Raw genomic sequence first — 72,089 nt, 5'->3', positions numbered from 1 at the left:
TCCTCAGGCCTTTCTCCTTAAATTTCTACTTGCAAATAGAAAAAAAAAAAAATGAGGTATGGTTGCTCTGTGGTACTCCAGTGGCTGTCTTTTATGTTGAAGTGTTCAATAAGTTAGGTGTGAGGCCCCTGGTGGGGAGGAGCCTAGAGGCACCCTAGGGACACAGTGTGGCCCTGTGGAGGACCGGTGGGTGGGGAGGTAGGAGAGCAAATTGGGCATTAGAGCTGGGTGGGGGCGGGGTCTCAGAGAGATCTGTTCTTCATTGCAAGAAATCTAGGCCTGCCATAGCAACCACAGCCAGAGAAAAACAACTGTCTCCTTTCTTGAAGTTCCTGAATGTATAGTAGCCCTGGCCTGGATTGGGAGTGGAAGGCTGTGAGGTTAACAAGACCAGAAAGGCGAGACTAGAGCTGCGGGTGTAGTCAAAGTGGCTCTGCACCCATTTGAAAATAGTGTAGACCTTTGAAACGTGGTTGGCTGTATACACTGAAGAGGATAGGTCCATAAGGGTGGCTAATGTGGCCTTACACATGCAAAATACGGTGTATAATCACAAAAAACATCACTGTTGTTTGGGGAAGGTCTTTGCATGTATTATCTCATTTAACCACTAAAAATGCTATGAGCTTGGAATTATCATGATCTTGGTACAGATAATAGTATTGGATCTCTAATACTGAAGGATTTTTGCTGAAGATCAAGCACCTGGTGATTTGAGAGTTGGGCAAATATCTCTGGTCTATGGCTATGCATACCCAAGGCAGGGACAGGGGGCATGAAATATGGAGTAGATGTTCACATCAAACCTCCAACAGCTGGTCATGAGATTGGATGGGCCAAGATTATCCCCTACCCCTAAGCACTTGAAGGTGTCCCCTGTAGTTTGACATGGTGGTAGTAGAAGCAGTACTTAGTGGTAGCACTGAGTCCAAATGTGTCTTCCATGTTGGTACTTTTCTCCTTCTGTTTCTGGATTTACTTTTCTATCCAAACCCTTTTTGGAAGAAGGGGATGGGATTTTATTCCTTTTAACATTGATTCCAGGATACTTGGTGTTCTATTTCCTGGAGGAGATGGCTTTGACTCTAAATTTGGTGTTTGCTTTTAACAATAATTATTTCAGATATGCTATATCTATTTTTTTTATAGTTTTTATTTTTGAGACAGAGCATGAGCAGGGGAGGGGCAGAGAGGAGGGAGACACAGAATCTGAAGCAGGCTCTAGGCTCTGAGCTGCCAGCACAGAACCTGATGTGGGGCTCAAACCCACGAACCACAAGATCATGACCTGAGCCTAAGTTGGAGGCTTAACCAACTGATTAACTCATATTTATATATGCTACATCTAAATAAAAGTTCAAAGGCATAAGAATAGTTTTTAAAAAGTTTGAAAGATAAGATTATTATAGACAACTATAAAAAGTGTTTTTTTTTGTTTTTTTGTTTTTTTTTTTGGGGGAGGTTCTTTCCCCAAATACAAACATCAACTGTTCTGGGTATGTGTGTATGTTATGTGTGTATGTGTATCTGGAACTCATTTTCAGACCTTCTTTCCCATGTGATTAAACTCTAATTTTAACATTCCTATAATTATACATTTTATGAAAATAAAACCTACTCTCATATTACCTGAACGTAAGCAATGAAATATGAATCCATAATTCATAGTATCTCATGTGGGTTTTCAGCTAGGCCAGTCCCACCCATGGGATGGCTTGTGAGGCAAGTCAGGACTGATTTTTGATAGATCTCTGCTACTGGATGATTAATATCTCCCACCCCCTAAGTGCTGCTGCTGTGCAGTGACACTCTCATTGTTATAGGCCTGTGACTCTGAAGGGACCACCAGGGAGTGTGTCCATATTTCTACATGGATACCACTGGCAGGGAGGGGCTCAGGGTAGGTGTCTGCTTGAATCAGGTCAGGCTGCCAGAGGGATTGCATAGGGATATAGTCAGTACAGTTTCCTCAGAAATGGTTGGATTGGGATTCCAGCTTGAGGGCTGAGGTTGGGAGCATGCAGTTCTCTGGGACTTAGGATTATAGATTTATGGGAAAGAGCCTGGGTTTTGGTTTAGAGGACTTTGGAAAAGTGACCAAAAGAGAGTTTGTGGTAACTTGGATTTGAACTTGAAGAAGGGGAAAGGGTGATCTGTACCCAGAGAGGGGGGAACAGAAACTGAAGAGGATGGAGACTTGTAAAAGTTGTATTTTCTAGAAGCCAGGAACTGATGATAGTTGGAAAATACTGTGGCCACTCAAATATGCCCTTTATTCTTAGCCTTAAATGGAAAGACCCTGTGAATGGGCTGGTACTGAGTGTACGTAAGGTAGGCAGAGTTGAGTCTTGATCCTCTCATTAACTGGTGCTATGACTTTGAGAAAGCTGGTGAACCTTTTGGGTCTCATGTTGTTAAATTGCAGGAGAAGAGGAAAAAAGTGATTACTTTATTGTTTCTCCTGTCTGACAAGGTATTTTTAAACAAAAGTTTTCACCTTTGTGAAAAGAGAATATTTGTTTAGAGCTGCTCTGTCCAGAAGAATTTTTTTTTTCTGCAATGATGGAAATGTTCTATAACCCTGCACTGATCGATAAGTAGCCGCTAGACACAAAAGGCTCAAATTGAGCACTTGAAATATGGCTAGTGAGTCTAGGATACAGAATTTTAAATGGAATTAAGTTAATTTAACCCCACCTTTGGGTGATGCCCAAAAAGTGTTACAAATGACTGAAAACAGGGAAGAGGTGATCTCTTATGAGGTGAATTTTCTCCCTGGGGACTGCTACCCTTGTTTGAAACCATCTGAGCTAATTATTTGAAAGTGTAATTTTTATAGAAAATTAAACATAGGGAATGCCATTTTTTACCATAGTACTTGGAATTTAATTGTTTTTCCATGGAGGATGGAGATTTTAAGTAAAATTATTTAAACATAAAAGTACTTCATCAACTACTTAAGCTGTATCTCAAACTTCAGCATTATAAATCGAGAGGCTTCTCTTCTCCAGGGCATGACATTCATTGGTCTATAAAAAAAACCCCATTTTGTTTATTGCTTAAGAAATACACCTTAGACTTGCCTCCTAAATATCCTTGGGCTTGTAAAGCCCTGGGAATTGTGTTGATTTACACCATCGTTCAAACCACCCGATTTCTCACTTTAACATCTTACAATAAATGCTTGAAATTACTCACAGATTAAGTTCTTTGAATTATTCAGTATTTAGAAAGAGCTTGGGCCTATAGCCAGTAGTGATCCACATGGAAGAACCAAGATCTACATTCATGGAAGCAGATACATGTTCACAGGAACAAAGCCTATGAAGAGCATTTATACATTCATGTGACTCTCAAAGCTTTCATGGCTCATTTATGCCATATATATATATGTATATGTATATAAAACCTTATACATATATACATACATATGTATATACATATAAAACATTAACTAGATACCGTTAAAGAATAAAGGGTTTTCCCCCATGATTAAAACATTTATATTCTTTGTAGTTTTCTATCAGAATAATGGGCTTGAATGGCTACTGTTTTTGGTTTGCTTTTTCAGCACATCTGAAAGGGACTTACTGGGATGTCTACATGACCACCTGACTAAAATGACCAGCTGGAAGCCAAAAGGACACAAATGGAGAGCTAAATATCTCCCTGTCCTTTCTTTTGTCTTTTTTCCTCCCTAGCCACATCTTCTTTGCTTTCTGAAAGCTTTAAGAAGAGTGGAATGGTGGAAAGCATGTAAACAAATCCTAACTTCAAAAACCTTCCAACTCTGTGACTCTGCTCCATTCCAGCTTCCTCCTCTACAAAAGGAGAGTATGAATATCTGTTAAAAACATGAAAATGTCAAGGATTCCGTACCTAGCAAACTAGGAGCCCCTTAATAAATGGTTATCAATATTATTGGTCAGACATCACTGTCCTTCTCTTAATTTTCTGATCCTCTGTCTCTTTTTTGTTTTCTTTCTTTTCCTTTCTTTTAATTTTAATCATCTTTTTCATAGTCCTCTCAACCATCCTAAAACTTTAAAGGGGTAAGACTATATGTATAATTAAGTAAATTTCATCCCTTTTTTTGTCTAGATTTCCTTCTTTAGTCTACAAAAAGTCATCCCTGCTTATCTGTAGATTTATGTAGTGAATTTTTTAAAAGCGGTAAAGTTGAGGATCCCATTAAGATAAAGATACTTTTTTAAAAAAATTGTTTAGTTTACATCCAAGTTAGTTAGCATATAGTGCAATAATGATTTCAGGAGTAGATTCCTTAATGCCCCTTACCCACTTAGACCATCCCCCTCCCACAACCCCTCTAGTTACGGTCTGTGTGTTCTCCATGTTTAAGTCTTTTATGTTTTGTCCCCCTCCCTGTTTTTATATTATTTTTGCTTCCCTTCCCTTATGTTCATCTGTTTTGTATTTTAAATTCCTCATATGAAGTCATAGGACGTTTTTCTTTCTCTGACTAATTTCTGTTTAACATAAAACCCTCTATTTCCATCCACATAGTTGCAAATGGCAAGATTTCATTCTTTTCGATTGCTGAGTAATACTCCATTGCATATGTATACCACATCTACTTTATTCATTCATCCATCGATGTACATTTGGGCTCTTTCCATATTTTGCTATTGTTGATAGTGCTGTTATAAACATTGGGGTGCATGTGCCCCTTTGAAAAAGCACACCTGTATCCCTTGGATAAATACCTAGTAATGCAACTGCTGGGCCATACAGTAGTTCTATTTTTAATTTTTTGAGGAACCTCCATACTGTTTTCCACAGAGGCTGTACCAGGTTGCATTCCCACCAGCAGTGCAAAAGGGATCCTCTTTCTCTGCATCTTTGCCAACATCTGTTGTTGCCTGAGTTGTTAATTATTAGCCATTCTGATAGGTGTGATGTGATATCTCGCTGTGGTTTTGATTGGTATTTGCCCGATGATGAGTGATGTTGAGCATTTTTTCATGTGTCGGTTGGCCATCTGGATGTTGTCTTTGGAGAAGTGTCTATTCATGCCTTTAGCCCATTTCTTCACAGGATTATTTGTTTTTTTGGGTATTGAGTTTGGTAAGTTCTTTATAGATTTTGGATACTAACCTTTTATCTGATATGTCATTTGCAAATATCTTCCATTAGGATGAAGATATTTAAGAGTAAAGGAAAAATATATTAGTATCCACGTTTCATTGGGCACTGGGATTAGACACCTGCAGTAAGGAAGGCATGTGTGGCCTGTGTACCTTAACTCCATTTGCTCCCATCAATAGAGATTTGACAGTGATGGGTCCAGACTACATTCCTATCCCTTGTTTAACCATCTTCAGCACTAGTACTTACAAAGAAGTGAATCCTATTATAAAGAAAATCATCAGACTAGGTCTATTTTTGCTTTGGAAAAAAATCCATCTAGAACATAGGCAACATTAACTGAGTTTAGATTGGTTGTTAGGGTATAGTCCTAGAAGAGGAGGACCTTTGGCTCTTATACTATGGTTCAGTGGGCCTCAGTTTCACACGCACACAGGCAGACCCTCTAAAGCTTTAGGACTCTATTTTAAGAGTATGTTAAAAACACAAGCAATTTCTTGGGTTCCTTTTAAAACATTACTCCTCAGGAGGACGTTGTGATTAAGGAAGAGTTGGAAAAAGAGATGAGCTCTTGTTTCTCTTGTTTAATGCTGTTGGCTGGAACTGTCTCCTCTGGTCTCTTTTAAAAGCTGCTACATTAGAAATGGAAGAAACTGGATAATTCTTATGTTCTTGAAGGAAATAGCCGTGTAATGACACAGAAAATTTCTTCACATCTTTGGACTCATGATTCCTTTTCAAGAAAGAAGGGCATTGGGCTAGTACTGTATGGTCTCAAAAGTCCTTTCAAGGAATCAAAGTTTCAGGGCTCAGGTCCTTGAACAAATCATCCTAGTCAGGGGATGGTAAGCTGGAAGAGAGTTTGTCCATATACTTTCTGAAATATTTGTCTACTTCTTAAAGAGCTAGGCACAAACTAGGATTTTAAATTTGATAAATGTTTTAGAGAAGTGGATTCTTTAGGTGATGGAAGTACTGAATTGTGTACCAGAAGACTGGTGGTGATGGGTTTTTTTGTTTGTTTTGTTTTTTTTTTTGTTCTTAGCTAGTTTTGCAACCATAAGCAATTAGTGTGAACTCTTTGGGCTTTTTTTTTCTACTGTAAAATTAATACAATTATGCCTGCACAGAATTATGAAGATGGAATGAGATTATGCACATGCAAGTACTTTGCAAACTCAAAGGCTTTTATAGATCTAGATCCCTGAATCACTTTCGCGGTATGTTTCAGAAATTCCATATACTACCCTCAACTTGGTTAAAGCTGTGACCCTTAAGCTTCATTTCCAGTCTTGAGTCTACCACATGAGGATCTTCCTGTGGGCAAATTATTAAATATGACCACATTTTTTTTCTAATGGGAAATCCTATTTTAGGCGAATGATATGTTCTTAAAAGTTTGCAGTTATTAAAATTATATACTATGCAAACTAATTTTCCCAAATTGGTAAGTATAAAGGAGGAGAGTGCATTGTTGGAACACAGAAACCTACAGCCATTATGGCAATTCCTCCCTACTCCTTCTTCTTCCTCCTCACTTATTATTTCTCCTGTTCTCCCCATTTTCCTTTTCCTCTTCTTTTTCTTCTTTCTCTTTCTCCTTTTTCTCTCTTCACCTTCTTCCAGAGATGCTTTTATATATCTAGATACAGAAGTACCTGTTATTTTTAGAGCTTTGTCCCCCAAATCAACAGCCCATTGTCTCTTGGTATTTGTTTGGCCGCCTTTAAAGTATTTTAGCATGTCGAATCTTTCTTTCAAAGTTATGTATTTTGGGAATGTGTTTTTTTGCACTAGCAACATGGTTTGGTTAATGATTAGAAACTTTGTTATAGCATTTAAAAAGGAGACTATAATCATAACACTGAATGCTACAGATTTCCATTTCCATTATTCATGGAAACTCAGTTTAGCTATGTTTAATACTTAAAAAATGGCAACTGCAACAGGCTGTAAGAAAGCAACAGAGAATGAAAGCACTTGAATATTTCCAACCTCTCTTAACATGTGAGTTTTCTTTATGAATTTCAGCTACACATAACCACTCCTGGGGCCCCTGACATCCCCTTTCCCTTTGGTGAGATTTTCATAGTAATATTTAGAAATAATTCATCTTTCCAATGGAGATACTGTGGAGTGGTGGTAAGAGTATGACTGGAGAAGACTCAAGTTCAAGTCCTGATCGCTCTCCTCAACTGACTTTAAGACCTTGGATAGACACCTAACCATTTATTCAGTCTTTCTTTAGACAAAGGAAGAGGTAAAGTATTTCTGAGTATTTGGGTGTCAAATGAGATTATTTAGATGACTGTATTCTATAACTTCTAAAGTGTTATATAAGTGCAGTATGTTGTTACTAGTGAAACGTCTCATCTTTGAACACAACTCCAAGCACAATAAAATGAGGAAAAATAATCTTAAGAATCTGTAAATACCAAGATACTTGCCACTATCAGGTCAATCTATATTTTTTACTACACTTTTAGAGGAGAGAATGCCACAGATTCACTAGAACAAAAATTTCTACTATAATGTGTACCACTTAGTATTAACTTTATATTAGGATTTTCTGAATGTTCCTTTGAAGTTTTATGATACACGATAATGCTCTGAAGACTTTTGTTTAGCTTAAGCCCAAACTGATAAGTTTAAAGTTCTTTTTCTGTTTCATGTATTTTTAATACTTAGAGTATTTTTTTAATAGGTGAAAGATATGTAAACATTTGTTCAAACAGGAATATGCACTGATACCAAAACCTGATAGGCATTGGTATTCATATTTTTTGATGGGAATATGAAAGGAGTTCACTATATTTAAGTATACTCTATATTTTCATATTCACCAACATCCTTTTTCCCTTATCAAAGATTATGCAAAAATAAACAAATTTACATAGACATGAAATTTGAGCTGGAAGTTTGGTAGTTGAAAAAACATTCCAAATTCCACATTTAGGTAATTTATTATTATTATTTTTTGGTTTCTCCTTTTATTGTCCCCAGAATTGGAGATAGGACAGCAGCATTACCTCAGAGACCGGTACCCTCCAGGTATAATGTGACCAGTTATGAATGAAAAAGCATTGTTAGGGAGTTTTCAGCCTCCGAGTTCATTGTTTTTGTTCTGTAAGAATTCTATTTCTGTTCTTCTCACTATAAATTATTTTTTTCATTAAGATAAATTATTTAGTGTGTTCTCAACCTGATGTCTGAGGTGATAGATACAGATCAATAAGATTTGATGACAAATGTTATAAAGTTGTCAGAAAAATATGATCATACGCTTGAATTTAAAAAATTCACACTACAACAGCTGCCACCAGCTTTATTCTGGAGATGATGTAGCAAAATTTATGTTCTAAGACTAACCCTCAAATTATTGTCCTATGAAATATCTTTCACCTGAGCACTCAGAATCTCATTAGTTTCTTCATCATTTCAAAACTGCTAAGCTGTGAGAATTCTTATCTGAAATGTCAAAAGCAAAAGAGAAAGTTTGTAGCCCACTTAATTCTTGATTCCCAATTTTGCTCACCCTAAACCTAATCTCTTTTCTCCCCTCGTATTTCATTAATAAGTTTAGGAATATTCCAAACTTTAATTGATAGTTACCTTAGCAACAGTAAACCCAAAGTTCTCAGTAAGATTTCAGTTGTGTCAGGCCAAGGTATTTTTCCTCCCAATTACATTCATCTGTAGTTTTACCTCTAGGAGGAAAGCCTATTTAAAAATGGGTAATTTATTAGAAATCTTTTTTCAGGGGTTTTTAGTTTTTTCCTTGATCTTTATTTAGATTTTTAGAGATGAGAATAATAATGTACATACTAAAATGTTCAAAACTGTACCGTTCCCCTAATGTTCTGTTGGTTGCTCAGGAATGGAGACAGCAGTAATAAAAGTAAAAAAGTAATAAATAAATTGAATAATAAAAATGGCAATTCTGAATCAGACTTTAGGTTATAAACCCCTAGTCACTTCTGCACTTCCTCCCTGACCTGCAGTGCTATTTGCATCTCCTCCTGTAATTGTTTTACTCACATGATTCCTGGGCATTATTCTAATTTCCACAAACAGCATTGAGCAATCCACTGGATATGTGCCTTGCCTTTCATGTTCTCTATGCATAAGTCTTCCTTTAGTAATAGCTACTGGGTTCCCATTGTATGGCCATGTAGAAACTTCAGACTTACACACCGAGGCTTATTATAAAAATATGAGAACCAATGGAGAAACTTTTGGATGTGAACATTAATCTTCCTTTTGTCAAACCATGAACCAAAAAATCAGATCTGACTTTCCCAATTATCCACGCAGTTTACTCTCGTCGTGATCGGTAAATCAGGAGTCCACCTTTTTTTAGAGACACTGCCATGATTTTGGAAAATGTCACTGCTGTAGTCAAAGATGTAGACATTTCCTTAGTTCCTATTTCCAAGAGCATCCCTGTGCAGATTCCTGGATGGAAATGCAGAGCTCTTTGTGTTATTGTTAGTCTTCTCCACTGGGCCACTTTGTCCTTGGATGGTATTTGTTTTCCTAAATCAAGCATGCTCAAGAGATGTTCCCTGTCTATCTAAATCTGTTCAGATTTCCTGTTAGAGGCACTTGCTAATTTGCTTCCATAGTTTGAAAAAAATAATAAAAGCTGTCTGTACTTCTTGCCAGTAGATATTCATGATCCAGAATAGCTTGGGATGTGATTTGTTCCTCTTTTAAATAGAAGGTTTTCTGAACTAAACAGATATAGTACGTTTAGCTATCATTCTCATTCATCAGGGGATCTCCTTGGTAACTAGCCTTTCCTCTTTGTGTTTTGGGAAGGTTCTTTCAATTAAAAATGAACAAATTAAAAGTTGTACACCATATACAAATATGAACCAAGGGACATGTCTAAAAGGGTATTACTAAAAAGTGATAGTTTCCTATTTGCAAAGTGTGCAGGTAGCAAGATTTCTCTCTCTAGCATATTAAAATGGGAATGGGTTATGGGGGAACCCATTAGGGTTATGGGTTGTAAGAATGGTGTCTTAAGCCATGGTGTCTTAAGCCATGTGTCATCATAACTTGACCAGAACATGTGGTTGTGGTAGTCAGTGTTGTGTGTGTGTGTGTGTGTGTGTGTGTGTGTGTTTCAGGAAGCTTGGGGGAGTTTTCACTTTACCTGGATTTGCAACTCAGGTGGCACTTATTTCTAATTTAAAAGGGTAAACGATAATTTATTCAGAAAATATTGACTGGACTATTTAAAAAAATTTTTATGTTTTATTTATTTTTGAGAGAGAGAGACAGAGACAGAGGAGAGAGACAGAGACGGAGAGACAGCATGAGCAGGAGAGGGTCAGAGAAAGAGGGAGATACAGAATCAGAAGACAGGCTCCAGGCTCTGAGCTAGTTGTTAGCACAGAGCCTGACATGGGACTCAAACCCATGAACTGTGAGATCATGACCTGAGCCGAAGTTGGATGCTCAACCAACTGAGCCACCCAGGCTCCCCTTGACTGGACTATTAAATGCTTAATTCAATTTTCTTCTTTCAGTCTCTACCTATCATTGCTTGTTCCTTCAAAATGATACTATTTAAAGGAGGCAGCACTTGGCATACTATGGGGACAGTAATGATCAACTTCATAGAAAAGAGACAAAAATTGCCTAGGTGTGGAGTTGATAACTCTGACAAAAATCTTCCACCTGGATGCCAATAGCTCTGCAAGGCACTGTGATGATGTTATGAAAAACTGAGGTTAATAAAGTATTAAATATTAATTTCTTAATTTAAAAATGGAGCTAGTGTTGATGTGGCTGGCTGATTTGGCAAGGATGAGCGATAGCTTGATCAATGAGCTACCTTGATCTCTGATGGTACGAACACTCACAGGCTAAGATTGTGGTGCTATTCCTGGGCCTCAGTGTTAGAAGAAAATAGTCACTCCATGGGGTGCATGAAAGAGCCAATAAGAGAAGCATTCTCAAGTGTGGCTTTCTTGGGTTAAACTAGAGTATCATTATTGCTAATTGTGGACTGTTCAGTGAGCTTTTAAAATACTGATAGCTACTGGTTTTAGCCCCACCTGTACTTCCATCTGTTAAGGGTAGTTAGTGGAAAACCTAGGCATGATGGTAAACTCAGGCCTGCCTCACATCACAATCCTTTTTCTTCACCAAGATCCCTCTACCTGTTAATCAATAGACCTCTCTTCAATGGTCTGTGACTTCCTACCCACATGGAATTAGGCAGACAGTGTCCTTGGAGGAGCTGTCCAGCACTCAAGGTTCTGAAGATGTATAAGAGGAAGGAGCAAGAGCCTTCCAGATGAAGGATTTGTGTATTTGTTTAGGTAAGAAAGGGAGAATGTGGCAGATGAGTGTTTTTGATAAGAATTTGATAAGCCCATAAAATCAGAGTCCTCAGCAAAGCAAAGGGGTTGCTGAGTGAAGGTTAAACATTTAGGCTGTATGGTTCCATATGATCGTTACTAGTCACATATGGCCATTAAGAACTTGAAATATGGCTAGTCTGAATTAAGATACACTGTAAGTGTAAAATACACACCTGAATTGTGTAATACTTAGCATAAAACAGATTGTCAATATTTCATTAATAATTTTCACATGGTAACATGTTAAAATGATAATGATTTAGATATGTTAAATAAAATAAAAATGTAGCTATTTTTTATTTTACTTTAATGTAGCCATTAATAAAACTTAAAATTATATATATGGCTCACATTTATGGACTTCACTATATTTCTACTGGATGGTGTTGATTTAGAGTTTGAACTTGAGGCGAATATTGCTTAGGAGATATTGAGGAAAGCTCTGAGTAGGTATGTGATAAAAATTATACTTGAAGGTTGTGTTCTTGTAACTGTTGTAAAATAGAAAAATTTGCTGGGAGAAGACAGTAGAGGAGAAGAAGAGTTGGCTGATACCATTATTATGCATGGACTATGTGCCAGTCACCCTGGTCCATTATCTTTTTTAGTCTTCACAACAAACTTGGTGTGTAATTACTTTTACAGATGCAAAAACTAAAGGGTAAAACTGTTAAATAATTTTCCCCAATTACCTAACCTAGTGAGAGAAGATTGAGGATCCAAATTCCACTTGACCAGGGAGATGGATAAGAATGGGAGGAACTGTTGGATCATGACTCTGGAGATGGGGAACACCAACAAAATACTACAACAGAAAACTTACAAGTCATTGAGAAGAGGTCAGTGTAAATGGTTAGAAAAAAGGAGATGTAAGCAAATCTTAGAGTCACGAGCCCTGGAGATGTAAAGGGGGGAGAAATAAAGTACCAGGTCTCAACCTGGAGGATATGATGATGGAAAAAGTGTTGCTCTCTACCGAATCCATTACATGAATTAATTGTAGCAACATACATGAATTGGGCTCCCACTGTAAGACCCTGCCTCAATAGATGAGAGGTAAGTAGAACCATAAAATACAGTCTCTAGTCTTATTTACCTAGGAAGGCAAGAAATAAGCCTCTGCAACCATTGACTGGTAACAGACCTCAGGGTAAGTGCAAATAATGGTACCTGTGTAGGAGGTAGGAGGTGTAAGTTCTCATCCTAGATTTTTGGATAACTATTAGTGTGACCTTATGTAAATTACTTAACCCTTTAAATGGTCAGTTTTCTTATTTATTTATTTATTTTATTTATTTCTAGGAGAGAGAGAGAGACAGCGTGAGCAGGGGAGGGTCAGAGAGAGAGGGAGATACAGACTCTGAAATAGGCTCCGGGCTCTGAGATGGCAGTCAGCACAGAGCCCGACGCGGGGCTCGAACCCACGAACCGCGAGATCATGACCTAAGCGAAAGTCGGACGCTTAACCGACTAAGCCACCCAGGCGCCCCGTCTTATTTATAAGGTTGGCATAACATTACCTTTTCATGCCTGTTAAGAGGACCAAAATCCAAATGAGTAAGAATCAATATCCACATTCATATACTTTATGAATCATAAAGTGCTATACTTGAAAATTCATTCATTAGCTATTATTGGGTTAGACAGATATAGGACCACTCTTTCTTGGGAAAGATGTTAAGTCACCAGATGTTTTCAGACTTGCTCTTAGTAGCACCCGAATGTGAATTCCATTGACTCTCTGAGCTATTTTAAAAAGTAACCTTTATTAAGCATTTATAATTAATTTTTACTTTTTACAGAAACTCTGTAAAGTTGGTATTGTTATCCCCATTTTACTAATGGGAAAACCAAAACTCTTGAGATTTAGCAACTTTAGTAAGTGTGAGAGGCTGGCCTTAAGTCTAGGTTCTCTCATGCAAGGTTCTGTGCTCTTGTCTCCAATTTCCAGAGTCTGATCCTTTTGTATTTGAAGTCGGGCCCAGTAGCATATTTTAAAAACTTCTAGAGATTGAAGTACGCATAGAGGCTCAAGAACCACTGCTCAGGCAAGCTCTTTGGGACAAGTATTGTTTTACTAGCCAGCTGGGAGCTTGGACTGTTAGAAGAGTCTCATTCTGATTCCTGGAGCTTCTGCTGATTTTCTTGATTGTGCAGGATCATATAAGTAGTCTGAAAATCTTTCAACACAAGCCCTTCAGACATTTCAGGTGTTCTTTGGGGGCATCTGTTGAAGGCATGTAGGACCCTTTCTGGAGAGATAGTTTAACAAAGTTTTCAGACTTGAAGTCTGTTAATTTTTCCTTACTGGAACACTTTTTGCTGAGACAATAGGGGGTGAGAATTAGAGGCAAGACCCTGGTAAGCTAGTTGGAGGAGAGTGTGGATCATTTCTGGACACCTAGATTGGGTACATATAATTGCCAATAGAGAGCCCTGGGGGGAGATGTCAGAGATAGAACCCCGGTAGCTTCAAGAGCCAAAAAAGAAACTAGAAATTTCTGGTATTAGAATTAGATTCTAATACTTTTTCAGTAAAATTTAATATTAAATATTTTAGTTGTGTTTGTTTTCCTGCCTTTTAGATTCCCCCAAGCGATAAAACAAAAGAGAAACTCTTCAAAAATAAGGGGGGAAAAAAAGATTTGGATAAAGAACAGCCAAAGTGAGTGACAGCCAGGCTCCAGACAGCCCAGCTAGGGGGTGTTGAAGCTGTCAACACAGCTGGAGGATATGGGCAATCTCGGAATAAGTGTGCTACTAGACAGACAGCCTTAAAGAGACCTCTGGGGCCTCACTAGGCAGGCACTGGTAGAGTCAGATTAAAAGAAAAGGCATAACCCTTATTCTGTCTCCAGCTTCCTCTAACCTTATCTCCCCCCCACAGGTTTTGCTTCGACTTTATTGGGATTAGGGGAGATGTACAGTCTCCTTTAGGAAAAAAGTGGGAGTAGGAGACAGAAACAATCAGCTGCTAGCTGGTTTGCAGGGGGATGGTTCAGGGCTTTTTGGGGTCTTGCAGTCCAGGGTGGATCCTATCCATTTTTCCCTATGGTCTCATGTTAAGGTCAGACACTGTGCTCTCCTCCAACCACTTGGGGGAAAAGGCCTGAATGGTGTCTTGAGATGACATTTCTAAGGACAGAGCACCTTATGAATGGGGGCATTTTAAACTGCCCTGCTTCAGTTCCTTGTTGGAAAGAAATGAGGAAAATATACATCATAGTAAAATGGTAGGAGTCCTGGAACGGTGAGGGCATAGCCCAGGATTCATTGTGCCAGAGAGTTTTCAAATCTGTGTCTTTGCAAGTTCTTATCAGGCCATTTGTTCTGATTTTTAGTTCTCTTTATTTTAACTGTCAACCCTAGAGGTCAAAGGGGACACAGTAGATGGGTATGAACTTGGGTATAATTCCCCAGTTTCCAGAGATACTGAAATGTACTGTGGTCTCTCCTGCGAGTCCTGAGACCTCCTTGAACATAGTCTACCATCAGCTCTTATTATATTTTTGGGGGGTGAGGTGGGGTATGTATCTAAATCATCATGCTTCTCAGACTTCCTTGTGTAGAATCATATTTTTATCTTTCCTTACACCCAACTAGACTGCAGGCTCTGAGAACAGAAGTTGGGTTTATGGATTATCTACTGAAAATAAGGTGCTGTGCTGGAGATATCAGTGGAGTGAATGAGTATTAATAACAATTGAGCCCCTACTCAATAATATCCCACTATAGTAATGAAAGTAGACATGCTAATATAGCTTCTATCTTTTGGGGGGAGCCAGCCAACAGAAAAACAAATTGATGAGTGAACAAAACAATTACAAATTATTAAGTGTTAAGACGGGCATAAACAGTGCTGTGATTAATAGAGAAAATGGAAGGCTGTCAGGAAATGTCTCCAGGTCCCATTTAAATTGAGTCCTGTAAGGTGACAAAGTCATAGTCATGCTAGTAATTGAGGGAATCCTGTGGCAACAGGGCATTGCATGTCTCCACATTATTCCAGGACATGTCCATCTCCTCTTCCTCCATCGCTCAAGTGCCTAACACATAGAATATGAAAAGCATTAGCGTATCTTCCCTTTCTCCTTCTGACACAGGCAGTCAGAAGAATCCCCGGTGGGGCAATCTTCAGAGTCTTCATGTATTGGTGGCTCTGTGTGGTTAGGTATGTGTCAGAAATGAGGTGATCAGCCTACACAAAATATTTCCCAAGGCAATCCTATCTTACTCAGCCATTCCCATTAGGCTGCCACATTTCGTGAAGATAAACAAGACAGAGTCTGTTTTGGTTTTCTTGAGTAATATTGTCAGGTTTTCCTCTCTTCTACCTTCTTCCTCTTTCTTAGGGCTTTTTGTCTAATTTCTTACAAACTCTGGTTCTCTCTACATGGCATATGGGCTACAGGGCAGGATTGTAAGAAAGGGGCTGGGAAGTGAAGCTCCGACCTGTGGGTGGGAAGATCTAACACATCTCCATGGGGACCTGAGGAGAGAGGGGCTGTGGTGCTTCATTTGGGCCCACATAGAGGCTGCCCATGAGGAGAGTAGGTCAAGCCATGGTCTAGCTTCCTGCAGGGCCAGGGTTTCTGTGTGAGAGCCCCTTCCCATTCCTTCCTTCTTGTCTCTCCTATTGACCCATTCTTCTGATTACTTTGCTTGTTCAAAGTCGAAAGTTGTCCTCCATGCAAATATTCTTCTTAATGGCTTTCAGTGTTTTTTCTCAGGAAATGTGCTATCATTTCTAAAACTACAAATAAATGGAGGATGGAGAGAAATCCCTGAGCCAAGAGGTCCTCTGAATTGATGTCAGTACAAGAGAATTTGATTTCTTACGCTTAGTTTCTGGCAATGGTTTTTGTTTAATTTGATCTTACTTTTATTAATGGGAGCAGAGGTCCTATCATGAGGAAATGAAAATTAGGCTAAAGAAGCCTACACATCTCTGACAGGTTGAGTCATTTTCTTTTTTGGCTGTAGCAAAGGGGGGCAATTTGCTCTTGGCTCTGACAGCTGCCTGATGTTGACCAGCTCTGTGGCCCATAGTAGGCTACTCACCTTCTCTGAATCTTTCTTCATCTGACCTGGGAGAAAATGCCTGGAAAATGCCTCCAGCACTCTTGGGAAAATTCAGTGAGATAATGCAGCTGAAAGTGTTTTTGTAACATGCTAAACAAATGAGAGACATTATCTTTTCCTGGAATGGGAAGGTCAGGAATAAGGTCAGACAAACCATGAGAAGACTGATCAGAGCATAAGCATTTTGGCTCAGCTACCTAGGAACTGTGTCTGGCCTCACAGACTGCCTTAAGGACACTTGCTATGAGAGGTTCCTTTACCCTTACGTGGGTTATGGTTTGCATCTCTATAGGTTATTGTTACCTGGGTGCTAATGAAAAACTTGGTACAGTACTTGATGTGATCAGGGGGAGCTGAGAGGCCTCAGAAGGAGGAGGGGGGTAGTAGAATCAAGAACAATATACCAGGACCCTTGTTTTGAAGAGACAAAAGCATGCACTTGCAGAGAAAGGTGGAGGTTGGAGGGGAAAAATGTGTAGATGAGGTGGATGATAGGGAGAAAGGAGAGCCATGAAGTAGCCCTGCTTATCAGGCCCAGCCCTAACCTTACCTCTCTCTCTGCATCTGTCTCCATGGTCTGCCTACCTCTCTGTCTGCCAAAATTTGGACTGCAGCCTGAAGCCTGGTGTAAAGCCCTTGTCCTGTGTGCTCACTGGGATAATTCTCGTCACTCATGTCACTGAGTGTGTCCAAGCTGTTGGGCTGGACTTGTGCCCTGAGTGGCTTCCAGTTCCTTACTGGGGCCTGAGCCCTAGCATAATGCTGGCCTGCTTACCCTAACCTGCTCCGTTTCCAAGCCTGAGTGCTTTCTCTAAACCTCTGCTGCAGCCTAGTATAGGAGCATTAACATGGGTCTGGGATCAAAGTGCCTGGAGTTTGCATACTGATCCTATCACATACTAGTTGGGTGAATTTAGCCAGCTGGTGATCCTTTCTGAGCCTCCATGTTCCTAGGTTTAGAATGGGGATAATATGTTTTGAACATCTGTGAGATAATTCATGTAAAGAACCTAACAGACCTGACACATGTGGTCCATAAATGGTCAAATTATTATTATGGTTATTCCACATGGAGAAGCCTCTGAGAACTAGCATGCTTCTACCTGCCTGACCGGAGACCAGACACTCCTCCATCTACTGATCTGAAATTTTCAGTCTCTCTCTTCATTTTGTAATGGTGGGTGGGCTCTCTGTACCCTAACCTCTATATTGTTCATGGTGTGCCTAAAACTGAGTCTATTCTCTTGTTTCCAGAAGAGGTCTACAGCAGAAAGTTCCACTTCTAGATATGCTTTTCCAAGAAAATGTGTGAGCACCAATCAAAGATTACTTACATTTATTAAAGCAAACACTTAAAAAAAAAAAAACACCTAAGGAAAAAGTGCTCAGATGCTAACTTGCAGTCTTTACTTACCCACACTTGCCCTTGCTCAGGTTTTGTCCTGAGTCTACCCCAAGCAGGTGTGGCAGAAGTTCTGACATCTACAGAAATCAATCCCTGTGGGAAACTGGCAGTTCATCCTTCTAAACTTAACTTCACCTTGATCTCCTTGGAGTGCCCTCAGAAATATGATAGTTGATTTCTAGCTTGTTTCAACTTAGAAGAATAAATTCTGTTATTTTAAACCTCAGCAGGTTCTAGAAGTCTGTCTAGTGTTTACTACTCAGTAATTCAAATACATCAGGCTTTTTACCAATGCTTATTAAGAGGCTCATTAGGCTTTTAAATACTAATAACTTTTATAATAGGATATGATGAATGAATTAAAAATACATCAAAATCATATTTTAAAATTACTTCTCCTTCATTCAACATTTAAGAAATATTTGCTGAATACCTACCACATGCCGACCCATGGTGCTGAGGACACAAAACAAAATCTCTGCCCTCATGGAGATTCCCTTCTATTGTAACAGTTAGTAAAATAAATACCACAGTTGTGTATTATTGAAAGATAATTGTTCAAGGCACACAGTATGTAGGAAAGGAGGAAAGTTTAGGGCCTGGAATTATAATTGTGGGGGGCTAGAGTTTTGCCAAGAATAGTTGAGCCATATGGAATTCTGGGAGGAGGGCATTCTTGGTAAAGACAGCAGCAGGCGAGAAAGGCCCTTGAGGCCAGACTCTGCCACTCTGTTCCAGGAAGATCAAGGAAACTTTGGTAGATGTACTGGATTGAGCAAGGAGAGAGCAGTAGATGAGTTCAGATGATGGCAGATAACTTGTGAAGGACCTGGGAGGTCATGCAGGGACTTGGGCTTCCACTCTGGGATAGGTGGGTTTTGAGAAGAGGAGTGTTATGAGCTGACTTGCCTTTTAACAGGATTACTCTGACTGTCTTGCTGGGAATAGAATGTAACGGGGGACAGGGAGAAGATAGAAACAGGGAACCCTGCAATAACTGAGGTGAGAGATGCAGGCAGTTTGGATTAATGTGGTAGACGTAGTGGTGTCAGATTCTGGCTCATTTTTGAAGGTAAGGTCAACCAGACTTGCTGATGGATTAGATGCAGGGACTGAGCAAAGAGTCAAGAATGTCTGCTAGACTTTTGGCTTAAGCAATTGAGAAGTTAGCATTGATAAGAAATGAGGGTAGATGAAATAGGTATGGAGAAGGTCAGGCACCATTTAAAAATACTAGGTTGAAGATACATATTAGATACCAAGTAGAGATGTTGAGTAGGCAATAGGGTCCAGGAGTCTGGAGTCCAGGGTAGAAATAGAAGGATTTGTGGGTTTATGAAAGACATGTAAAGCCATGATATTAGGTTAAGTCATCCAGGGGATGGATGGAGGAAGAACAAAGGAGTGGTAGGAGAGCTGAGGAATTAGAAGAGACTGGGAAGGAGTAGCCAGTAGTACAAAGAGGAAATGAGAGAATGGTGGTCATAAGTAAGCAAAGAAAGAAGGTGGGAAGTGTGAAAACAACTGTCAAATACTTCTGAGATACAAGTAAGGTGATGCCTGAGAATTGATACTGTGATCTAACTAATACATGAAGGAACAATTGGTGGAGTTATCTGGGCAAAGTGTAAATGAAGTGAATCTAAGAGAAATGAAAGAAGAATTGGAGAGAGTGAGTACAGACAGACTTTTAAAGAAACTTTAATTGAAGGAATGTAGAAAAATGAGGGAGTTCCTATAAAGGGGTGTAACAAAGAAAGGTTCTTGAAGGATTGGTGAAGAGTAGCCTGACTTTAGGTTGATGATATGGGTTCCATGGAGAACAACACTTAATGGTGCAATGCTGGAGCACTGTCCTGGGCGGGCATGGAATCTAGTGTCTAAGGGTGGAGGTTGGCCTTTCACAGAAGCCTAAACAGTTCATATGTAGCAAGAGGAGGGAAGGCAGGACTTAGGGGCGCACAGGTGTTAGGAGATAGGGAAGTATGATGGTGGGAGATTGAAGAAGTTCTCTCATGGTTGCTTCTGTTTTTTTAGAGAGTAGGAAGTAAGGTCATCTGAGAGTGAAGATGCAGCAGTAGGGACTGGAGAGTTGATGGTAAATAATAAAATGTAATAGAAGAATATTCCACTTGGGGCTGGGTGGCTCAGTTAGTTGAGCATCCTCCTCTTGATTTTGGTTCATGTCATGATACCATGGTCATGGGGTAAAGCCCTGTGTTGGGCTCTGTGCTGAGTGTGGAGCCTACTTAAGATTTTCTCTCTCTCTCTCTCTGTCCCTCCCACACAGTGTGTGCATACCTGCATGATCTCTCTCTGTCTCAAATTAAAAAATTTTAAAAGAATATTATACTTGGCCATAGACTGGGGAGACATAACATGCTTGCCCTAGCACCCACTCCAGGTTTATGGCCATCAATAAAACGTGAGACTATCTTCTGTTGTTGTATGTTTGTATTCAGCTATTTTCAACTGCATGGGTAGACGTGCAGAGTAAGCAGAAAGTTGAATTTAATCAAGGTTAAACCGGGGTTGAGGTTTTGCCAAGAGTGATGAAGTAGGAGATGGGCAATGTAATTGAGGATGCAAGCGAAGGAATGATAAAAAAAATTTTGGTTATGGACTTTAAGCTGGGTAAGAGAGAAGGTAAAATAAGGACATGGAAGCAAGAGACAATAAAAGGGTAATATGATCAGTAAATTGGAGATCTTGAGATCTACATCAAACCATCATCAATGGTTTTTGGCAAGGTAAAAGAGGAAATGAGCCGGGGAGATGGGAAGTGGTAGTCAGAGAATTGGATGCTTCAAATTTAGATGATGGGCATGTTGCAGATGTGGGGAAAGACAAGCCTGGAGGTATGATCCTAGGAGTGAGTGGGTGAGATAGGATGAAGGGCCATTTATTTCACGGGAGTGGAGGAATTTCAGAAATTAAAAGGGAAGACTCATCAATGTGGATATTAAAGTTGCTAAGAATATAAAGAATTCCCCAAATGTGGCTAATAATATTGAAAATATTAATTTAAGATACACTGTTATCTTCCTCAGCATGCACAAATCTTACATTGTTCACTAGGGCACTTCACTATAGGTATATGAACTCATGAAACCAGTTAACACAGACCCTTGTGCATGTTGTCTCTGCTCTGCATCTCCATAAGGAATCTTTATGTTCCTCTAGACTAGAAGCTACATTGCAGTCATTCTTTTACATATTGCTTTTCCTAACCCAACAGTAAACCCTTTAAGGACAAAGATGATACTACTATTCATAATCGCCTCTGAGACTGGCATAGTGGCTCAATGGGTACATAATAGGTATTTGTTATATGTAGTCTATGGTGGTTAAGAGCACAAATTCTGAAATCTGACACAACTGGGTTCTAATCTTATTAACCACATACCCCTGGAAAAGACACTTAAGCCCATTACCTCATCTATAAAATGGGGGCAACAATAACACCCCCTTACATGGATTTGGTATGGAGTCAGTGAGATGGGCTTTACATGTAAAGTGCTCATTATAGTCCCAGTACATAGAATGCAATTAGTGACCTTTGACTACCAATGAGTGAAGACAATAAAACTTCATATTTGACCGGGTTGTTTCCAGAGTGGTATACCTCCACATCCGCCACACTGGGCTACAGTCCTTCAGAGTAGAAGGGTGTCGGGAGCAAGCTGAGTGGTAGCCAGTGATCCATAACACACCCAGGGATAAATGAGGAAAGAATAATTGTATTTTTTACTCATAGAGCAGACTTCATGAGCTCTCTTAGCAAAGGTGTGCACCTCTCCGTACACAGCCCGGGAAATGCAGTGTCTTTGTTTCCATAGCTACTCTATGAACTGAGTGGTGTAGCCAGTTTCCGCTTCTGTGTTGTCAGTGATTACATTATTGAATCACATGTTGACTAAACTGGAGCGCGCAGATATGGTAAATGCATATATATATATATATATATATATAAGCATGGAAACTATTTCATGAAGATCCACTCAAAGAAACATTCCCATACTCTTTTGTTTTCAGGGAAACCAGGACAGACCCAGAGCAAGGTGAAGTAGCTAAAATGCATATTTTCTCCTGCTAGTGTAGCTAGTGTAGTGAGCTGTTCCTCATTAAGCCTCCCATCCTTTTGATTGACCAGAAAACTGTGCTGTGGATCATCAATTTCACCTTCTGTCTGTATTCTGTATTTTCTCCCTAAGCTCAGATCTCACTGCTCTGAGACGCTGGGGGCTGAGATAATGAGTCTAGACTGCTCATTTTCTGTGTCTAGCAGATGGGAGCACCTGTCATGTGTGGGCAGACCGCCTCTCTAGAGGTCGGGCAGTGGTGGTGATTCGGACCCTCTCTCTTTCTAAATGCCACAAGGTTGTACAATTAAGGGAGAATCAAAACATCTTATGTCAGCCCTTAAAGCAATTGAAAAGCATCTCTTCTTGTACTTGAAGTTAGAATTTTGGTAGAATTACTCTGGATTGAAAACTTGAATCATAAGAAAGTTTTCATTCAGTGGGCCAGAGGTTTTTAGAAAACAATCTAGACATTTTTACACTCTCTTTATATTTCTACAGGTTCAAGCTGACATCAACCAAGTGCTCTCTCTCTATATTTTTTGTAGCCTATGTATTTACAGGTGTGTGTGAGAGGGGCCATGGGGCAGGGAGGTGACTTTCAGGAGTCTATTTTTTTAATGCTAGTATCAGATTGAATCTGAAACTGTTTTTTATTCCAGAGGCAATTCCATTGTCACCTGTTACTTGCTTTTACGTATAGTTCTCCCAGGAGGAGGAAGCTGTTCCTTTGCATATATCCCTATGCAGAAAAACATCGGAAGAATGAGCCAGAAGACCTAAGTACTAATTAGCCACAGAACAGTTACCCAATAAGCAGGTGACTTTGGGAAAATCCTATTGCCTCCTCAAGCCTCCCTTCCATTTTAGCAGAATTAACAAATTAGCTGTCTTCTACTAGAAGCAATGCAGTAGAGTGGTTCTGCTTTTTGCCTGGAATCAGATGACCTGGTTCAAATCTTGGATTCAAAACTTTAAGAACTATATAGGACTTTGGTTTTATCACCTGTAAAATGGGGATAATAGTTGTACCTAGTTTATAAGGATTGAGGCCTTCTGTTGTGTAGCGCTCCGATGGCCCGTCAGTGGGCCATGATCTTTGGGTAGGTTTATTCAGCTAATTTTCAATCCTCCTAACGTAAAAATAATAGAGCTCTTAGAACACTGGCATATAGCATTAAAGTGTTAGTTGCTCTTGTTGTTATACCTCTAAGATGTCTTCCACCTTAAAATTTTCTTTTATTTAACATCCCTTGCTGCTTTAGTCCCCACTCTTTTTATCTAGTGGGTAGAGCCCAGAGATGACGCTAGACATCCTATAATGCATAGGACAGACCTTCTCTCCACCAACGAAGAATTACCCTGCCCTTGAGGATTGCTGGAGCAGGGAATTGTTTAAAGGCTGCTTTGAGAATCTCCTGGAGATGAATTTTCTTTTTCTTTGCCAAAGAAGTATGTATTGGCAGTGGTGATGTTTTTGGCTCCACGTGAATGGGGATTTTGTGTCCTTAAGTTTCCAGTGGGAAAGCTCAGAAAGTTGGGAGGAAGCAACAAAAACCTACTCTGCCCCCCCACAAATAACGCTTCTCTCAGCAGTGTCCACGTGTGCTCTCTCCCTTATTTCCGTACTTTGCGGCCTCTTTGCTCTTCACTTGGGACACAGCATCCATTTACTGCACATGCCCTCATGTTTCTTACCTCTTAAAATGCTATTCAACCTATAAATGGGAAAGGACTCAAGCATGATTTTTCCCATGATGGTTTTTGAAATCCTCCAAGTGTTTCCTTTGTCCCTCAGGCTCCCAGAGCCTAGTGATTTGCAGCTCATGACTGGTCTCCTATCCTGCCTGGTATTTCAAGTGTTGTTCCTGCCTAGTCACGCCTCTTAAGTGAGAAGTCCCTGGAAGGTGGGAGTTGCTTCTCATTCTTTGAATCCTGTAGAATTTAGCACACTGTGTTGTACCCAGTAAGGGCTCAACCAACAGTAGTTGAATTACCGTATTGTCCCTATGACTAAGTTCTACTCCCGCCGGACCCTGCGGGTGGCCATGACGCCCCTTAGCCTGCACAGGATTCCTGTCTCAGTGTTCCTAGTTATTACCTTCACAACCTCCACACTTAACCCTCCCTCCCTCCTCTCCTCTGTTGATCGAAGTGCAAGCTATTTTAGGAATGCAGCACAAAGTGGCAGCTGCTATTTATAAAGTAGGAAGTGGTCTGTAGTCCCCTGTGGGTCACATGTCTATCCATCTTCATTTATATTTGAAAGAGGTATTTCCTGCAAGTCCTTGTGATTTCCTTTGTTCCCACCACAACCCCCACCCTACTCATGACCCCAATTGTGGGGGATTTTCATTTTATTTTTGCCTTGGCTTTAATTTTCCATTTGATTTGGATTTCTTCCCTATTCCTTCTCTCTTCTCATAAAAAACAGAAGCAAGAGAGAAAACCCTCACTAAGCTATGTAAATGTCTTTTTATGAATTGGACCTGGAGATGAGAGCTTCATTACTAAAGGAAAAATGAACCTCTGCTCCTATGATTTGGTAATGGAAATGTGGTATTTTATAAAGTCTTAAGCACTTTTTTTTTTTTTTTACCATGGTAATATATAAACCATTTAATATTCTAATCACTTGCTATTGAAGAGTGGAAGACATGGTAATAGTAGCTTTATTTTTAGTGCTGAGGAACAAAATTAAATTTGGGTCAGCTCATAAATATGCAGTATTCACACACATATGTAGGAATTGTGATTCAGACATACACAGTGGAGAAATACTATTTAGATTGTGCAGATTCATAACTTCAGGACCTCATGAGTAATGGGATTCATTATTTCAGGTCTTTAAAGAACTTATGAACTCAGCCCCCTGACACTTCAACTTCCCCACTCCCATCTAACCTCATTTCTGCCAGGGTTATAATTTTAAAGATAATCACATGTCTTATTTCCTTAAAAACATCTGTCAGTTCTCCACTATGTAAACAGGGGGTCCAGAACTCCTTAGTGTAGCAGAAAGGGGTTTTATACTCCACTGCTATAAATCCCTTTACCTCCTCTCCCTTTCCAGCATTCAATACACATTTTACTCCAGCCATAGCAAGGGGCTGTGGACCCCTTTTTGCCTTTGGTTTTCTCAACAACAACTTTCCATTTTCCTGGAAGGCTCTGCTTGTCCCTAGGCCCCCATCTCCTCTTGATCTGCCCCTACACTTCCTTCTATGACGTGATAAATGTGAAAAGGACTAGCAGAGGACTTGGTGCAGAGCAAGGGGTCAGTAAATAAATGTTCAGTGAATGAATAGGTAACTGAGTTGGCAAATTCAAAGGGAAGGTCTGTGTCATATGAATGGATTATGTTCTTGATATTTGTCAGTTTAACTATGTCATATTTAACTGAGCATGACTTATCCATGTATAATGTTTTTATATGAAAATATACATTCTTTCCTTCCTGGAAAGCTCTCTGTGGCAAAAGAGGACCCTCTTCATCAACAGTTTTCACAGTAATCATTGCCCTGGAGGCTGCTGCTCTATCAGCCTGGGGGAGCAGCAACCCTGGGGGTGGGAAAGGAAGGGAAGTTTGGGCAGGAAGGTTGATACTCAGGAGTGGGGCTCTGGGGACCGGATGCCTGGGATAGCAGAGGTTCTGACAGAGGTTTATGTTAATTTGCTAGCGCTGCCATAACAAAGTACCACAGGCTGGGTGGCTTGAACATCAGAAATTCATTTCCTCACAGTTTTGGAGGTTAGAAGTCAGAAGTCAAGATGCCAGCAGGGTTGGTGTCTTCTGAAGCCTCTCCCTTTGGCTTGTAGATGGCCATCTTCTCCCTGTGTCTTCACACGGTCTTCTCTCTGTGCGCATCTGTGTGTTCATTTCCCTTATTATAAGGACACCAATCAGCTTGGATTACAGACCATCCTAATAACCTATTTTAACTTAATGATCTCATGATTTCATCTCAAAAAGCAGTCACATTCTGAGGTACTTGGAGTTATAACTTCAGCATATGAATTTGTGGGGGGGATCCAGTTCAGCTCATGAGAGGATGATAATGGCGACCTCAGTGGCTCCTCACAGGAAGGCCTGGAGGGCAGAGATGATGCCGTCAGCATTCTTCACAGTGGCTTAGTCATGGTGGGCATTTGGTACAGGTTTTGGAAATGAGTTATGGCTTCCACTTAGTGAAGTAAGATTCTGATTGTGGCCCTCCAATAGGTACATGAGCTTTTCCTCTCAGCTTTTTATTCATGTATGAATTTTATTAGAATTTTGTTGACCTTCTCATTTAAATAATTGTTAAAAATACTGACCATGATCAAGAATTGAGGCCTTCTCTTGTGCAGCCTTCCTGTGAATTGAACAATGAGCCATGATTTTTAGGTAGGTTTATTTAGCGAACTTAAAGTCTACCTAACTGGGTTGCCATGCAGGCCACGTTTCTTCACAAAGATGTTTAGTTTACATGTTTATTTCACCAAGAGTCTTCACAAAATTTTTATAGATGAGTTTATCACTACCTGATTCTTAAAAAGGACTTGAGGTGGCTCTTAGAATGTAGACACAGTATGTCTCAAGTATCATCTTCACTTATCCCTTTTATGACCTTGTTGCAGATGCCAGTAATGTTGATCCAATTTGTTTGACTTGTTCTCAGTGAACCATGCTGGTGCCTAGTAATTGCCATTCTCTTGAGTCCACAAACCACATAAAGTCACCTTTCTGGAACACTGACCTCTACTTCCCTGGTCTGCAGCTCCCCAACGACACATGATCATCTACATTGAATAGACAGGTAGGGCTAAAGTGTAGAGATCTACACAGCTGTTCCATGGGCCATTAGGATTACCTGGAGTCATACTTGAAAGGCTTAATGGGGAATAATGTCCTAGGACAGCCATTCAGTAGAACTTGTATTGATGGAAAGATGGTAAGAAAAGCTCAGATCTGAGAAACATGACTTGTTTGATCTCAGTCTCATCATTATTCTTTTGACCCTAGATTACATATTCATTCATATATTGATGAATATTCTCAGTCTAGAAGGCAAACTCCCCGAGGGCAAGAAGTTTGCCTGTTTTGTTTGTTCCTATTGCTAGCAGTTGGATAGGTTTCTGATATTAAACAGTCACTTACCCTGATGCTAAAATTGCTCCTATGTCTAATGATAATACCAATATTTGTTCTATCTAACCTCAAGGTCTTTGAAAACATCTTAATGAGATGTGAAGGCAATTTATAAACCATAAAGTGGCTTGTAAAGATAAGCAGCTATCAGGTATGTAATTTTGAAAGGCAAGAAACGAGATAAGGAGACTATATGATAAAGAGCTTGCTGTCACATATGGAGTTCAGACTTGATGGAGTACGAATCAAAACTTTAAAGGAATCCATTCATTTGCTGGGTTGCCAACCCACAACTCAGCTTTAAAAAAATGTTGAATTTGATTAGAAAAATCTGAAAGTAGCTATAACTGCATTTGAAAGCACAAATTAACTGAATTTGTGAGTGACACACATGAACTTCACTTGTATCACTTCCCTCGTAGATGAATTCTTTGTGTGAGAAGTGTCCTTTGGCAAAACCTCAAAGGTGGCTGAGAATTCCTTGAAGTAATTTGTTTAAATAATCACATGAGAAGATCCCGCTTAAACCTCTCTGTAAGCAAACAAATGCCACAAAGAAGAATGAATTTCATACCTTTTAGGAGGCCATTAATTTATTTTCAGTGGCATTAAGTAATGAACACTCTTACAGCAAGGTCACAGTTCCATTTTATATCAAACAGCTATCCTTCCTCATATATGATACATGAAGCACATTTCTTACTCAGGGCAAAATGTTTTATTAAAATCATTTCCTTTGTTCTTTTGTATAGACTGTTCTTTGTGACAATAAAGATTGTCTGCATGACATATCTCTTTAGGACAGCCATTGTATAATTATACTAATAGAGCTTAATCTAATGCAACATTAATTTTCTTCCATTATTTTCTCCAGGAAGGAAGCCACTATTGTTTACATGACAATGCAATTTCTTTCTTTTTGTTTTCTTTTATCTATGAGAGGTTTATATTAGGGGCAGTAGAGGAAATAAATCTCAGGGTTTGGGAAGCCTTCCTCAATTCTCTGGGTGCAAAGGATCGCTGATAGTTACAGAGCAAAATAGAGCAATCATTATATCCTACCTCCCTGCCCTCACTACCATGATTCTATTATTCAGCCATTTTTGATGAAAGGGAAAAATCCCATCCTGTAGCAAACAGGAGTGTATGGCCAGGCTGTTTGACTTTAGAACCATCCCCTCTATCCCTTGGACTTGAGTTTTTACAGCCTTTCACCCAGAGTAGTGCAAAAACCTCTCACTTGGTCTTTCTACCCATCTTTTGCTCCTTTAATCCACCTTCTCTGTGGCCTGAGAGATTTTCCTAAAATGTCAATCTGATCATGTCATTCATTAAAGTTCCCTAACTCCTAGGTACGGCTTATAAAGCTCTCCATACCCTGTCTTCAGAGTGTCTTCCAGCGTTTATCCTCATCTCCCATAACTAGCATTCCCAGATACCCACAGGGAAAGCCCAAATGCTCTTCCACTCTGAAAGTCCTGTGTAATGCAAAGTGAAGTAATGGTGTTATCTTTTTATGCACTGATGCCACTTTAAGTATCAATCAGGTCTCTAGAGAGCAATTATATAGAATTCAACATTTCTAATAATATGAATGATGTAAGGAATGAAAACTAATTTGTCTTTATTTTGCATTTTTTTCACCCTATAATGAGGTCCATGGTAGCTCTCAGTAAAAAGTGAAACATTTGGAGATGAGATTAGTAGTGTTCTATTTCAGGAGGTAATAGTTTAAGAATTAAAAGAGAAACTGATACCACCTAGGAAATATTAGAGGGAATTTTCTTGAAGGCAAGTGTGGTATGGTAGTTAAGACCTGAATGGAGCCTGAATTCTTAATGTCTTAGTTTACACATGGAACACTTATGTGCTAGGTAAAGTAGCGATGGGTATTACAGTGATGACTCTCAAGGAATCCTGACTCTTAGATGCAAATATTTGTTGAGTTCTCTCCTATTTTGACCCTAGGTTTGGGACATTAGCAATGTGATACAAACAAGCTTAAAGAGTGTGTCTTCATTAGACCTTTCCCTTTGTTGCTTCTCACTGAGAACCCTTTTGCCACCAACTGAAGAAATCTGGGCTAGCCTCCTTGAAGATGAGAGATCATACAGAGAAGTCCTACTGGCCCAACCCCCCTAGATATGCAAGTAAGCCTAACCAGCACCACATGGAGCAGAGATGAACCATCCCAGCTAAGCACAGCTCAAACTGCTGACCACAAAAATTAGGAACAAATATGTGATTATTTTTTAAATCATTATGTTTTGGAGTAGTGTACACAGCAGTGGCTACTGACACACTGGAAAGCCAAGTTACCTAACTTCTCTTAGACCCATTTTATCATGTCTAAATGGGGATAGTTTTAGTAACTTAGGGTTGTTGTGTAGATCAAATGAGATAGTTCATTCAGAGATCTTAGCACAATAAGTGATCAATAAATATTAGTTATGACATATTTTATATCAGTAAGTATCATAGTGATTAAAATATGATTTTATTTCACTAATGTTGGGCATGAAATACAATGTTTCATATTTCTTATACAATTTCTGATATATTATCTACTTTTCATATGTGAACAAATAGAAATTAAATGATATGCTTGATAAGAAAGTGTTTCCCAAATTTGGCTTCTTTGCGTGTGGAAGAGATAATGAAACTCTGGTTTCACTTTTTGAGTAAGGTGCCACAAAAAAGGTAAAGGACTCTGTACATTTTGTATATGGTCCTCATCCTTGGGCAGATTTTATGGCCCTCAATAATCTATATCATTATTTATTTCATTTTTTATCTTGTATTTTATGTGTTTCTAAGTTACCTCAAATTCTTTTTAAAAATTTTTGAAGAGGAATTTAAAGAAGAATAAATATAAAAATACTACCTGAGTAATGATATGGTCCTCCAAAGAGTTTATGATGTTAAAGTTGAATAAGGGCAATATGTGAAGGGTATTGTATTTTTATGATTTTCTAGGAGAGTGAAAATTTATTTCTATGGCTATGCAATAGTTTAAATCCTTTAGAATAAGAACCTGTGCTTATAATGATGAAAACAATAAATATTCTAATTCAAAGTTAATGCCTCTGAAATACTGTGTGGCCTTGGTCACACCATTTCTGAGATGAATATCAATAATAGATTTTTAAAATTTCTAGCTAAATCTATGTGCTCTCTGTTACCTTCTGGATTTAATTAAACTTTTTTTTTTTTTTAAAGTTTATTTTTTGACAGAGAGAGACAGCATGAGGGGGGATACAGAGAGAGAGGGAGACACAGAATCCGAAGCAGGCTCCAGGCTCTGAGCTGTCAGCACAGAGCCCAACGCGGGGCTCAAACTCCCAAACCATGAGATCATAACCTGAGCCAAAGTCGGATGCTTAACCGACTAAGCCACCCAGGAACTCCTCTTGATTTATTTAATTTCTCTGAACTTCTGTTTCCTGGTCTGCAAAATGGGATGATAGCATTAAAGTATGCATACATGAATCGCCTGGGGATCATCTGAAAAGTCAGATTCTGACTCAGTAGATTTGTGGTGAGATCCAAAATTCTGCTTTTGCAACAAGCTCCCGTGTTTGCGGTCCGTGTTTACGGTCTATGCCCATACTTTGAGCAGCAAGCATGGAGAGCATGGGTTGGCAAATTATGGCCCATAGGTCAAATCCAGCAGTTGCCTGTTCTTGTAAATGAAGTTTTGCTGGAACGCAGCCATGCTCACTTGTCTATGTATTGTTTATACCTGCTTGTACACTACATTGTGAAAGCTGAGTGGTTGCAGCAGAGGTTGTATGGCTCACAAAGCCTAAAATAGTTAGTCTGGTGCTTTACAGAAAAAGACTGTCAATCCTTAATATAAAGCACTGTAAGTTCATAACACCTTGAGGGGGCAATGTAATGCTGTTGAGGGAGATGGAAGGATCTGAGGAAACACGTTATTATAATGGGTCTCACAGGGTCCTCAGATCCTGGGAGTGGGTTGGATTTGATCTACGAGTGTGAGGCATTGTGTATAAGAAGCAACAGGGCTGGATGACAAATAAGACTTCAAACAGGCTTTGGAGTCTTGGCCTCACCAGTTATCTACCTCTGTGACCTTGAGCAAGTCATTTTTAACTCTTTGTGCCTCAGTTTGCTCAGCTGCAAAATGAAATTCATCAAACCAGCTCATGGGTTCTATTAGAGAATTAGTGATTATATATAAAAGATATTTAACATTTAACCTCCTTTAGGATAGATAATAACTGTGTTATTGTCTGTGTATTCCCCCAGATTCTTACATTGAAACCTAACCCATAAAGTGATATTATTGGGGGGCGCCTGGGTGGCTTAGTCGGTTAAGCGTCCGACTTTCGCTTAGGTCATGATCTCACGGTTCGTGGGTTCCAGCCCCGCGTCGGGCTCTGTGCTGACTGACAGCTCAGAGCCTGGAGCCTGTTTCAGTCGTGACTCCCTCTCTCTCTGACCCTCCCCTGCTCAAGCTCTCTCTCTCTCTCTCTCCTAGAAATAAATAAAACATTTAAAAAAAAAAGTGATATTATTGGGAGGGTGGGGCCTTTGGGAAGTGATTAGGAATTAGTGTCCTTATAAAAGAGGCTCCAGAGAGCTCCCTAGCTCCTTCTCCCCTGTCGAAGACACAACAAGAAGTCTGAACCCTGGAAAAGGCACCCTGATCTCATGGTTCTGGAACCTGGAAGTCTGAGAAGTAACTTTCTGTTGTTACGGCCCAAACAAAGACTGTTCCCACTGTTCTTATGGCGTTGGTCAGGAAGAGAAAGTCTTGTCAGTTGTGAGAGACTTGCTGCCAGAATTTCTAAGCTTTTGTGATATCCAGAGTCAAGTGGGTAGCTATATCTGGTTCCACACAATCCTCTTTGGGAGAGGGCCCTGGTGAGAGTGTGGTCCCAGACAATTGAGCTGGGCATCATGTCAGCACTTCGGTCCCAACAGTAATAGTATAGAACCCAAGACCAAAGTCTTGTCACAGGGAGGGGAAAACAGTGGCGGTTTTATTGAATGCCTACTATTGTCAGTTGGTGTACTAAGTATTTTAAACACCTTTTCTTTTTTCATCCCAGTTTTATTGAGAAACAACTGACCTACATCACTGTATAAGTTTAAGACCTAGCATAATGGTTTGATTGACATATATTGTGAAACAATTGCCATAATAGGGTTTATGTCACTCAGCATGTGTCTGCTGGAAATGTCTGTGGGCAGGTGGAACCTTTTATTATGATCTCTATACTTGGGCAAGGGAACTGTTTGAGCTCTGAGGACAGGAATGGGAGACGGGCATGAGACCATTGGGATACGACTGCTGGCTTGGTTCCCTACCCAAGTAAGGCTGATAGTATGGGCTCCACAGTTATCTGGATTCTGTGGTTAGTCTTATTAGGTGGTTGGGATGGAGTATTACATTTAGTGCTAGATGGGACTATAAGTTGGCCTCTTACCTGGCAGAGTAGCAGGATGGGACCTGGGGCCTATACAGCTTATTGTTTGGGGGCCCAAATTGGGCCAGAGCATGTACTGAATATCCTAGTCAGATGAGACCACAGGTTCTGCTCTGTAGCTGGGGGAAGCCATGAGCTGTGTCAAGTGCCATTGTAAGCAGAGCTGTTGGATGGGCTGTGTAGTTTCTTGTGTGCTCTGGTTAGGCTTCCTAATCAGGCAGGCTAAAGGCTATATTCAGCAATGAGCAGGTCTATGAATTAGGTTCTCTGCTTGGGCACAGTGGGAGAAGAGGCTCTAAAGCCAATAAAGATTTTTTTGGCTCAACTCATGCTGACCTGTACCCCAGGTTTCGTGGCCAAACAAGGCCACTGGCTTTGCTGTGCTGCTCTCCTCTAGGGTTGAGCACTGCTAGGCCACACAGCTTACAGGACTTGTCACCAGCCCTTCTGGTCAGATGGGGCCAGAAGACCCTTTCCACAGCAGATGTGGCTATGCCTCAGCTCCCAGGCTGGGGTAGAAAGGGGAGGGGCCACTGTAGGCTACTCTATTTCCCAAACTGGCACTCGAATTGTGGGGAGTGAGTAGGAGCTAACCTCAGCCTGGGCTATGAATTAATCCCTCTGCGGGGTACCTCGGTGGCTCAGTTGGTTAAACATCTGACTTTGGCTCAGGTTTTGATCACACGGTTAGTGATTTTGAGCCCTGTGTTGGGCTCTGGGCTGACAGCTAGCTCAGAGCCTGAAGCCTGCTTCCAATTCTGTATCTCCTTCTCTCTCTGACTCTCCCCTGCTCTCTCTCTCTCTCTCTCTCTCACACACACACACAGAAATAAATAAAAAACATTAAAAAATTGAACTAATCCCTCTGCTTGTGCACACAATGGAATCCTCCACACCCAGAATTGGCTCTACCTGGGTGATCAACTCTACTTATCTACTTCTTGGTTTGGTTGCTGAGCCACGCAGCTTTCAGAAGTTGTTGCCAGTTCTGTTGGTCAGATGGGTCTGGAAGATACTCTCCAGGGCAGGTGAGGCTGTGACTCTGCTCCTCCTCTGAGTATGGGCAAACTGGGCTCTGGGGCCACCAAAACTCCTCATTTGAGGATATGAATAAGGCAGATCTGTACTCTGATATTTTCCCTAGTTAGAGTGTGTCCCTAACTTGGTTCTTCAGATGAGCAAAGCTACTGGTTAGGTAACTACTTGGTCTCTGAAGGTTTGTACTTTCTCTGCCAAGATCCCTGTACTGTAAGCCCCTCCCCACTTCCCTCACAGTGATTCCCAGTGGTTGAGTTTGAAAATTCCTCTGACATCCCAGTGGTTCAAGATTGAAATAGGGACTCCCCAGTAAAGACCCCAAAGCTTGGGAAATGTTGGTCTTCCCTGAGTTCCTTTTTTCACTAGAAGAGCCTGACGCTCAAGGGAGACCTCTCCTGGTGCTGTGCTGGCCTGGGGGAGGGACCATGTGGTCAATGTATAGCTGCTTCTTTTACCCTTCTAATGCAGTCTGTCTTGATCTTTGTGCTGTGTGTATGTGGCTTGCTTCAGCCTCATTTTCTAGGATTCTCTCAGAGGTGTCTTGTTGTTAAATAGTTGTTAGTTCTTGTAAGGGGAAGGGAGGTCATGAATGACCTATTTTGTCATCTTGGTGATGTCACTACATTATTTAATCTTCTCACATTCTCTAAAATATAGATACATTTTCTTAACAAAGAAGGAAACTGAAGATCAGAAAAATTTAGGAATCTAAGGTCAACCACATAATGAGTGGCAGAGCTGCATTAAGACCCAGAACTGTCTGATTTAAAACCAGTGCTCTTTCTACTTGGCCACGAGGCTTCCATACTGTAGGCTAAAGGGAAGGTAATTTGGTAAAGACTTGGCAAAGAGAGTAGTGCTCAGGGGCTTCTCCTAGTAGACTTGTTGCAACCCTAGCTAATTGTGGGAACATCAGTTCCAGGCTTTGTTCACTGCTTGGAACACACACAGTCAACCTGACTAATCTGATGGGAAATTATGTGACAGAGGGCAGCAGGTTGGATAATAATAATAAGAATGATAATGATCCTAGCATTGGCTACCATTTATAAAGTACTATGATGGGCCATGTTCTACATACAATTCTCATTTAATTAAAATAACTTCCCTGTGAAATAAAAATTACTCATTTCAAGAGAAGTTGAGTTGCTTGTTCACAAAATCCATGTGGTTTCCACAATGGATCTGAGTGGACAGATAAACTGAGCTGTGAAGCAGAGTATTGACCAACTCTGAGGCCACATTTAGCTCTGATATTAGCTAATGTGGTAAGCTTGGACAAGTTATGTGTCCCTCTAAGTCTCAATTGCTTTACTGTAAACAGGGAGTTTAACCAAATAATATTTTATGGATATCTGAGTTCTAGCATTTTAAGACTCTGTGAAATTTACATTAAACTTGACTATTACTGTTATTTGGAGAAATTTGAATGTTTAAGAACTATAGTTTTCAGGAACATGTTGAGAGCTTTAACTTTCAGAGTTCATAACATTCATTTAAATATTTAAAGGTGAGGGACCCATGTCTAAATGTGGGTTTGTTCTTCACAGATGTTTTGTTTGGCTGCCAACCTGAGGATTTAGAACATTCTGCCTTGAAATCAAATTGCATAATATTATGCTTCTGTGATTTTCACCTGGCAGTTGTCAGATCAGATCTGGCCTCCATTCTGGAAACATGTACAGAATTCCAGAGTGAGTGCTTCACGCATGAACTGACTTTGCTATTTGAAACAGTAAAAACATCCTTAGTCTTTTGCCTTGCAAAGCTCCATTAGCAGGAGGGGTTGGAAGGAAATGCGTGTCTTTGGAGTGCTGCTTCACTTCATTATGGGATTTCTGTTGAGGCCCAAGCTCAGGCATTTGCCTAATGAAGTAACTTGGCATTCACATAGTCTGATGGGGTGGGAGCTGTCTGCCTACCATGTGAGTCCTGCTCAGTACTGTGCATACCAGCTGGACTTGGGCGCAAGGTGTTCTAATTCAGGAAGGTAACATTCTGGGCATACCCAAAGCTTTGGTATAGTTGTCTGAGCAGTCCTTTAAGCTTATTATTTTGGGCTTATTATTTGCTGAGTCATAAGCTGCTTATCTTGGGCTTATTATTTGCTGAGTAATATACTAGGTGTATGGTATGATGCTGGATACAGGAGGCTTGGGGTGAAGGGACAGAGCTGAAGGAATGGTCCTTTGGCCTTTGGTTTCCCATTGGCTGGCATGCATTCCATCTAGACTAGGAGGCAACCAACCTCACATCAAGTAGTCTGGGAAGAGATTCAGCTTTTAAACCACTGCTAGAGAATGTGACACAGATGTTCTGAAGAGAGAGAAAACAATGGAAGAAAGGGATTGGCACAGAGGCTAGAAAAGTGTTCTTGGAGTATTTGGTAAGGTAGGCTTTCCAGTTGGGTGCCAGAGGAAAGGGGAGAAGGCTGTAATGAAGGTGACTTTACCCTGATTTGGTAATGTAGGTCTATTTGTTACTCATCAATGGATGTCTTTGATGGAAATTCCTCAGAGATGAGCAGACTAGCAGCTTACGGAACCAGCCCTTTGGTAGAATGAAGAAAAGCTGTTTCTTAAAGTGCACACTTGAGAAGCTTGAGAAGTGGGCTGGGAATATGGTAGCTTTTTGACAAAGCTTTAAGTTTTGGAGCCAATGGTGTGGCTATCTTTCCTTCTAGTCCCTCTTTTTTCTTTCTCTCTTGCTTTCCTTCTTTCTCTTTCCCCTAGACTCTTTCCATGAGTGATGGGGTTCTAAAGTGCCAGTTCCAAGGTGGAATCAGTGTTAAAATGGGGCCAGGGCAAGGTCAATAACTTGGGAGAGGATGGAACAGTATGTAAACTATGAAGTGACAAGCCTTGCTGATAACAGGCCACAGCCATGACAGCAGCCCTCTCACTCATCGATGGAAAGTTCGCCATGTGTTATCCCCTTTGAAAATGGACTCCTGTGAAGTAGGTGTAACTATCCCCATTTTACAGGTGAAAACCCAAGGCTTAGAGAGATGACCTAGCTTGATCAGAGTCACATGGGGCAGGGGTGGGGTTTGTTTCCTAGTCAGTCCACCTCCAAAGGCTAAGTCCTAGGCTGAAAGCAAGAGACTTGGAATCAAAGCTGGAGTGACTGAGAACTTGCAACTAAAGACAAATCCTTGCATCTTCCAAAGATACAGAGCAATGAGAGCTGAACTCCCCAAGCCTGCACAAATGAATCCCGAGGCCTGTCCTCTGTGGTGTGGGCCCCTTTTGGGGGCAGCGCAGCAGGAGGGAAGCTCTATGGGCTCTGGAATGGCTAAGTGCCTCTGCTGGGCCCTGGCTCTGTGGCTTTGGACAAGTTGCTTCTACCCTGTGAGCCTTAGTTTTTGCATTTTGCAGAGATGGAGTGACAACTGAGAGAGAGAGAGTGTGCAGTTAGCAGGCAAAGAGCAGAGGCCAGGCAGCGCACAGTAGGTGTGAAGCCAATGCAGCCTCAGAGGGCCGCTCTGCGTTTGGGTTTCACCTTGTCCCGTTTAAAAACTTCTTCAGCTGAACCTGCTGCTTGTCTCCTTCACTGGAAGGAAGGCACGTTTTAATCATTTTGATACATGCTATTTAAAGCTCACATATGAGACTTAGGATATGGTCTGGGGTGAGTCCAGCGTTCCTGGAAATGGTTGCGAGGACACCCTGTCACCTCTTCTGTTAGACTGATTAACACGTTCCTGACATATGCTATAATGCCATTCTTCAAGCTGAATTCTCAGGTGATAATTCCCACTTCATAGCAATATCATTTCATTTCAGCATTCAGTGGCACTAATTCTTATTAACCTACTAAAGAAAAGAACTTGACTGTTCCTAGAGAACCGTTTCTGGAAACTACTGGCTTTTATTCCTGCCGGAGTTTAGTTGTCAGAAATAGAGTTCCATTTGCATTTAGTAGACTGGGAAGATCTCTCCAAAGAAATTAAACACGGAGCCCTAATTTGTATTAATGTAATATAATTGGGGTCTTAGTTGGAACATTCTAGGTCATGTTTACATGGAAGCTTGCTTTTGTCATGTTTGCATGTCTGGACAGGAGACCGTTGCCGCTGGTTTCAAAACGGTAACAACATAATTTTTGTGGGCCTCCTTTATGGAGAACCTACCCCTTGGTTTCATTACCACTCCATCTCCTGTTAAAGGGGCTGACAGCTGCTGGGATGCAGACCCCCTGTCTTCCCGGGGAGGAAGGTGAATTCTGATGGCAGGTTGTGAAATTCAGGAAGTCTGGGGAGCTCTCACACTTGACAAAAATAACTTTGCAGCATGGGGCTCTGGGGAAAGCCTCAAAGGACCAAGGCAGCTTCTTTGGAAGTGTGCTTCCAGCAGGGCATCTGTAGCCCGCACCCCTGGGGTCCGGGGACGCCCACCCTCCCTGCCTCTCTGGAAGGCCGGCTCCTCAGATCAGTAAACGGCGGCACTGTTACCGCTTCTGCGGGGCTGCCTCAGTTCCTGTGTTTTCTCTCTGTCTTGTTTTGTGTTTTCCTGAGACTTCTGTATTGAAAAGGCTGAAAAAGCTCCAGAGGGAAATCAACAAGGGAGGGGCTTTGCTACCCTGGTCAGGTGTAGAGCTCCTTCACACTCTAGAACATTTGTTTTTAAATGTTTTTATTTCTTCCTAGGGGAGAGAGAGAGAGAGACAGACAGAGTGAGCAGGGGAGGGTCAGAGAGAGAGAGAGTCACAGACTGAAACAGGCTCCATGCTCTGAGCTGGCGGTCAGCACAGAGCCCGACGCGGGGCCCGAACCCACGAACCGTGAGATCATGACCTAAGCGAAAGTCAGACGCTTAACCGACTAAGCCACCCAGGCGCCCCGAGCTCTTTCACACTCTAAAAAGCTTTCTCTTTCAATTTCTCAGCACTCCATCTGGGCTAGGGCTGGGGTACGTTCTTCCCCGTTCCACTGTCTGCTTCTGTGTGGGGGAAACCCAGAGATCATTCTGCACCAGATCTTTGCCACTGAATTTCTCCCTCATGGTCTGAAGCCACATTATACCACTTTAAGTCTAGATTTGGGTATCTTCTTATTTACACAGCGCTATCACATTCATGGGAGAATTAAAATTAATACTCAAGCATGCTTTCTTAGTTTGTCCAAGATTTTCTTTCCCATGGAAGAGGGTATTTAAACATAATACAGTTTACTAAGACCCATACACCAAGAGCTAACATTTACTGAACATTATGTTAAGCACATGATAGACTATTTTATCCATTTAGTTCTTAATGACTGCTCTCTGAGGTAGAAACCATTATGCCCCCCCACTCGCAAATGAGAAAACAGGTTTAGAGAGCCTAAGTGCGATTGCCAAACACTGAACCCATCAGGTAGAATATAGAGCTACTCTTGCAACAAGTACACCACAACATCCTTCAATAAGTACGGTAATAAAGCTCCACTTTACCTTTTGCTGATTGAAACAGGTTGCCTTCTCGGATTTTCCTTACCAAATTCTCAACATTGTAAAAACAAAACAATGAAAGCAAACAACTTTCTTTTGGTCCACAGTTTAAAGTCCTATATATATGTTAAAAGCACTTAAAAAATTGCCAATTTTGGCTACTTCTTGTTTTTCTCCATCTCATTTGTTTTTGCCACTAACCTCATTATTTTCTTTTATTTTGGGGGAGTTTCTCCATTGGTCCTTTGAGTTGAATATTCAGTTTAAGGTTTTATTTCTTCCTGTTTTATGATAAATGTATTCAAAACTATGTATTTTCCTATAGCTATTTTTAGCAGTGTCCCTCCTATATTGACATTAGATGCTTTTATTGCTTCTCAGTTTAGTTTTTAAGTATGCATAAATAAAACCCAAAGCTGCTTCTTATAGTAGGAAGAGAAACCAACGTATAGTAGGACTACTTAAAAGATGAGAATACTTGAAGTCTGGAATGAAAGAAGAAAAATAGATAGTAAAAAATATAAAGAATATAGTAAATCATTGGATGCTAGTAAATTCGAATGAAATAAAATGGATACATTTCTGTAAACGAATAAAATTGGAAATTGGCTTAAAAAAGGAATTGACTAGCTCTTTAAACTAAAACCTCTAGATTCAACCCATTTCACAGATGAGAACCAAACTTCTATAAGAAATCGGTAGTTTTATTTTAGAAAATAGACAAAGGGAAAATTGTCTAACACATTTCATGAGGCTAGTATTACTGACGCCCAAGACAGATATGCATAGCGCGCGTACACACACACACACACACACACACAAATTATAGGCTAATTTCACTATCGATATAAAAACTGTGGATGAAATATTAGCCAAATCCAACATTGTGTTTTAAAAAATCATAATCATGGTTTAATTCTAGAAATATAAAGATGATTTGACATGAGCAATTTATTAATGCAATTAATATGTTAATGGTGAAAAGTTTATGGTACCTAAAAATCATGTAGAGAGCCAGGACTTACAATCTTTTAGCATATAATCTTTTATAAAATTAGTAACAAATATTATTCTTAATGGATAGGCCTTAAGGCACAAGATAAGGATGGCCATTATCTCTATCACAGCTCAATACAGAACAAAGAACAAAAGTATTCTGGCTCTGGGATAAGAAAAGCTGTAAGAGGAGTCAGGATTGGAGAGGAAAAGACAGAACTGTTGTTTTAAACTGACATGATCATTTACATAAAACATGAAAAAGCATCCACAAATAAACTATAAAGACTAATAAGAATGTTTAGCAAGTTTTTACTGGGTATAAGGATAATTTAGTATTTTTTATGTTAGCAAAAATCATATAGAAAAGTAGAGAAAAAGTAGTATTACCAAAGAACTATGAATATAAATCATCTATACAGAAATTACTCTAACAAAGAATGCATAGAGCCACTGTGGGTAAAATACAAAATCTTATAAAAAAAATATAAAAGAAACTTGAATAAATGGAGTGATAGTACTTGTTTATAGATGGGATGTTGTAAAGATGTCACTAATTTCTAATCTATTGATTATAGTCAATTAAAATACCAGCAAGCTTGACAAGTTAACTCTAAACAGTATCTAGAGAACTAAAGGTCCAGAAATGGCTAAGATAATTTTTAATAAAGGAAAGAAGGGAATTTTTTACCCAATATTAGACATATGACACTATTACATATATATACATACATATATATGTATATATATATTCCTGGTATTTTAATTTTTAATTATATAATTTTAATTATATAATATATATATATTTTGTTGTTTGTTTATTTTTGAGAGAGAGAGAGAGAAATTGTAAGCAGGGGAGGGGCAGAGAGAGAGAGGGAGACAGAGAATCCAAAGCAGACCCCAGGCTCTGAGCTGTCAGCACAGAGCTTGAAGCAGGGCTCGAACCCACTGACGGTGAGATCATGACCTGAGCCGAAGTTGGATGCCCAACTGACTGAGCCACCTGGGTGCCCTGACACTATTAAATTTAAACACTTAAAACATATTAACAAGTTCTCAGTTGTATGTCATAAATTAACAAACCAGTGGAGGAAAGGTCAATCATTCTACAGATATATTGATATATGTTGGGAGAATTGATTCACCCTTTTGGGGAGGGGTTGAACACTATCTCATATCATATGTAAAATGTCGTAATTGAAATCAGTTCTGAATGAGAAGAGTAAAAAGAAAAAAATAGAAGGTCATGTTTGAGAATATCTGTAACTTTTAGATAGGAAAATTTCCTGAACAAGACCAGAAGAGCTTAAAACAAAGAGCAAGGGTGAAGGATTTAATGACATCAAAACACAGATTATATTCAATGAAGAGGAGACCATAGGTAAAATGTTGAAAAATGGCAAGCCAAGAGAAGTTATTTGTGTAAAACAAAGAACATTAACATCTAAATCATGTGATCATAAATCAGTAAGAAATGGCAGGGAACCTAATAGAAAAATGGACAGCATTATTCAGAACATGAGATATCTATGTGCCATGAACTGAGGGAAATAATTCACCCAATAAAACCATATTGAGATATGAACGATATTGCACTATTGTCTACTTAGAGAAATGGAAGTTGAAACAACTAAATGCCACTTTATAGTCATCAGATGAGAAATATTAGCACATCAAATAAGCCATGCCTTGGCAGAGATACAGGGGATTGAAAAATGGGACAAAAATGTCAGTGATAAGTATGCAAAACTTGATGCCTCGGTATGTATATTTACCAAAAATGTCTTTAACATATTCATAAGGATACATATGTGATGATTATTTATCAAGCTGCTTATAGCAGCAGAATGTAAAGCAGTTAGGTGCCCAATGCTAGGAGGCGATTTATACATACCATGGAACACTAAGAGCACTGTTAGGTCTACATAAAAACAGGAATACTTCACTTAAGAGCACTGCTAAGAGGACAAAGAAACAACTTATTTATACTTGATATTTTTTATGTATATTACATGTGTATACTATATATGAACACTATATATATTTCAGGAATACCTATACCTCTAAGTGGATGTGTGGAAGCAGGGTGAATGGACATATATTCAATACTGGTGTCTGTGCCTGTGGTGAAGAGGGGAGTTGGGAGTGTTGATAAGAGAGGTGAGGGGCGCCTGGGTGGCTTAGTCGGTTAAGCGTCCGACTTTCGCTTAGGGCATGATCTCACGGTTCGTGGGTTCGAGCCCCGCGTTGGGCTCTGTGCTGACTGCCAGCTCAGAGCCTGGAGCCTGTTTCAGTCTGTGACTCCCTCTCTCTCTGACCCTCCCCTGCTCACGCTGTCTCTCTCTCTCCTATAAACAAATAAAGATATTTAAAAAAAAAAAAAAGTGAAAAAATAGAGCCTTGCATGAACTCCTGTGAGGAGAGAGTCTGTCATGAGCTGAGAAAGAGTATAAATTGTGTACCTGAAATCAAAATGAAAAAGAAAAGGAAAATATATATTCTGTAAATGAAATGAATTATTTTTACATGTTGGGGCATTACTGATCCTATGTCTTTTATCATTTGGCTTAAAATAACAATCTTCTTCGTGAGTTATTAGTCAGGATTTATTTAATGACTATCTCCCCTATTTTAAGGCAGTCAGATAATGTCCCTATTATTCATTTCTTTATCCCCAGACCCTAAAACAGTATGACTGGTCCATGAGAGATGTTCAGTGAAATGAAACAGGGTTGCTTATCAAAAACAACATGAAGTGAAGCCTACTTAACTGTTTTTAAGCATTTACTATGTGTTAAGTAGCACATATTCTCAATCCTCAAAGCACTCTGAAGTAGGCTTTCTCACTTGTGTTTTATAGATGACGAAACTTGGATCCAGAGAGTTTAAATAACTTTTCCATGTTTATGAGTGATGGCACTAGAGTTTTTAACTCCGATTGTTTTGATTCCAGAGGTCTCTCCATTACAGGACCCGGCCAGATCCTGACAGAAAGTAGCTACATTCTTTTTTGTTTTTCATACATTTTGGTCTCTAAATTTTGCCTCAAATATATTTCTAGGATATAAAAAGTGAAACATGGGAAAAGCACACAAGTAACAAACTTAAGCTGCTCAAGAGGGATATTTTCCCTTTGGATTATTCTTTTACCTATATCGTTATACATGTAACTCAGAATGATTACCCAAAAGGCAGTCCAGGCCTGATGTTGATCTGGATAGATTATGAATTGATCCAGAAGAACTGAAATGTAGACATACTTTATAGTTCTTTATTATATCTACTTAGAATTTACATCTACTTAAACTTATAGCTGTTAAGACTGTTTACATTAGAGCTAACTAGCATTTATCCAATAATAATATATATGGAGAGGTGGATGCAGATTAATTATGTGAATATGTAATACATCTTATTGCTGAAAAATGCCTTTTTAATAAAGAATAACATATCTGTGGCACTGGCTTAGTTTTAATTGAAGTCATTTTTCTCCTTCTTGAGTTGAAGATAAATGTTCTCTAATGAACTTTGTCACCTTGGCCAGACCAAGTTCATTAACAGCATGACACACTATTAGTATCTAGAATTGTGGTTTTAGAGATTGATGCCAGAGAGCCCTCTCCTACTCTCCATTCTGCAGTTCTGACTAATTCTCAGATCTGCTGGCTTAAAGGAATGGCATCCACGGTGCTCACCATAGTAGATGCTGACTTCCTTCCAGGGAATGTCATGTCTTCCCTGGGCTATACCCACTGTCTCACAACTATTACCTATCTCGAAGTCAGAAGAACAGATGCCATTTGCCCCTCGGGGATTTAGCCTACTTTTTTCTGGCCTGCATAGCTAAATTGTACCAAGTCTGGGCCGAAATGAAGCCAGGAGTTAAACCAAGCTTTATAATTTGGAGGAAACAAATTAACATGCCTGATTATAATTACAACCTGTGTCACAGATTGTACGCCATTGCCAGATCCTTGTCTGTTTCCAGAGCCTTAATAGAGTCTATGGCCCGGCACAGGTGGTAATGTGCCTTGGGCTCTGCCTTACAGCTGTTTGATTTCCCTGTGATCTTGAAACTGCCTTCCCAGGAGTATCATCTAGGCAGGGAGATGGATGCCTTTAGGAAACAAATGTTCTCAGGCTTGCTTCTCTAGATTCAGTCACCTTTTGTGCTACACACCACATTTTCTTGTGTTCATGTCAGAAACTGTTTTGAAAGTGATGATAGCTTTGGATTCAGAGAAATGCAGGCAGATGGATGCCAGGAATGGAGAGCCTGTCTTCTACCTGGAATAAATAAGTGTCCCCGTTTTGTGGTTTCAAGAGGACCCCATAAAACACCTGTCTTTGCACTCAAGTGGTGCTGGGAATTCTCTTAAAGTTGCTCCGTATCTAAAACTTTTCCTTCTGTTGAAAGATAAATCTAGACATGACGGCTTATTGGTCGTGTTGACACACACCTGTTTCCAGACCCTTTCATTCTTGTGCTTGGCCTTACTTTCTTCCTCACCATCCCTGTGAGCAACTCTCAAATGCCTGTCAGAAGTAACTATATATCTTGGCTACAAGTTTTCTCAGGTCTTCCCAGCCAGACAGGAGTTCCATTAAGAGGTGATATTGTGCTCCACAGGATAAAAAAAAAAAAAAGTTCTACTTTCTCCGAAGTGTCCTTCTACGCTGGCTTCTAGGGCTTTCCTGGTGGGATTCCTCATCGGTGACCTGAAGAAGTGGCTGGTTTGATGTTGGCCCTTTATTGCTGGGGCTCTTAATTTCTGGTCTTAATTCCCTTCTTCCTATAGGTGTTTCTCCCCCCTCGCAGAGAAACGACTGGCACTAGAATTGTTGTTTCAGTAGGTTTGCTTTAGGAGAATTCCAAATATGATAGGCAGTGAGAGAACACAAGAGAATCTTGAATCCCAAACAAGAGGGGGACTACCATTAGAAACAAGAAAATTACAAAACCAAGAACATATCTTTAGGGGCAAAAATCTGTGAAAGGCATTTTCCAATATAATTCTCCATTTGACTTGACAAGAGATCTGTGTGGTATGATTCTTATCCTTGTTTTACAAATGGGGAAACTAACACTCAATAAAATGAACTTGCTCAATGCACGTAGCCTGTAAGGGATGTAGAACTTTGGTTCCAAGTCTAGTATTTCTACAGCACCATGCCAGATAGGTTGTGTTCTAGGGTCTCAGGAGGAATGTACATTCTAGGTGTGACAGAGTATGGTGGTTTTCAGGTAGTTGTGTCTGAGCACATTCCTCAGTCATATGGGCCTCCGAAGCCAGCCAGGCTGGGTTTCAGTCTTCCTCTCCACCCCCACCCCCAAAATTAACGCTCCAATAATAAACCACTTCTCTTTCTTGGCAACAGTGTGCTTTCTCAATATCTTAGTCCAGAGATCGTCTTTGCCAGGAATTCTACCTTGCCACCTTTCAACCTGGAGAGTTTCTTCTTTACCTCAAAGTCTCAGTTAAATACTACCTTCTTGGACACCTTCCCTGATTCAATATTCTACTTAAGTGCTTTATTTTTGGCTTGGGTATTATCGTTCCTGTCAGACCTGAAGGACTCCTGACAACCAGGCACATTTGGTGACATGGTGGGACTGGTGGACCTTTGAAGTTCTATTTCACATGTTCGTTTGTCCTGAGGGACATGGTCTGTGAGAAGGCCATTGCTTAGATGTCTTAAAGTGTAGGGTGTGAAGACCTATGGAGAAAACGGCTGCCTATTCCTCTAGTACTTTCATGGACAAGGTCTGAGATCTTCAGGGATGGTAACATCTGAAAAAGACAGTTCTGAGAACTGGTCAGTGGTGACTTGGGGAGCAATGCAGTTTGAGAAGAAAGGAGGCAGCACTGGTGAGGAGTTGCTGAAGACTCCCAGAAATAACAGCGTAAGACCAGAGAGGGTTAGGCTGGAGGGACTGAAATTTGGAGTATTTCTGTTACCTGAGCCTATTGGTTCCTACAGACTGGAGAGCTTAAAGAGAGCAGAGTTTTTTAGCTCTTGGAGCAAAGGGAACTGGTCTGTGTGTGTGACAATAAAATTTTATTGTCGTGTATACTACTGTTTAAATTTCATATGATTTTCATATATTAGGAAATATTTTCCTGATTTTTTAAAATTAAGACTTTTTAAGAGCAGTTTTAGTTTCACAACAAAATTGAGGGAAAGGTGGAGAGTTTTCATACAACTCCTACTCCCACACGTGCACAACTATCCCCATTATCAATATATCCCCCACCAGAGTGGGACATTTATTACAACTGACGAACTTAGATTGACAAACTGTCATTACTCAAAGTCAGTTTGCTTTATGGTTCACTCATGGTGTGGTACCTTCTGTGGAGACCTTGTCTTTTGTGAATTTTACACTTTGAAATAATTGTAGATTGACAGGAATTTGCAAAGAAATGTACAGGGAGATAATGTTCATCCTTTACCTAGTCTCTTCTAATGTTAGTATTTTATACAACTATAATACACCATTAAAAATGAAGCTGACACTGGCATGACTAGAATTTATTCACATGTCATCAGTTATACATGCATGTTTGTGTGTATGTTTATATAGTGCTATACATATTTATTACATGTTTAGCCTTATATTACCACTCCTTTAATCAAGATAGTCAACTGTACTATCCATTGTCACAAGACTTTCTCAGGTGACCTTTTTATAGTCAATTCTATCCACTCCTATCTCTAACCCTGGCAACCACTAGTCCATTTTCCATCTCTATAATTACTTTATTTCATGACTGTTATATAAAATAATGTAGAAGATATCCTTTGAAGATTGGCTTTTTTTTTTTTTTTAACTCAGCATAATTTCCTTGAGGTTCTTCTAGGTTATTTATAGTAGTTTTTTATTTTTATTTTTATGTTTTTATTTCTAGGAGAAAGAGACAGTGTGAGCAGGGGAGGGTCAGAGAGAGAGGGAGACACAGACTGAAACAGGCTCCAGGCTCTGAGCTGGCAGTCAGCACAGAGCCCGGCGCGGGGCTNTGCATTTGGGTAGGCATTAAGTGTAAAAATGTGGAGGCTTAGAAATAATTCCTCAGATGTATGTGAGCTATTTAAATTGAATTCATGTGATGTAAAATCACTAGGAAGCCTTTATATGTTGTGTTTCATGGGAAAAGGGATATGCTCAAAGTTATTTAAAAACTCTAGAGATATTTCTTAATTTTTTTTAATGTTTTATTTATTTCTAGGAGAGAGAGAGAGAGAGAGAAACAGTGTGAGCAGGGGAGGGTCAGAGAGAGAGGGAGTCACAGACTGAAACAGGCTCCAGGCTCTGAGCTGGCAGTCAGCACAGAGCCCGGCGCGGGGCTTGAACCCACGAACCGCGAGATCCTGACCTAAGCGAAAGTCGGATGCTCAACCGACTAAGCCACCCAGGCGCCCCAAAGTTTTTTATTCTTTTTAATACTGAGTTGTATTCTATAGTGTATATGTATCACAGGGACCTTTTCAAAAAATTTTGTTTATCTGTTGAGGGAGAGGGAGAGGGAGAGTGTGAGCGTGAGCGTGAGCAGGGAAGGTGCAGATACAAGGAGAAGAATCCCAAGCAGGCTTCGTGCTGTCAACGCAGAACCCAACACTGGGCTCGAACCCATGAGCCATGAGATCATGACCTAAGATGAAACCAAGAGTCAGATGCTTAACTGACTGAACTACCTAGGTGCCCCCTCTTTATTTTTTATCTCTATTTCCTGCACGGCACCTGGCACATGGTTGGAGTCCAACATGAGGTATGTGAAAGGATAATTTACTCTGCAGATAACTTGCTGTGTCAAATACTTTGCATGAATAGGGAAACCTGAGGTTGGCTATTTCTATAGCATTTAGAAGAGCCAAATCTTCTGACCTACTGGTTCAAATTCACCACCATGAGTCCCTCTTGATCAGTCATTTTATTTGACTGATGAAATGGATTAAATAAGACTGACAAAGAAACTGTATTTGCATGTGGTAGAATTGGGCCAGATTTGAAGTTGGTGCTATGTGTGAATTAAGTCTTGAGTGTCTTGATAACCTCATGTGATTTTTACCCTCACGTGAAGGTCAACTAAAACTTGAAATCTCAGGAAATGAAATTGCACTGATGGGGAGCTTAAGTGTAAAAATCTGATGAATGTCAAAACTTTTCCCTCCTAACTTATACTTCCAATAATAATTTGTTCCATTTCTATTGTGCTTGAAAATTATAAAAGATAGTTTTCCATCATCTTATTTATTCCTGAATTAATACTGTGAGGTGTGTGGGGAGCACACAGTGGTGATGATGCTGAGTATTATTGTCATTGCACTTGACAAATGAGACTACAAAACTATATAAGTGTCAGGTGAGTTGCCTGAGACTGAAAAATCATTTAATGAATGAACCTGGCTAGGACTCTGATATTCATTCAACATTCATTGTATCAGACTGCTGTTTCTCATCGATAAGCAAACACTTTTTTTTTTTTTTAGAAAACATCAAATCTTTGCTTTTTAAAAAAATTTGTACCTGCAGACTATTTTCATCATTTGGCTCTCAAAATCTCAATGTCAAAGCATCCCATGTATGTATTCCTACAGCATTCACTCACTGAAAGTCATGTTTGTAAAACAAAACAAAACAAAACAAAAACAAAACAAAACACAAGCTCTCTCTTAATTGTTTTTCCTCAAACAAATTTTAGAGGTACTTAGAATAAACTACTGTATGTTATTATAGATGATTGCAGTAATTTATTTTACCTGGGAGCAAGATCCTAGCTATTGAGTAAATTTTCTAGAAATCTCCAGATGGCTTAATTATACTATTTTAAAAACCAAGCATATAAAAATAAAATGGATAAATAAGCACAATTTGGAAACATACAGAGATGGAAAATAAAAGTTAAAGCAAAGCTTGAGTCTTTAAAAACGAAATCTTTTCATTCATGATGAAAACTCCACAAACTAGGAATAGAGGGGCACTTCCTCAACTTGATGAAGAATATTTGTAAAAAGTCCACAGTTAACATCATACTTAATGGTTAGAAACTGGATACTTTCCCCTAAGATCAGAAACAAGGCAAGAATTTTCTCTTATCACTTCTATCTAATATCATACTGAAAGTCTTAATTATTGCAATGAGACAAAAAAATAAAAGTTATACAGTTTGGGAAAGAATAAAGTTGTGTTTGTTCACAGATAATATGATTGTCTATGAAGAAAATACTAAGGAATTGACAAAAGGTCTCCTCTAACAAGTGATTATAGCAAGGTTTCAAGATACAAAATTAACATATAAAAGTCAATTGTTTTCTTCTATACCAGCAGTAAATAGAATTTGAAATAAAAAAAAATAGTACTATTTAAAATTGTACCCCCTCAAAGAAATACTTAAGTAGAAATCTAACAAACTATGTACAGGATCTATATATAGAAAACTACAAAACTCTGATGAAATAAATTTTAAAAAGCCAAATAGATATTCCATATTCATGAATTAGAAGACTCAATATTGTTAAGATGTCAGTTCTTCCCAAAATGATCTATAGATTTAACAGCATTCAAATTAAAATCCCAGAAAGATACTTTATAGATATTGATAAAATGATTCAGAAGTTTATCTGGGAAGGCAAAAAGCCTAGAATCATTAGCACAATACTGAAGAAGAAAAGGATTTATATTACCTGACTTTAAGACTGACTGTAAAGTTAATCAAGATAGTGTGGTATTGGTGAAATAATATATTCATAGATTAGAACACAGAACAGATACATAGAATAGATACATAGAACAGAATTGGAGCTAGAAATGGCCTAAGCAAATACAGCCAACTGATCTTTGACAAAGGAGAAAAGAATATGCAATGGAGAAAAGGTAGTCTTAACAACAAATGGTGTTGGACTAATTGGACATCCATATGCAAGCAAACCTGGACACAGATTTTATATCTTTCACAAAAATTAAACTCAAAATGGATCATAGACCTAATGCAAAGACAAAATTGTAAAACTACTGGAAGAATACTTAGGAGCAAATCTAGGTGACCTTGGGTTTGGTGTTGAGTTTTTAGCTACAATAGTCAAAGCACAATTCATGAAAGAAAAATTGATATGTTGGTCTTTATTCTTTTGAAGTTTATTTTAGACAGAGACAGAGGGAGAGAGGGAGGGAAGAAGGAAGGGGAAGACAGAGGGAGACAGAGAATTCTGAGCAGGTTCCATGCTGTCAGTGCAGAGCCTGATGCAGGGCTTGAACTCATGAACCATGAGATCATGACCTGAGCTGATATAAAGATTTGGACACTTAACTGACTGAGCCACCCAGGCACCCCATATATGTTGGTTTTTATTTAAAAATGTGAACTTTGGCTCTGTGAGTTGGAGATTATTTTTTGTTGTAATAGCAAATATTTAATCCATCTGAATTTTAGAATGTATATAAACAAAAAGGAAACTTTTCAAGGTTTTGAGACTTAGCAATAGAAGTTACATCTTGTACCCATTTCATTGGGTTGTAGTAAGTGGTGATACATAAAGTCCATAGGAGTGTAGTACTTTCATTCCTGTGCAAGAGAAATCAACTTGTATTTATAGAGCACCTGTTCTATGTCAGGCATTGTACTAGACACTTAAATATATAAATGCAAGAGGAAGTATCTCCCACTCTTAGCCATGAGGTTCATACATCCTCACATTACTCACTGATTGCATCCCTGACTCCATACAGAAGTAATAGAAGAAGAATGTTCTATGGGACACACAAACCAAGAATTTGACAAAGAATAGAGAAAAATTTTAATTTCAAAGTTCCTTCTTATGAAGTGAAGTGGTGGATATAGGTGTAAATGTGCTATAGTGGGTCTCTTATTTTTTTTTTTTTAACTGTTCCAGAAGGCCTTAGTGTGATGTGGACTCACAGGGAGTGGAAATACAGGAAGGAACATGCAGCAGGAGAATGGACAACTTAGGGTCATGTTTAAAAGAAGCTCTTTTTCACAAAGGGGAAAGTTTCTCCTGAGGGTAAGGAGCCTAGAGTTGAGTTACAGAGATATTACTTTATTTATTAAGAACTCTGCCAGGTAGGTGGTATTTTTGCCATTTTATAGATAGTGAAGGGAGCCTCAGACAAGTTAAGTAACTTTTTTCAAGATCACACAACTAATAGCAATAGGAGAGGCAGAGTCGAACACTTGTTTGACTCCAAGGCCAATAGTTTTCTTCTCTTCTAGTGGTAGCATAGATTAAGTAGGTAGTTTAGTAGGTAGATTCCAGTGTCAAGTTACTTTGGCTCATTTTCTGGGATTTTTATTAGTTATTTAATCTTGAGCAATTTATTCAACATACCTATGCTTCTATGTCCCCATCTGAAAAATAGTGAAAATCTTATGATTGTATCATACTGCTGTGAGAATTAAGATAATTACAAGCTTTTAATATATTACATGGTACATAACAAAGGATCAATACATGTCAGCTAGAATTACTCCAACATGACCTTGCTTCTTTGAAAACAGCAAAGACTATTTCAAGATGGTAGATGGATTCACAGACATAACAAAAATACCTGACCAACAACTTGAATCTTCGGTCGTAAATAAATGACTGACTAATGGTATTTTAGGAGGCTTATGTGGAAGGAGTTTCACCACAGTTTGTTAGTTTAAACCAGAAACAGCCCATCTAAACTGCTCCTCTAATCTATATGTTTTTTCCAATATATTTCTTGGCTAAAATGTAATTTATTCCTAACTGTCTCTTCTGATGAGACATTCAGTACCTAAATTCAATGTTTGAGTTGGGGCCATAATATATTCAAGGTTAACTATGTTAGCTATACAAGGAGATTACAATCTTGTCAAGAGTACTCTTTAAAAAATATTTTAACATAAAAAGTGAGAAGTGCTCTAAGGATGTGTAGATTCAATACTGTAGGTGTATGGGGGTAGAAGAGTTTGCTTCTGGCAGGGAGATGTGGAAAAGCTTTAGAGAAAAGGTAGTGTTTGATTGGTGCCTTGACCCAAGAGTAGATTTAGACACTGAGAGATAATAGTGAAGGCGATCTAGAGGGGAATAAAAGCAGGGAAAATATAAAGGAAGGATGACAGAGTTCAGTAAGTTAGAAGTGTATGTGAAAGAGATTAGAAGGAAACAAAGTTTGGTTGAAATTGAGTTGTGAGAATCAAAAGCAGTCTAGAGAATTTGAATTTTTTGTTCAGGGTAAAGGGTCCAGTTGAATATGTTTAAGAATAATAGACTGTGACCTGCCCTTTGGGAAATAACTCTGGTGGCCAATTATAGCCGGGGCTGCAAGAGAGAGAGAGGAGGTGAGGAGGTGAATTAGTATTGTGGAAATCCACAAGGAGGTCTGAAATAAGGTGCTGATTGTGAAAAGGACATAATTGCAGTAAATTGTGGGAGTAGACCTGGCAGCATTGAGCCATATTTGGATGAGTTTGCAGGGACTGAGAGAAGTCTGATAAATTTCAAGGCTATGTGGCTAAGAGAATGCTGGGAACCCTTGATGGAAACAGAAACAGTAGCAGAAGTAGAATTGACAGAAATACTGAAGTCACTGGGGGACATAATAAGGATGAAGTTCACCTTGTAGCACCTCTAAGTAGAATGTCCAGTAAGCTGTTGGAAAGGGGGTATGGAAGATAGTTTATCAGAAATGAAAAATAAACACCATATTCAAGGGTCATTATGATCCTTGAATTTCTTCTTTCATCCTTGTGACTGACTAGCACCCCCAGCTTCCCTCCATAAGTTTGTTAGTGGTTTCCTCATAAACACCTCTCCCTGTGTGACCTTCATTTTCCATATGCTAGATCATTTACATTTACCAACCCACATAATATTAAAATCAGAGAGTGTGAGACTTTGGAAGTTTTCTTATTCCATAATTTCACTCTGAAGATGAGACTGAAAATCAATGTAATTAAGTAGTCTCTGAAGGTTATTAGGCATTGATGAGGGACCTGTTCACCCCTTCCACTCCCACCCATGGAGTTCTGCTGCTTTACGCGATAGCCCTCTCCAAATCTGCCCTGTATCATAAGGTACCTCTGCCCACCCCTGCATCACAAGGAACTCCTGACCTCAGGAAAAGAAACAGCAATGCTCAGAAGAGATCCCGCTGTTAGAGAAAGATGATTCTTGAAAGGAGGCCCCAGCTGGTTTGCTCAACTTACTAGGCTAGCTGTGCATATTCTACATGAAGGTGAACAGAACACTGGAAGCTTCAAGGTAGCAAGAGGCTGAGGAGTGCCCTTTTTCTTTGATTATAAGTTTTTTAAAGTCCCCAACACATAATATTCTCACAATTAGGACCCGGGTCCCTCAGTTTGCATTTATGAATGGTATTTCTGGAAAACATAATTCATTGAAATCAAAGGCATGTTTGGTGTGGGAAGTAATTTGCAGTGAATCCCTGAGTTGGGTTCAGAAAATTGAGAAAAAATAAGATCCTTATAGTCATACCTGACTCACGGATTCCAACCTCATCAAATACTCAATTATATCTAATTTTGGATGTAAAGTCCAAAATTAGCTTGGTAAAAAAAATGATATAACATACACTCTATGAAATGTGCAGGTGGAATATCCTTTTTATATTTCATTAATAATGATGCCAACAAAATTGTGAAACTCTAGCAGTAACAATTATTTGTGGTGCTAAGACTATGAATTAGGTAATGAATAATAATTGAAGTATTGAATTTTTATAGTTATTATTTATCATTCAGTCATCTTTACAATCATTATAAGCTGAATGAAAATTTTATGCCAAAATGTAAACATTTAAGTGTGGTCATATAGACTCTGGATGAATGACTGGTGTGTGAAAGAGACAAAGAATGTGTATCTGGATGTAAAGTTTTCCCAGCTCTCTGACTTGACCTCCCAGTCTGGATGAAGAAGGACTTTGACATGGAAGATTGGGAAGAGCTGTCATGAGTGATGAGAAACTGGTGTGGAGAATATTGTGAGTTGCCAAATCATAGCAGTATTAATTTATGGAAATCTGTGAAGTAGAGCCCCTCCAAGCTATTCCATTATAGCTACATCTAAAGCTGTCTTTTGCCTTTCCCTCTGCACAGCATAAAACTGAGCTCATTGTGAGGAAGGTGTGTGTGTGTGTGTGTGTGTGTGTACATATGTATGTGCGTGGATCTCCCTTTACTAACGGTGGTATTATGTCCTGATAAACCCATTGTAAGTTGAAAATATCCTAAGTCAAAAGTGCATTTAATACACCCAATGTAGCGAACATCATAGCTCTTCCTAGCCTACCTTAAACATGCTCAGAACACTTACATTAGCCTATGGTTGGTTAAGATGCTCTAGCACAAAGCCTATTTTACAATAAAGTGTCAAAAATCTGTAATGTATTGAATACTGTAGTGAAAGTTAAAAACGATTGTGTGGGTACAGAGTGATTGTAAGTGTACTGATCATTTATCCTTCTGATTGTGGGGCTGACTGGAGCTGTGGCTTGCTGCCACAGCCCAGCATTATGAGAGAATATCGTACTATGTATTGCAAACTTGAGAAAATATGAACATTCAAAGTGAGGTTTCTACTGAATGGATGTTGCTTTTGCACCATGGTAAAGTAAAAAAAAATGTAAGTTGAATTACTGTAAGTTGGATATCATCCGTGTATGTTTTTGTATATGCACTATGTAGGGGAGATTTTAATGATAGAAAACCAGAATCCCATGTCTACTGGAGACTTGTCTTAGTAATCTCTTTGTCCCTAGTCCTCACCAGCTTCTTCATAGGGAGAAGAAAAATCAGTGTTTTGTATCCAAATTGTGCTGGCTCTTAGCTCTCTCCAGTTTAAGCACACTTGCAAAGGACCCTCCCTAAGCAGGTATTCTGGCCCATCTCCCAGGCTGTTGAGCACTTGCTCAATCAAGTCTTTGTCCACTGGGCACCGCCGGCCTTCCCCCAGGCTTTCCACTGCAGGAGACCACTACCGTGTATAGTGATGTCTCCTGCTATGTCACAAAGCTGAACAGTTGCCCACCAAAACAGAGATCCATTCCCTTTGATCCCCACAGTCCAAAAGCCTCAATATATTTCACAGAGGGGAAGGAGAGGGGAAGATTGTCCTCTCCATTTGGCTCAGACTTGTGCCATTGCATCCTCCCCTGCCTCCATCTCTCTGATATCACACTGGCCCGATGAGACCAAGAACTGCCACCTCAAAAGCCTTCTCATTACAGTTCACCAATCAAAGAAGTAGAGGATTGCAGAGCCCCAGACATTCCATAAATTTAATCTCAGTTACCCCTCTTCTGCCTTTCTCAACATTTCTCCCTAGGACCTGATATTAGAAAGCTGGCAGCTGTTCATTTTGCCTCTTAAGGGGTCTAGCACTGGGTTTTTGGAGCATTGGACCAAACTATAGGTCTTAGTTGGCTCCCAAGGGTTTAAGAGCTACTTTGTGTGCAGACTTTCCCCTTGATCTACGCATTCTTTGTGCTTCAAGGTTCTTGTTTATTTATTATGGACATAAAGGCAGAGGGATACACCCAGGAGTCAGCAGGACCCTGTGTTTTCAGCCTCTGTTTTGAGGTGTGTACATTTCCTGAGGCATCATGTTGTTTTGTTTCCAAAGGAAACAAAAGCACCAGAATGAGGAAGTCTTGCCTCCCAGGTGATGCAGAATAATTTATGATTTCAATTAAATTGCTCCCAAACCTGTTGCACTGTCAACCTGTTGTGGTGAATGCAAACCAAACAGGCCATATTTTTATTTTAAAGGAAAACATTTCCCAGGCAAAGCTGGAAGCCATCTATGAACATGACACAGTGGCTAGAATTGCTCTTTTCTCCATAGGAGAGTTAGTATCTAGGTCTATTACGTTGGATGTGCTTGTATGGATTGAAAATTACACTAAAACAACAAACTCTTGGTAAAATCCAAATTAGTTCACAAGGGAGAGGAAAGAGAAGCTGAAGTCCCTAAGCTGAATTCTAGTCTGTAGCTTTGGTCCCACCTTTTCTCACCAAATCCTTTAATTTGAATTGCAGCAGTTCGCATAGGTGAGGTTTCATAGCTGAGATTTGTGTTTTCCGTTCTCATTCATTAAATAGCCTGACTCCAGTTATAGGTGCCATCCATCCATCCAGTGTCCACGATGTGTTATTTGTTCCTAAACATGGGCAGCAAAAGGGAATCCAGGAATGCCAGCTGGACAGGCAGAAGCAGCTGTGTATTTATTTTGTTGGCTTTTTGTGGGTCATGGGATCAAATGCAAACAGGCTCCTTTGGCTAAGAAGCTTGGGTCCTCTAGCCCATTTTCTCAGTGAGGCTGTGACTGACAACACTAATAACTTGTCAGTCTCTTTTTGGCCCAGGTGAGGCAGGAAGCATCTCTGTGAATGACATCTTTACCAGAAATCTCAGAAGGTACTGAGAGGTTTATCAGTCATAGAGAAGAGTGAAGTTCAAGTGGGAAGATGGCCAAGAGGGTTGGGCACTGAATGAGAAGTAATTTTCACCTCCAAGGATCATGTTAAGAAGAGTAGAAAGAGTCTCAGCTTTTCTTAAAGTTCAGTTATCTTAATCCTTTTGAGAGTTAAGCTTCTGTTAGGAGACAGTGGAACTACTTCCTCTGTCTTAGAGATGCTGTGTAGTCGTACTGTGTTTTTTGGTTTGTTTCTTTGCTTGTAAATAATGCCTCACATCCAGCGTTACCCAAAAAAGAAGAATGTGCTTTTTGAGATCATTGTAATTTGCTTCTCAAAACACTAAAGCTGGTTAGGCTTTCATGGAAATTTTTTCTAAAAATGATTCTAGCATTTTTGACCTTATAAGAGCAGAGCACTAATGTTGTGGAACATATTCCTTGGCAGATGGGAAACTCAGGCCCCCCCATCTACAACATCAGTTTGTATCTACTGATACATATAATAGCTTCTGTTTATATCTGGGAAAGTAGAGTTAAGAAGGAGAAGAATGGAGGAAATGACATAGTGTCTCTGTTAACCTGTCACTTCCTTGGATTTAGCACAAACTGATATCTGGAGCTCATAGCATAGTTATCAGGATTCCAGAGTGAGCACAACTATTTTTAAGAAAGAATTTGTGAGGGGCACCCGGGTAGCTCAGTTGGTTAAGTTCCCGACTCATGGTATAGGTTCAAGTCATGACCTCAGGATTCATGGGATTGACCCCTGAGTTGGGCTCTGCACTGGCAGCATAGAGCCTGCTGGGGATTCTCTGTCTCTCTTTCTTTCTCTGCTCCTTCCATGCTCTCTCTCTGTCAAAGTAAATAATTGAACTAAAAAAAAGAATTTGTGATAATCTGGATCCAACCTAAGCCTGGTTGGGGTCCAGGTGACAAAGTGTAGCCAAGGGGTCGGAAAGGGTTGTGCTTTCTGTGACTGGAATCAATCTTTCTCAGTAGTCCATGATCTTGGAATTAATAGAGGCTTTTCAGGGGAGGTTGGGGGTGGCAGTCTTGTTTGGAGTGCTGGGATACTTCTTTTGGAATTGATTTTCTGTCCAAACATACATTTTAATTTAGATTGTAGTTTTTGTTGGCAGTGGGTTCCAGGAGAGTTTTTCTGGAAATTGTCAGGGAGGGAACTAAAGCCCACCCAAACCATCTGTTGACACCACCTTGCTTGTCATGGTCTTCACATGAACACAGATGGTTCAATGGTAGCAGGTAGTCTCTTAAAAGCAACTTCAGGGAAGTGGACATTGTGGTCACTCATACATAGATATAAGAGCAGGATAGAAGCAATATGGTCGATACTGGGATAGGGTGAGCTCTTAGCATTGGAGATTCAGAACTGAACTTGGCATAACTATGAATGTGAATCTGTTGATAATGCCTGGTAACATTGGAAATATTATATAAATGTTATCTCCTCTTTCTAGATTCCTCAGAACGATTATGAACATATGCTGGTTATTGAATACTGGCCTATAATGCAGAACTGCCCTTGTAGAGTACAGAGATATGTAGAGTATTTTGCCTTACTCTAAATGGGCCCAAACTGAATGAGGAGATTCAATTTGGAATTCCATTGGTTTTTTGCAAGAGCTCAACCTCACAGTTCTTGGTTTTTCATTTGCTTCTTGAATTATTTGTGTTCATTCCATATTTCACTGAGGTCAATGAGTTTGTCTTATTGAGCTTTGTGTATCTACCAGTGTCTGTCACAAAGCTGTTCATGTAGCAGATACTCAATAAATGTTACGTAACAATTTATAAAGATGACTGTGATCTCAGATTGTTAGTAGCCTTATTCTTCAGAGCAGGACCCTGTTTCTGTGGTTCTGCACTTCTCTGATTCATGACAGATAGTCCCAGTGCGATTCAATGTTTCTTATGCTCCCCAAACCCCCCTACTCACCCCAACCAAATCAACCCTTACAGATAGGCCTGGAACTTTACTCTTGATTTTGATGCAGACTCTCAGAATTTTGATAACAGGTTTTGTGTTTTACCACTCTCCATCTCAGGAGAGATTAGCCATTCTGCCCATGGAAATTTTTCCTACAGAATTGCTTTCAGTTCACCCTTGCTTACTCTATACCACAGAACCTACTATTTATGATAAACCCAGAGGGAGAAAGTAGTGTGGACAGATGTACAAATGTAGGAAAATTTAGGACCATCTCTAGAGAATGGTAAGTCAATATGGCTGGTGGCAAAAATACAGGAAGGGAGTCTGAGAATTGAGGTTTAGCAAGTTAACTGGGCTTGGAATATGCAAGTTTGGGTTATGATATAGATAATTAGAAGTCATTTAAAAAAGATAAGGAGTGATCTGAGTGAAAATATTCTTCACCTACAGTAAATGCAACTAATTAAATTCATTCAGTTAATAAAGTAAACACTGTGTTGTTGAAATAAGAATTAAGAGAAGGTATTTAAATAGAAAGATCTTGTAGTGAAAGTAGTTACTACTTCTGGGACATGAGCAATTTAAAACTGGGGATGTTTTCTTAGATCGAAATATAATGGTTAAAAAATACACATAGTTGAAAGTATTCTGTCCAGGGTAACCCAACTAAAGTTCTTCAGAAGACTTAGGCATTTGAGCATCTCCCTTTCTCTACTCTGATTTTCCCTTTCCCCAAATCCCAGGAGACTATATCGTGTTCCTTAACACAAAATTTAGAAAGCGGCCTCCCCTGGTTAAAGTCTATTACATCTCCCAGTAATGATGCTTCAATTCCTTTGAGCCATACCCTAAACTGGAAACTTATAAAAACTCCTCATTTTCTCTATGGTGTTAAACTGTAATTCCCTGAGAATATTGCTAGATGACAACCCTCAAGTCTCGTTCTCTAATCTTAACAATGATGGCTGATGTACTTTCTCCAGCATTTGACCACATCTTTCTATTCTTTGATTTGTGTTCTGTGTTATAGAAAGCTAAACGATAAATGCACTTTAACTGACAGAAACGAGAATTAGCATTTTTTTGTTCACAGGTTTCCTTTTCACGAAATATTTTTTTACAAGATGAAGTGGCAATAGAGTCTAGTATTAACAAGGAAAACCAAGGGCTCCTAACTTCTTGCATTTCTCCTTTTGGCATTAAGCACAGAATCCAAGAAAGGAGAATTTGAGGAGGAGGGTGTTAAGAAAGGGTGGGGGCAGTGCCAGGGAGAGCTCCATATACGACACATAATAGCTAAGCTCTAAAATCACTCACTTTAGCAGTATGAATTTGAATGTATTTTGAAAGCATTAAAAATATGGAGGAAGATCTTATATAGCTTATTTGGGCCTAAGCTGTTTTCTTAATTAAAACTAGCTAAATGATTAGTTTACACTCATGGACATTGGCCAGAAGGTTCACACTAGCTGCTTCCACACAATTATAGCTGTCCTCTTTAGCACTTTCTGGATGTTCAGGTTTCATTTTTTTTTCTCTGTCAAAATTTATATTCTTGGTTTTTCTTTGGAAAATCAGTGACTGGAATACAAGAGCAGAATATTTTATTGCACTGGGTAGTGTCCCCATAATATCATTCTTAGTCTTTGAGAAGCAACAACTTATTCAAATACAATGTTATCAGATTAGCATCATCAGGGTTGAGATGGCTCATGAAATACAGGTGGAGATAAAGCATCATAATCAGCTGTGGGTCTGTTCTTTTCCACCTGTGACTGTAAGTCAAATGGTCACCCTGATGAAAGAAAATTAGCAAAGGTTTTCAGGGACAAAGTTGAGGTAGTTGAACATTTGGGGAAAAAGTTGTTTCCTGGAGAATGTTATCATAAAGGTGAAATAAGTCAAAATGAAATATCTTTTTTGAGGCTCTTAGGAGAACAAATGTAATCAGTTGCTTTAAAAATAGGACTGGGGGTCTTTGTGTTTCTGTATCACTTTAGTGATGAAGCTCTGATTAGACATAAAAATATCCTCCCAAGACCTTCTATTATAATTCCCTAAGCAGATATTCAAAGCCACACAACCAGGCCTCAAACTGGTTTCAAAGACAAAACTGATGAATTGACATAGCATGAATTGATTATGGTATTTTCTTTGTAGTTATACATTTAACGAAAACATTATCTGGTAACCAAAAGGTAAGATGGTAATGAACATAAAGAACTTCAACTTTTCTTGCTGGTCACCTCAGAAGCTTAGGCTTTTAATAGGAAATGAAACAAATATCAAAGTTTGTAAATAATCTGACTAACACAAGCTCTAAGCCTCAGTGAGGCAATTGATAATATGACATTAAGAGTACTTAATTTAAAAAGGAGACCTAAGCATATATAGATTGCTTTTCTAATCTTGGATTTTATCTTTGGCCAGTGTAAGGTAATATAGTAATACTAATAATGATCACTTGTTGAATGCTTACTATGTGCCAGTCACTTACATGAATTAATCCTTTCCACAACTGTTTGTGGGAGGTTTCATGACCATTTTCACTTTAAAAATGAGGGACAAATGCTAATGTTCACAAATCTTAAATACCTTGTTCAGGTCAACGTTTAGCCATTTGAGGAACTGGTGTTCAAATTCAAGTCTCTCTGATTCTAGGTTTCCTTTGTTGTTGTTGGTGTTGTTGTTGTTGTGTGTGTGTGTGTGTGCTTTACAAGATGTTGTGTAGAGTGAATATTGCAAGGAATAGAAGTTCACAGAAGGATTTCCCACTATTTTGTGCTTCCCTAGTGGTATCCTTGGGTAAACTCAAGTCTCACCTTGTAGGGTACGTCATGTCAGGATTTTAGCTTTTGAAATTAATAGATTTCAAGGCACATGAACAGATGACCCCTGATTTATCTGAGAAGGGTGGAAAAGTAAACAAATGTGTATTGAACATGTACTATGTGCCAGGTTGATAGGCACAGTACCTCTTTCAATCCTCTTGATGGTCCATTTTGAGGAGAAACAAGGTTCAGAAAAACTAGGGGACTTGCCCAGGTTCACCTACTAAGTTGTTGAAGAGTTGAGATTTGAACTCAAGGCTGTCTGATTCCAGCTCCCACTTTCTCTCCACTACTGCACACTGCTTGAGGCCCCACAATGTACAACTTCCTTTGTGGCAGTGTCTGTTCTCTATGTTCCTGATGGAACTATTAGGATAGGTTAGAGAATGGAAAGCTACTTGAATTCTTCTGAGAGCCCCCAAATTCAAGGTATTATGCAAATTACTAACATAGAGGTCAAATGGATCACACGGAACAAATGATGTATTGTCTCAAGGAGTATGCTTAAAATGGAGAAATTGATCCGAGGAAACATTACACGTTTACCACAGTGGAGTTCAGCTATTTTCTTTAGTCAGATGTTTTAGTGCAGACATTTTGCAGCTGTGAAAATGAATTTATGTGTTTTCAAAAATCCAAGGCAATAATAAGAAACATTTTTAAAAATACTGAGTGGATGAATGAGCTGAGATCAACCAATCGTGTGTGAAGAGAAATAGATACATTTTTTTTTTTTTTTTTTTTTTTTTTCTTTCTTTGGGGCTTGATTAAAGGAAAGCAGTTTAAATTTGCCCTTGCATGTTTCAAGTCTCCTATGGATGAGGCACCTTGGGTGAGCTAGCAGCTCTGGGAATTGGACAGAAATAACAAGTAGGTACTAATTTACGTGGAACTTGAGGCTCTAAAGTGGGCAGCTGTGTCTGATGTAAGATCTTGTCTCAGGAGAGCTTCTGGGCAGGTGTTCTCCCATGTGAGATTAGACCCATGTCTTACAGAGCACTCAAGGAAAGGACTAGCTGGGGTTTACCCTGGGAGGGGGAGGGGGAGGAGGAGAGGGAGAGGGATAGAAGGAGGCACAGAATCCGAAGCAAGCTCTAGGCTCTGAGCTATCAGCACAGAGCCGGATGTGGGGCTTGAACTCAGGAATCACAAGATCGTGATTTGAGCCAAAGTTGGATGCTTAACTGACTAAACCACCCAGGTGCCCCATCTGACATGTCACTTTCTAAGTGGAGGCCCTGAATACAGTCTACCATTATTGATTTGTAGTTATCTATAGGACATTTTTTTTTTCAAAACAGAAGTTGGTACAGAGGGAAACTATGAGAGAAAACCTGAAATAAATTATACACAGTTGCTGAATCTTAAATCCAAATATTATTATTTTCATTTTCAACTGAACTGAGAGATGAAATAATTTTTTTTATTATACCCTAGTGGACTGGTTTGAACCTGTAACTGATTCATTAGACTGGAACTAGATTAGAATATCAAAATATCTTCTAAATCACACACGAGTCACTGAATCTTCAGTTAGAGTCCCTGGTACCAAGGGCTTGTTCACTATCAGAACTAAAATTCACATTAATAGTCTTCCCCTGCCGTGTATCTATCTTTGTGGGGACATAGATGGTATTAGATGACTTGGTAGCAGAATGTAGAATGGGGAGAGAGAATAGCTACTAAATCAGTGTTTCAAACATTTTCTTTTGGCTATAAATTTCCTTCCTCCTTTCCTTCCTTCTTCCAAAACTGACTCAAAGTCAGAATGGGTCAGATAAAGGTGATCCTATGCTGTTTGAAGCAAGCCCTGAGGCCCCAAACCCAGGCAGATAGATGATTCCTGATGCTCCTCTAAGGAATAACAGCACACCATGGAACATGGTTTGAAAAGCCCTGCACTAAATGATATTGTGTGGAATTTGGGTTCTTTGGCTTCAACCATTTGGCACAGGGGATTCCTACAGTTCTATGTTGACATCTCTCCAGAAGGCTAATCCCGCTTCCAGTTGTTAATGATCCATTGTTCACTTAGAGTCCTTACTGGCATTCCAAACTTGACATGTTATTGCTGAAACAATTCTATGTTCCTCTTATATTGACTGTGTTAACATGGCCACCATTCTTCCAGTTAACCAGGCTTATAACTCATTAATTCATTAGTTAATTCATTAATTTATTTCTTCTCCTGTGCAACCAAGAAAGAACCCTCTACCTTGTTATGAGACAATGAAAGCACTCTTGGGGTCAGGCTTGGTCTGTGATGCTGTACTCTGATTTGAAGTGAGCAGTGGGGTCAATAAGGGGTGCTTGGAAAAGGAGGTACCAGCAGGTACCTCAGAGGATGATACAGAGCAAAGCCAAAGCAGCAGTTGGAGAGGTTTTTAGGAATCAGAGCAAGGCCAGGGTTCAGACCTGTGTCAACCCAGGAAAGCATTGGCCATGGTGATTGGTTTAACCGTGTATTTGATGATTCTCACTTGGGTTGTTATTAAAGCACTGCATGGCCTCATACAGTCAGAGGGCTAGGTTCTTCTTTTGGCCCTACCATTTATTAGCTGTATGGCCTTGAGCAAAGAGCTTCCTGAGATTCAACATTCTCAAAAGTAAAATGGGAATAAAAGTTCCCTCCCTGCCTTTGAGTTTGTGGTTAGAATTAAACAAAATAGTGAAATATGCATCATAAGGTTTAAAGTACTCTGCAGACGGGGTGCTGTTAGGTGGTATGCTCTCTGATCCCAACCTTTCATTTGTTTGTTCATTCACATATTTACCAAATGCCCCCTGTGTCTAGGTGCTATGCTAGACATGAGGCAAGATAGTAAACACAACCTCTTATCCTTATGGACAGATTCTGCTCTACACAATAGATGAGGAGGCACATTTTAAACAAATTATCATACAACTAATAAAAGTTTTCAGATATATGACACTTACTATGTGCCAGTCTTGTTCTAAGCCTTTAACTTATTTAATCCTCCTAACAACTTTATGAGAGAGGCAATAATGTCATCCCATTTTACAGATGGGGAAAATTGAGGTCAAGAGATTAAACAACTCTAGGGGTCTCCCAGGTATTAAGTGCCAGAGCCAAGAAAAGAACTACTCAGTCCAGCTCTAAATTCTATGTATCCCCCATATGTGAGCTGGTCCATCTGGTTGGTGAGAGCAGTCACTTCCAAATTCCACAATACACTACTTCTCTGATCTTCAGTTCCTTTAGCAGAAAAATAGTGGAGAGTACTAATACCTTCTTCATGGGGTTATTTTGAGGTTAATAATTGTAAAGGAATTAACACAGTAACTGACATCACAAATGCACAATGTTAGATTTTAAATGTTAGCTTTTAGCTGTTAACTCTGATAAGTGCAATGGAGAAAAAATGCAGGCTGGTGCAGGGAGTAAGATAGGAAGAACTCGTCTTGGCTGGGAGAGGAGGAGAGGCCAGTATCCCTGGAAGAAATATTTAAGCTGAGACCCAAAGTCTCAGAGGAAAAGTGTTGGAGGGAGAAGGGTGGAGGGTGCTGCTGTGGAAGGACCCTGGGCAAGAAGGCTGTCAGCAACTTCCGGGAACAGAGAGGTGGTCAGTGAGGCTGAAGGAGATGGAGTAAGAGAACCAGGGCTGGAAGTTAGCCCGGAGGGGTGGGAGGGAGAACTTCTCCCTCTGTTCCTCGGGTGTCATTCCCACTGCCATCATGCTAATCTGAGCCCTATTTTCTCAGGCCTAAATTATTTGACTTTGTAATTAATCTTCCTGTCTGTACTTCCTGTCTTGCACCTCCCATTCAGTGAGCATATACATGAGGCAGATGAAGGTCCTAAAGCATTCCTTTGATCATGGAACTGCTCTACCACAAAGCCTGCAAAGATTTTGCCATTGCCTGTTATGTTCGTCACTGCCTGTCCCAGATTCCTTCACCAAGCACGCGGCGACATCCACCTGTCGTGGGCCGTCTCTCTCACAGCTGCCTTTCACCTGCCCCAAACTCTTAGCAACCTTGCCTTCCTCTTTCCTGCTTGGAACGTATCTCTCTTGCTCCTTTGATTTTCCCATCTTGACCCGTGTTAAGTCCCCTCTATTTTTACGACTGTAGCAAATGTTCTCTTTCCCATGAAACCATCCTACACTGTGCCAGCCAGAAGTTATGTCCTTGTCTTTGAGACGCCATGGCATTTTGGTTGTATTTCCTGGATATAATTTTCCTCTAAAAATATTCACAGAAAAAAATTGCTTTTTTTTTTTTTAAATTAAAAAACCCACATGTAGAAAAGTCAAAAAGTCATCCCTAATGCCATCACCCAGTCTAACTGTTGTTAGATTTTGCCATATTTTTTCTAGTTGCACATGTGGAAGTCGAGAACTTAATTCCTACATGTTTTTTATTATACTCTCATATCCATAAAAATTCTTTCAAAATGTTATTTTAAGGGCTGCATAATATTCCAGGGTAGGAATATACTATATAATATATGTAGCCATTCCCTGCTGGGAACTTGTTTCTTTATCCAGGAAAAGAATGCCTGCGGTGCCTGGGTGGCACAGTCATTTAGGTGTCCTACTCTTGCTGCTCAGGTTCTTATCTCATGGTTTGGGAGATTGAGCCCCACATTGGGCTCTGCATCGACAGTGTGGGGCCTATATGGGATTCTTTCTCTCTCTCTCTCTCTCTCTCCTCACTTGCTCTCTCAAAATAAATAAATTAAAAAAATAAAAAAGAATGCCCATTTCCTAGGGTCATAGTAAAGATGAACTGAGACGTATATTAACGCTCTCTCAACAATAGGACTTGTTAGGATGCTCAATCAAAGGCGTTGTTCCTTTTATTTTGCCATAAAAATTTCCCATGATTCATCTGCTCCCAGCTGAGGAGAAGAGTTTGTAGTATGGATGGAGGGAGGGAGTGTTCCCATAAAGGGGCTTCTCTCTGCCCCTGAGAGAAATCCTAGCTCTGCCTATCAGAAACAAAAGGCTTCCATTTCCCCTACAAGAAAACCATTTTTAGACTCAGTAAAAATTATCCAGGAAATGCACATTGGCAGTTTTAGCAATTTGTTGGGCCAAGGAAGGAGCATGGAAGATTTAGTAAAAGTTTAGTCTGAAAAGGATAGCAATTAAATTTGCTTCTGTTTTCTGTGGCCCTTATTTCTGTATATAATTGTAGATTCTAGACGTCAGGCCTTTCTAGCTTAACTGTTGCAAGCAGAAATACCCTTGGGCCTAGTTGTTTGATACTCTAGAAAGTCTTTAGAATAAAGTGTCTTAGGGGTGGCCTTAATTCATCTTGTTACTCCGAACCTGATTGCAAGTCCAAGAGTAATTCTGTCCCTTTTGATGTTTAGAGTATGGAAATCTTTGGAAATTCCACTTGGCAGCCATCTCTTACTAGTTAGATATTCCTTACTTTGAGTGCTTCTTAGTTTTCTAGTCCCTTGGTCACAACTAAGCAGGCTGCATGAGGATACTTGTGTTCTCTGCATTTCAATATTCATATGATTCCCACCTTTTATCCTTAGAGGAAATGAGCAGTTTCATATCTTAAGTATTTCTGTAATCCCTGTAGTTGATGGGGGATAGTGTATGAAGCCCTCAAATCTTGTTCTCCTTCCTCACTAGACTGCAAACTCTTTGAAGCCAGAGGCCATGTAATGCTCTACCCTGTATCCTCAGAACCTAAACTGTGTCTAATAAAATGTAGCTTCACAGTAAGCATTAGCTGGAGAATTAATGATGACTATTGCTTCCTCCTCTTATTAGTGAACTTTCTAGGACATAGGCTTTAAGATCTAACAGAGCCAGGTTTTAATGCCAGCTCCATCTGTCATTGGCTGTGTGCTCCTGGACAAGTCATTTATCTTCCCTTGACCCAACTTCTCATCCAAACAGTGGGGAAAATAGTTTTCATCTTGCCATAGGACTAAAAGAGACAATATGCGTGAGATGGCTTGCCACTTAGTACCCTCACAGTCAAAGGAACTTCCTTTCCTTTAGGAGACATCCCAATTTAAATTTCATTTTAAATTCTCTTTACCTCTCTTCTCTCTGAGATGAAATTCAGAAGAGAGCAAAATATGCAAGGGAAAGGCTATAAAAAGAAGTAGGAAGATTGGAAAATGGCAAGGACATTGAGATTTTTCCAATGTTTTTTTTTTTTCTGATTTTTATTTTAGTAACTTTAATTTTACAAAAATATGTTCTTGTTTGTCAGTCAGAAAGCTTATCTTCTCTTAACCTTCCTCTTTCTCCCTTGTGAGTCATAAGTGAGAAGGAGGCATGAACAGAGTGACAGAAAGTGTCAAACTCTCCATGCTTGTCTCCTGAATGCAAGAATGAGGCTCCTTAGACCTATCCTGGTAGCTGTGTACTTGGTCTGTCTTTTTCTTGAAACTACATAAGGTCAGAGAAGAATTTGGGAGGGTGGCTCAGTGCACAGCTGTGGCCATATAGGTTATGAGGATAAAATAATGTAATTCATGTAAAGAAAACTTTAGCAGGGTACCTGAAACATGTCGAGCCTAAAATAACAGCAATATTTATGATGATGAATGATGATGGCTAGAAAGAAAGTCACACAAAGACAAGTGAAAAAAACTATTATTTTTGCTAATTTTTAAAAACTAATTTATTGAGGCATATTTGATGTGTAAAAGTTGTATTCGTTTTTAAATATTTATTTTTTTGAGAGGGAGAGTCGGGGGGTGGGGCAGAGAGCCAGGGAGAGAGAATGCCAAGCAGGACCCATGCTATCAGCACAGAGTCCGATGTGGGGCTTGAACCCACGAACTATGAGATCATGACCTGAGCTGAAATCAAGAGCTGGATGCTTAACCAAATGAACCACCCAGACACCCCAAAATTATTTGCATTTAATGTATACAACTTGAGTTCAGTGTGGTTTCTTTTTAAATGTGGAAAAGTAAGAATTTGAACTTGTGGAAACATAATTTCATACTGGTTAATTTTTTTTTTCTTTTTGATTACGTATTAACTTTAGGAAATAAAACTAAATATACTTTTAAAAATACCATTGATAGGGGCACCTGGGTGGCTCAGTTGGTTAAGTGGTCGACTTTGACTCAGGTCACTATCTTACAGTTTATGAGTTTGAGCCCCGCATTAGGCTCTGTGCTGACAACTCAGAGCCTGGAGCCTGCTTCAGATTCTGTGTGTGTCTCTCTCTCTTTGCCCCCAACCCCTACTGTCACTCTGTCTCTCAAAAAAAATGAATAAACATTAAAGAAATTTTTAAAAATGCCATCTATAAAATGAGTGTAATTTTATTAAAATCTATGTCTCATGTGTTCTATTGGGATACATTGAAATGTATACCAATATTTCATATAAAAACATCAAGGATGATGTTTTCTTAATGTCAAGGATGATTCTTCTTGGTAATTGGTTTTCTCTTCGGTTACGTTAAAACTTGTACTCTTGTATTTTTTGGAAGCATTTAACTTTAAAAAATGGTGCTAGCATTTCTTTAGAAGAACAAAATGACTTTTAAAAACTAACACAATTAGTAGCAAAAATTCTAATATCCTAGTAATAGCTTATTCTGCATAATAGGAATTTGGATAATTGTTACATCCTAAAAGGAACATAGAAACAAATAACACACATACATAAAGTAACCTTAAAGAGAGCCAGGATCTAAGCAAACAGAACAAATAAAATATACTTGCCTCCCCTGCCCTATACCACATTCCCCCAGTGAGATGCATGGGTGTCTGTCTGGTTCTAAAATCTCTTTAGGGAAAAAAATGGAATTATTTCACTGGTCATCCATTGTGGCCTTGCCTAGGGAAGAAGAAATGGCTTGGAAGATAAGATATCTAGGTCCCATTTTCCATTTTCACAAGTGGTTTGGTATGAATTTGTAGGCATATCCTGAAAGCTTACTCTCTTTGATTTTTTCCATCTGTGAAATGGGAACTAGAAAACCAATCCTACATATATTTTAGGACTATTTTAACACCATAATAACAGGTCATTTGAGTATTTCAACTTGCACACAGGTCCTGACAGGTCAAATGACATTTATCAACCTGCAAGTGAAATTGTAAAGCCTATACATTGTTGTTCATTTTCCTTCTTGGGTTAAAAATCTTCTGGAAGTTCAGTTTTTTTTCTCCAAAGCATTTATGCTATTTGTTGTTTTCCTTTAGAAGTTTGAATTTAATTTCCTTATCTTCTCTATTTTGCTCTTACCTCCCTCTGAGCTCTAAGTCCCATGACTATCTATAATTTTATTTCTCTGCTGTGTGTATTTTCATGTTTGTTTCAAGTGATTCATAATACGGACCTATATTTTTGAGCTTTCCTACCCACTTTGTGTTCCCTGGGTCTCCTACCATATCCATATTAAAATGTTATTTTTAAAAAATGTTTTATTTATTTCTGAAGGAGGGAGAGAGATAGCATGAGCAGGGGAGGGTCAGAGAGAGAGGGAGATACAGAATGTGAAACAGGCTCCAGGCTCTGAGCTGGGTGTCCACACAGAGCCTGATACAGGGCTCGAACCCACGAACCGAGAGACATGACCTGAGCTGAAGTTGGATGCTTAACCGACTGAGCCACCCAGGTGCCCCTTAAAAATGTTATTTAAAGGAGAACCCTAGAACTACCAGAGAAATATCATTCCTGCAAGCTGAGTAGGAAAATAGGTCCTAGGCACATTGATTGACCCTTTCATTAAAGCTTTTAAAGAAAATCTGGTTTTAAAAAACTGTGTTAACAAGATACTAGAGCACAGAAGGAACTTTCTTAGGTTAGATATTCACTCAGTTGTCTTCAGAAATTATGAATGATTTCTTTGTCTTCAGTATTTGCTGATAAATCAGTTAGCCAAAGCTGAAACCTGTGAACACACACATTTTCTGCATGAACTTTGAAGGACTAATGTGAACTGAAGTGATAATCACATTTACATTTATTCTCTGCCTTGGCGATCCCATATATAAATTCTCAACTGTAATAAAATACCTTCATTGCTGAGAATGACAAATGCATGGCTCTTATTTTAGTCCTGAAGTTTGGACACTTTAAGCACAAGTATCTAGCAGGTTCTTGTAACCAGAAGTTTGAAGAGGTTCAAAGGTATTTTAAAAACAAACATTGGGTTTAAGCAGGCAGTAACCTACACAATCTGCCATCTTTCCTGTCTTGATTTCATTTGTCTTATCTACTTCCCCTCAGTGGATCATACATTTCATATTCTTTACAATTCAAAGATCTTTCTTCTTTGGAGATGTATCCCATTTGCCATTATATTGTCATTTTCCTCACACCTGACTCACCCTTGAGTTTCTGTGCTCAACAGTATTGGTCTTAAATCTGACTCTGTGTCTGGTCCTAGAAAGCTACTTAACAGTGGACAAGGTGTTAAATCTTTTAGGGGCTCTTTTTATAGGTAAGTAAACAAATAGGTTGAGTTTGATAATGTCTAAGCTTTTGTCAACCTAGGATTCTATTGGTCATAAGCTATTCTATTAGAGTCCTCAGAATCATGTGTCCTGTTTCCAGCATTTGTAGGAAAGCCAGCACCTTCGATAGCATCTAATCAAATTGAGTAATTTTATGTACTTGGAGACTGATAGATTAAATTATTTGTTTTGTGACAAATAAGTTAGACGCCAACAGGGTAGATTTTGAGCTTTTTCATATAAGGCAAGTGACTTCAAAATAAATATCATCAGTCACTAACAAATCAAAGGAATGGTTGAGTAAAGAGAATGAATGCTAACTGCTATTGGTTAAAATGAGATTTTCTGGATTGCTCTGAGTTTGAAAATCATATCTTTTCAGCCCAAACTGATGAATTGCATTTACATTTTAGCTTGCTAAAAAATCCATAAAACATTTAAAATCATATTCTAGTGTTTGAACTAAAACAATAGGGTAAACTTAGGTTATGAAGAGAAGGTAATATGGAGTTCAGACACTCCAAAGTGCTGGCCATACACTCTAAAAGATTCATGGTTCTGGTTTATGCTGTGTCTCCCCAGGTTTAATGGCCTCTCTCAGCCTGCTTCTGTGTTGGATGTTAATTCATTTCGCCTGTCTGTGGCATAGTCTTCTGTATTTGGAAGTCAGCTATGCTAAACACTATACCACCAATGCGGTCTTCTGTATTTGGGAATGAATTTCATAATTTCCCTTGATCATATCTGACTTCACCTGTCTCATCCTCATGCTACTCTCTCTCACACACTCTAGTCGCTTGTCCACCTTATGGTTTAATTTTTGGTGGAGGCACTTATGCTAAGCAAGGAACAGCACTCCCATTGGCTGGCCCCAGAAGGGGGAGACTGTTGGGCAGGAATGGCAGGGAGGAGGGGATGCTAAGGATATGGTGAGAGGAAAAGAGCCAGAAACAGGATGCCCTGGGGGGAGAGAATGGAGCAAAGCTGTAGTTGCTGGGTTAGCCTGCTGGGCGTCTTCATAAAAAGGCTTGCCACGGTCACCTTGGGATGGCTCTGGGTCTCCTCTGTGTGAGAACTCTTGTTCTCGGCCTTCGAACTATATAGCAGGCACTCTTCCTTTCAGACCAGTATCTTTGCAACGTCAGTTTCATTTGCCAGCCTCTGAGTTTGTTTGGCCATAGGTGTGACATTTTCAACTGTCTCTGTACATAGGATTAAGGTGTTTAAACCTGCAGTAGAATTTCCAATCCACAGTAGGATTCCCACTGCACAGAATACGCTATCCTCATGTTGATACTGTTTCCAGTTCTTTCTCTCATCATTCACCGAAAGCACCCTCCCCAAGGTCACCACACTTCCTTGTT

General features: G+C 39.5%; 1 long non-coding RNA gene across 1 annotated transcript; it reads left to right on the top strand.

The window, feature by feature from the left end:
• The first annotated feature begins 25,841 nt into the window (after positions 1-25,841).
• On the top strand, positions 25,842-49,198 carry LOC120246688. Its single transcript, XR_005532104.1, has 3 exons — positions 25,842-25,922; positions 41,156-41,161; positions 49,187-49,198. It is a non-coding gene; the product is annotated as an uncharacterized LOC120246688 (long non-coding RNA).
• Positions 49,199-72,089: the final 22,891 nt, after the last annotated feature.

Source organism: Hyaena hyaena, unplaced genomic scaffold, assembly GCF_003009895.1.
Source record: "Hyaena hyaena isolate Hyena2069 unplaced genomic scaffold, ASM300989v1 scaffold_477, whole genome shotgun sequence".
In the NCBI taxonomy this organism is placed as follows: Eukaryota; Metazoa; Chordata; class Mammalia; order Carnivora; family Hyaenidae; genus Hyaena; species Hyaena hyaena.
The sequence above is the reverse complement of the archived record's forward strand: the minus strand, read 5'-3'. Positions and strand labels throughout refer to the sequence as shown.